We start from the raw sequence: 60,948 nt of genomic DNA, 5'->3' as shown, positions 1-60,948 counted from the left end.
CGCCTCATACGGAGCCATGCCAATGCTCGCTTGGTAGCTGTTGTTGTAGGCGAACTCTATCAGGGATAGATGGTTGTCCCAAAGGCCCCCGGAGTCAAGGACACAAGCTCAAAGCATATCCTCAAGTGTATGGATTGTCCTTTCTGACTGTCCATCAGTCTTAGGGTGGAATGCAGTACTGAGGGACAATTTCTTTCCCATGGCTTGCTGAAAGCTACTCCAAAATCGAGAAGTGAACTTGGAGTCCCTATCGGACACCACTGTCACTAGGACTCCATGCAATCTAACTATTTTCTGGATATACATTCTTACTAACTTGTCTAAGGGATCAGTCATTCTGATGGCCAAGAAGTGAGAAAACTTGGTAAGCCGATCGACATTTACCCAGATGGCATCATGTCCTGAGCGTGCCTTAGGTAATCATGTCACGAAGTCCATAGTGATATATTCTCACTTCCATTCTGGGATCTGTAATGACTGAAGTAGCTCGGCTGGGCGCTGATGCTCTGTCTTGTCCTGCTGACATACCAAACACTTAGAAACAAAGTTAGTTATATCTCTTTTCATCTCGTTCTACCAAAATCGGGGTCGTATACTTTGGTAAATTTTAGTACTTCCGGGATGCATGACAAACTTTGAGGTATGGGCCTCTATCATGATGTCTTTTTTTAACTCACTGTCATCTGAAACACACACCCTGTCCTAGAATCGGAGCAACCCATCAGCGAAGACTCAGAATTCTGCATCTTTCTTGAGGGCTACTAGGGCGAGATCGGCTGAATGAGTTTCTCTTATTCTTTGGATTAACTCAGGCTAAACGGTCAGATGACCCAAACATGTGACTCTCCTCAAGTCCTGAAGTCAAACCTATTGTGTGGCCCCAATCTACCTGCATCTGAAACAATCAAATTGGCTAATATACATGCACTTTTTCTACTGAGTGCATCGGCTATCACGTTGCCCTTATCCGAATGATACAAGATGACACAATCATAGTCCTTAAGAAGTTCTATCCACCTTCTCTGACGCATGTTGAGATCTTTTTAAGTGCATATGTGTTTCAAACTCTTGTGATCGGTATAGATCTGAAAGGTCTCTCCATATAAATAATGGTGTCAAGTTTTCAAGTCGTGTATGATTGCGGCAAGCTCTAAGTCATGGGTGGGATAGTTTTTCTCATGACTCTTTAACTATCTGGACCCATAGGTTATGACATTCCTATGCTGCATTAAAACACAACCCAAACCTAGATAAGAGGCATTACTGTAAACTGTGTATCCCCCCGATCCACTCGGTAAGGCCAGCACAGGTGCAGTAGTCAGACACTTTTTTAGTTCTGAAAAACTTCTTTCACAGTCCTCATTCCACTCAAACTTGATATTCTTCTTTGTGAGCCGGGTCAGGGGAGCAGCTGGATTAGAAAATCCTTCAATAAACCTCTGGTAATAGCCCGTCATTCCCAGAAAGCTACGGATCTCTTTAACTGATGTCAATTTCTCCAAGCTGAGCACCGCTTCAACATTTTCAGGGTTCACTGATACTCCATCCTTTGATATAATATGTCCCAGAAAGGTGGTCTGCTCAAGCCAAAATTCACACTTACTCAACTTTGCATACAACTTCTTTCTTTTGAGAACCTAAAAAATCTGAGCTAGATGGTGAGCATGTTCCTCTCTACTTTTTAAATAAACCAGGATGTCATCGATGAACATGATAACAAATTAATCTAAGAATTACCTAAAGACCCTGTTCATCATATCCATGAAGATGGCTGAGACGTTGGTTAGCCCAAATGGCATGATCAGGAACTCATAATGTCCGTACCTAGTTCGAAAAGGTGTTTTGGGGATGTCTTCTGTCCTGATTTTCACCTGATGGTAACCTGAACGCAGATCTATTTTAGAGAAGACATGCGCACCCTGCAACTAATCGAAGATGTCATCAATCCTAGGAAGATGATACTTGTTCTTGATTGTGACTCTGTTCAATCCTCTGTAATCAATACATAGCCTCAACGTTTCATCTCTGTTTCTGGCAAAAGTGACTCTGGCATCCCAAGGGGACAGACTATGTATGATAAAACTACTGTCCTACAATTCAGTGATCTGTTTCCTCAGTTCTTCCATCTCAACGCGGCTCATGCAGTAAGGAACAATCGAAATAGGTTGGGTGTCCGGCTGTAGGTGTATGGTGAATTCGACTTTTCTGTCCACTGGCAGTCCGGGTAGTTCATCCGGAAACACATATGAGAAGTCTCAGACTACCGAAATCTCTTGAACATCATTCTCTTTCTTGGGTTTGCCTAGTTAGATAAAACAGTAGGGTTAAAGTACTCGACGAATAAGAAAACTTGTCATCAAGGAATAAGTACTAAATGATTTTATTAATTGGTAAATGGCTCCTCATTAGGAGGATTGAATATAACTTTCTTGCTAAAACAATCTACGGTGGCATGATACGCCACTAGCCAATTCATTGCTTAAATTACATCAAAATCCTCTGTGTCTAATTTTATTAGGTCCACACTCAATTTTCTATCTGCTATCTCTACGACACAAGCCCCGTAGACGACTTCTCCCAATAATATCATACTCCCAGCAGTAGACACAAACAACATAGAATTAAGTTTATCAGGTAATACATTAAATTTTGATGCAAAAACATGTGAAACAAATGAATACAATGCACTAGTATCAATCAAAACATGAGCAAGATAGTTACAGATAGTGTACATACTCTGTACCAGTTCGAGTTGGCTTCAGCATCCTGCTGGGTGAAGTTATAAGCCCTGCCCTAAATAGGAGATCTGCTATGATTCTGGTTCCTTGGGCACTCTTTCGTATAATGTTGGGCACTACCACATATGCGACAGATGTTGTTGAGGCGGTAGTAGGCCCGGTCCCCATGATCCCTGTCGCAGTGTTGACAGATCTTACCACGTCCTGCCACTGGAGCCTAAGGGGGAGCCTGGATCACCGGCTTGAGCCTCTTGTTCTGTTGGACAGACACAGTAGGTGCTGGTCTACGGGGTAGAACTGAGGGTCTGAGGTTCCATGCTACCTGAGGGGGAGCCTGGATCACCGGCTTGGGCCTCTTGTTCTATTGGACAGATGCAGTAGGTGCTAGTCTGCGGGGTGGAGCTGAGGGTCTGAGGTTCCCTGCTGCCTGAGGAAGGGTGTGAAAGCTCCTCTCCACCAGCTGTGCCTTGGCCAGAATGGCCAAATAAGTCCTGAGCTCCAGCACGAACCAATGCTGCCTGATCTTTGGGTGGAGGCCCCACTGGAACCTCCTAGCCTTCTTACCCTCATCCAACAACGTCTTAGAAGAGTATCGGCCAAACTCTAGGAACTTACGAGCATATTTTAACACAGTCATGTTCCCTTGGACTAACTGGATGAACTCCATCTCCTTTAGATGTCGGAGATGCTCTGGGAGGTACTCTGCATGAAAGGCTGCTAGGAACTATTTCCAAGTAACTGGAACAAGCAGGGTGGTCTATTTGAGTTCCCACATACGGTCTGCTTCTCCCACTAGCATGTAGGTAGTAAGGGTGACCTTCTGCTCATAAGTCACCCCTAGGGTCTTGAAGGCCTTCTCTGTCTTTGCCAACCAGTACTCGACACCTTTAAAAGAAGATCTCCTTACAAAAGTAGATGGGTTTAATATCTTATACCTCTCTATATAGCCTGAATCAATCGTGGGAGGAACGAGGTCCCGTGGAAAAGGGACTAGGCCAAGCTGAGGATAAACTGAGAGGCCCTGTGGTGGTACTTGCTGATACGGTGGGGAGACCGGATTGTACTGTGGCGGTACCGGCCTGTACTGTGGCTGGGGCACCAGATCATACTACGGTGGTGCCGGGTGGTACTGTGGAGGAGCAAGATTATACCGGGGTGGCTCGGGATCCTCTCGCTGTAGTGGTGGCTCAACTTGTGGTAGCGGGGGAGGGTCAGGTAGCTCCCTCCTCTCTTCTCGGCCCTGTTGGGCAGTAATGAGTCTCTCCAGCATCTCAAATATCCTGTCAACATTTTCCCTAAGCGAACCATCCCGAGCTGCTCGGTTTAGTGGGGGTCTTCCTCTCCTAATCTCTCAATACCTGCATTTTATAAGGAAGGATTGAGTGATAATTTATTAGTTTGGTGTTTCTCTAAGTATTATTGTGTAAGGGACGGGTTCGAGGAACACGGCTCTGATACCAACTGTAACAATCTCAGAAATCCAAAAGGAAATATATAATAATTTAAATGCGGAAGCAAAATAAAAGGTTACAGTTTATATCACTTACACAATAACTTAAAAGTATTAAACAAACATCACGGAATGAATTCTTTGAATGAAACACGAGAAATGAGAAAGGTAAAGGAAAATATAAAGTATCTAGCATCTACTCGCAATCTTCTTGCAGATCGGGCTCGGGAACCAGGTCCTCTTGATGTAAAATGGTTAAATAAGAGATGAGCTACACTAGTCTAGTAAGGATATCATATTATATCATCGGCACATAAGTAAAGGTTGGTAGAAAATCAAAAATAACCAATGGAGCATTAGATTTAAACCAATATATTTATTTAAAATAAACAATTTACCTTTTTACTTACCATTGGAGAATTTATGAAAACAAATTATAGAAGAAAAAATATCATACAGATCATAACTTCATGCACGATCAGCAACATAGAACATATCATAAATTCACATTTATTAACAATAAACTAAATCGTAACCATTTCTCGTTTCACCAGCCTACTAGTATCCATGGAGATCCATAGAGGTATCTCCGCTACACGTGAACCCTTTTCTTTAACAGTCTTAATTACCTAACCGACCCCATACCCCGTCCGGTATGAGCACCAAGACATTAAACTTCAATACCATGTTCGGTATGAGGGTGAAGTGGGTCGTCCCCATACCCCGTCCAGTATGAGACAACGTTCACAGTAGGATTCCCTATGAACCCGATCTGTTTACCATCTCCTAGGATATCTAGTGAGGCTGTCTTCTTATCTGTTTATTAGATCACACCCATTTCCTATTTTTTCTTAGTATCCGTTACCAAATCAAACATAATTACATAAACAAATAAACATGCATCGGTCAATTCAATCATACATGCACTTAAACCATAAAATAGATAAATCAGAAACCATCATGCCTTTAGACTGCAAGATCAATCAACAGAAATCAGCAGAGAACAATGTCCAGTTCGAGCTCCATTAGCAATCTATAATTAATTATGCACATCTATTTAATTTGTACAAAATACAGTATTATTATTTATTCAAACTTCAATTCCATGATAGTAAATAGGGTGAGGGGTCCTTACTTGATTTGACACCGAAAAGCTAAATGGTTTACTGCGCCTAGGGGCGGTCCCTGGGTTCCCTGAATTTTTTTTCGGAAACTAAAACGCACTTATGGTACCTACAAATGTTCCAAATTAACCCAAAAATCAATCCCAGGGCCTACTCGGCCAATTTCAAAAATTCGGCGATGGTGATCCGCCTTGGGTTGGCCGTTTTCAGTCGAATTCAGCCAAATTTGCATCAGTTCCTGCAATAAAACACACTTAAGCCCTCAATTGACCGAAAAAACGTAGAAAACTGAAACTCACCGACAGCTCCTCCGATTCACGTTGCGGTTGGGTGTTTTGCTCCGGTCAACCTGCAGAGAAGGAAATGTGATCACAACGGTAGAAAAATCACATCGAACGGAAATCGAGAAATGCCTCATCGGAGGCGTTTTTCGAAATACCCCGCGGCGGCGCCACCGGGCTTTACCAACATTTTTCGGCCAATCGGTCAGTCCTTTTGCTCTAATTTGGTCATGAGTATGTTTAAAATTAAATTATGAGCAAAGGGTAAAATTTATATCTCGTTTGGCGATCGAAAATTGTTACGGTGTGGCGGCGGGTGGCGGCGGTCGGCTCTCCGGCGGCTGAGTTGTCTTCTCCGATGAGGGTTTGGGTTTGGGTGCGAATGGGGTTATTTATACTCATCCGCTTTTGATCTAAACCGTCCGATTGCGATTAAATAGAGAATGAATCTAGATCGTTCATCGCGATTCAATCTGGGTCGTCCGTGCGCGATTCAATCTGGGCTGTCCGTGCGTGATTCAATCTGGGTCGTCCATGCGTGATTTCAATCTAGGTCGTCCGTGCACGCGGGAACGGACCTCAGCCGTCCGATTGCGCGCTCGCGGATCGCCCACGTGGCTTCCCCCTGCGTCTCTGCCACCTAGCGCGTCTCGGTTGGTCGAAGCTGCTGACCGGGCGTTTGACGTGGCACAATTTTTTTAAATTGCGTTTTGATCCCGGTTTCTGATTTTTCTTTTAAAAATATTCCCAAAATCTAAATTTTCACCCATTTTTTTCAAAATTATTTTCAATTTAATCCTTAACTAATTTTTTACTCTTTTTTTCATTAAAATAAATTAAATTAAATTAATAAATAATTATATTGATAAAAATAATAAAATAATAATAATAATGTTGGGTTACATTATTAATATAAATATAATTATATTTATATTAATATAATAAAATAATTACGTGAATTAATATTTATAATTCCCATTGTGGGTTCCGGAACCATGCCATTCCTCTTTAAATTTGACGTAGGATGAATTATTTGAAATATATATATTTTATACATATATTTTTTTCATCAATTTTTCGTATGTATTTAAAGCTATATAATCTTGTTGCTGCTGCCATGAAATCACTTCAAAGCTATGGTACTAGTGATCTGAAAAAGAAAAAAAGTAAGGCAAGATTCAACAGTAAGATTCTCTCCCAAGTTCAAAATCCATACCGCCATTAATGGAGAAACAGATTGCCATTATTGGAGCTGGTCTGAGTGGTCTTCTCGCCTGCAAGTACATGCTCTCCAAGGGTCTGCAACCCGTTGTCTTTGAGTCTCGAACCGCCGTTGGAGGAGCCTGGATCAAGACCATACAGACGACGGAGCTCCAGACCCCCAAATCAATCTACCAATTCTCAGATTTTCCATGGCCGAGTTCAGTGCCAGAAGATTTTCCTGATCATGATAAAGTTCTTGACTATTAAATCCTACGCGGAGCATTTTGACTTAATCAAGCACATCAAGTTCAATTCCAGAGTTGTGGGAATTGAATATTTAGGGAGTTTCTAGCAGTGAAGACGTCCAGAAATGGAGTTTATGGGGTGGCAATGGTGAGGGATTTGGCTTGGGAGGAAAATGGCAGGTAGTGGTGGAGCACAACCATTGCGTTGCTGATGAGACTAAGGTACACTTAATAAGCCACTTCAAATAAATTTATCTCCTTATATGAACTTTAGATATATTTAGAAATAAGATAAAATTCATTTAAAAATTTATACAAACTTCAATCAGAAAATCTAAAACATATTCTTTTGATTTCATGTAAAAATAAAGAGAAAGTTGCATGCAAAAATAAGAGAAGTTACATGCAAAGGTCTCCAAAAATATTTGCAAGTAATTACATATATTAATTCAAGAGCTTATTTAACGTGAAAAATCCAAGATTAATTGAAACTAGTTTCTGAACGGAACTCATAATCTCATGCAAGAAAGCTTTAATTTCTTCTTTTGTTTGGGTGAGTAAAGAAACGTACTAAAATTTTTCTAATGCAAAGAAAATATCTTTTTGATCCCACATAGCTTCTCAATATTGGAAAGCATGACCAGAGAAGTAAAAATTGCAGATTTACGAAGTGAATTTTGTAATTCTTTGTGTGGGGAGATTTAGTGATGTGCCAAATATTCCAGAATTCCCACCTGGAAAGGGACCAGAAACGTTTCATGGAAAGGTCATACACTCCATAGACTACACTGAAATGGAGTATGAAACTGCTGCTAAATTTGTTGAAGGAAAGCGAATTGCCATTGTTGGCTTCCAGAAATCTGCACCGGACATGGCAATGGAGGTCTCAGCGGTTAATGGTACGCGCAAATTCACCTTCTACAATTTTTCGTCATGTTAATCGTAATAACTCCGTAAAAATTGAATCTGGGTATTAAGGAATTCTTCATATAGCTATCAATCTCTCAATAGATTGTAACTTCCATCCATCCATTTGCTGGGAAGCAAAATCCGTGGACAATGCTATACAGAAGTGAGCAATAGAGTATCCCTGATTATCTTCCATGGGGTTTACCTTTAGCATATTTGTATTTGACCCAGTTCTCTGAGCTTTTGGTACACAAACCAGGTGAAGGCTTCTTGCTCAGTCTCTTGGCTTCAATTCTTTCACCTGTGAGATGGGCACTCTCAAAATTTGTTGAAACACATATTAAAAGGAAGCTTCCTTTGGAAAAATTCGTAATGGTACCAGAATACAGTTTCTTTACTCAAATCAATACATGTATCGTATCAACAGTGCCTGAAAAATTCTATGAAAAAGTTGAAGAGGGAAGCATCATAATAAAAAAAGCTCCAAGCTTTAGTTTCTGTAAAGAGGGAATTATGGTTGATGGTAAAACCAAAACTCTTGAGACGGATTTGGTCATATTTGCTACTGGGTTCAAAGGTGATAAAAAGCTCAAGGACATTTTTATGTCAAAGACCTTTCAGGACTCCATTTTAGGGTCCCCTAATGCAGCTGTTCCTCTGTACAGGTTAGCTTTCCGTGCTTTCTATAGCAACCTTCTTAGATTTTTATTAAGAAAACAAAAAGATCTACAAGTGGGAAAATTTCTGATAGTGTCAATAATTCAACTGAACTTTCGATTTGGTCAGGGAGTGTATAAATCCTCGAATTCCACAACTAGCAGTGATTAGATTCTCGGAAAGTGCTTCAAACCTTTACACGTCGGAAATAAGAAGCAGATGGCCAGTGGGACATTCAAGTTACCCAGCATTAAAGACATGGAAGAAGATATTGCAAAATGGGACAAATACTGGAAACGATACTCTGGCAAATACTATAGAAGATCTTGCATAGCTATTCTTCATATCCGGTACAACGATCAACTGTGCAAGGGACATGTGTTGGAATCCAAAGAGGAAGAAAGGGTTCTTTGCTGATTTGTTTGAGCCTTATGGTCCCATGGACTATTTAGTGTCCTCTGAATCTGATAATCTACGAGATTGTGTTTGGATCAACTTTCCTTCTACTCCTACTCAATAATTAATTTTCATATTAATTTTAATGTGCACAATATAAACAATAATTTGTTTTTGTCTGAACTATTATTATTATTATTATTATTATTATTATTATTTCACCCCCCCCCCCCCCCCCCCCCTCCTCCCCATAAGCTACCTAAGAAGCACAAAAAGATAGAATCTTGATGATTCTGATCGATGTTCTGTTGTCTTGAAATTGTGCTTCACAGTTAATGGTTGGTCTTTATACAAATGAGAAGGGACAATTTAAAACAACACCCTTTTGGTGCCTCGTGATCTTCAGGACATAATTGCCTTCTGGGCTTCTTAAATTTTTGAAGGTTATAGACATTTGAGACTGAAGTCCAAACACTGAGAATGGAGAAGCAGATGACAATCGTCGGAGCTGGTATCAGTGGCCTTTTCAGTTGTAATAAATACACCCCCTTCAAGGGGCTACCATCTGATTGTCTTCAAGACCCAGAGCAGTTATATGATTATAATCAAGTTAATAAAGGCTGAACAAAACTTAAAAAAGTGATTCCTCATGTGGAGAATTATAGAGGATCATAGAAGATCTCTTTTACGATCAAACAATTCAAAAACCTCCTTAAGGTCATATAATTTCATAGAATTATATGATCATATGTTAGATAACATTTACAGTTTCAAAAATATCAATGAAACTAATTAATGAGATTCGATCATGATATTTTTTTAAAACTTCTAATTAACTTTTATCATTTTTTCTTAATATTTTTTTATTAATATTATATAAAATGAAAAAATTAATAAATTAGTTCTGTTCAAAATATAAATGAACTAAAATTTTGAATTTATAAATAACTTTTCAAAGAGTTAAATAAATAATTATAAATTCATTCTGTATATGCGGAAAAAAAAAAAAAAAAGAAAATTGAGTGAAAAGTTTGAGAAAGTTAAAGAAAAATAGAGAGCAAAGAAAGGAGGAAAAGTTGGTGGAATGATAGCTTCTATTTAGCTTCTTAAAGGCAAAAAAACCTTTAACCAAATTCAACATCCTTCTGTAATATCTCCTAATCAACATGAACAAATGCCTAAAAACTAAAGTCAGATTATGACTTCAAACCCAAGTAGATGGATTGCATTAACACTAGTTCTGACTAAACAAAAAAGGATGAAGTTTTAACAATGAATCAATAGCAAAGAGATAAATATAACATCTATATAAGTTTAAGAATTAATCACAATTCCCAAAACTAAAAAAAAAAAAAAAAAAAAACTTGCAAAGCACCAATTGGTAACCATTGAAGAAACTAAACCACCAATATAGGCTGTTTCCATCAGCAGTGGCAAGGGGTCAATCGCCCGTCCAGCAATTTCGCAGGTAAAGAAAGCTTTTGTTCATCCAGATTCCCCTTTGTTTCGCAAGTATACCTCAAATTATGTCTTTATGAAATAAATAAATTTCATTATTTGATTGTTATAGGATTATCTTGAATTCTTTAAAAATTAAAACAAATATTTCAAATTTTATGGCTATTTTTCTTTAATACGCTATTTATAATTTATTTGCATAAAACTGAATAAGTAGAACAAATTAAAAATTCCACATATTTTTTAATATATACTCACCGCGTTTCCTTTCGTCGGGAGTGGAAGTCATCTGCCACGGAGTTCCCACCTCAAGCAAACCGAGGGGCTTGCCACCCGCATAGCACGCGCAAAAAGTCACACTGTAGTTCCACCGTGCCTCGCTGCCATCACCAATTTCAGCTTATTCCACCAAATTTTAGACCGGCCGATGTCATGCCTTGCTTAGGACGCTCCAGTTTCCTTCTTCGGCGGAGATTTGCTGCTGTCTGCCGACAGAGCAGCGATTTCCGGGGACAGAGGCGCCGTGATATTTCCGACACAAATTTTTCCAATTTGGTCAACTCTGCGACAGTTGGCTTGAAAAACCATCATAGTCGTGTTCATCATGGCTACAGCAGGCTTGAAAAACCACGCCTTGTTCCTTAACTAGCAGCTCCAGTGCGTTTTTGGCTCCACGGGTAATTTTTTCAATGCATTCGAGGTCGGGTTTCACTCAGGTGAGTTCCATTTGTTGGAAATTTTTATTCCATTCTTGTTGTGTTTTTGGGCAAGTGCAGACTTAAATCGTTTAAACTGCATATTAGTAGTCTCTTAAGTGCAGAGATATCATGTCAAAAAATGCTTAATCTAAGTTCCTTTGGTACTAGTAACTAAGGTGGGTGAAATGGAGAACTTTCAGAATTTGAATCATCTTGCATATAATACGTGACTAGTATATGTTTACCACATCATTTTAAGTTAGTATTTGTGTTCATGCAATGTGTTTTGGGGTTGTTGGGAACAATTAATGTGTTCAAATGTGCTCGCAGAGTGTGCTTGGAGAGTGTGATATAAACTGAGCTTGACTACGGTTTTTAATCTCCGGTTCTTCAATTAGTGGCAGTACTATGACAATAGAGGTGGTATGAACCTAGTAGAACCATGAATGTTTTACCTCAAACATGCATATGAAGTCATACGAGGGATAAACAAAGTGTGTTTATAGTATAATCATACATTTTCACTAAAAAAAAAAAAAAAACTATGTGTCCTCTCTTAAATTTAAGCAATTGTGTCCTCCGAATTATATTGTTCTCAACCCAAATAACACTAAATACTCGCGATGCATGGAAGGAAATAAAATAAATTTTCCATAATCAGGCTCGTTCTTGATTGCAACATCGTAAATTCCTTTGTCATCCTATATATCTTTGTCATACATTCTTGCAGCCCTTGGTCAATTCCGTTTACCAATTTGTTGTTGAGTTGTTGAAGCCATTACTGAGAAGTCATGGCTATGAGTGTAAATGGAGTGGTTTGATTTGGTGTAATTTGCACTCTACACCCAAAGCAAAGCACAAAATTTGGTCTATGAAAATTTTAAACCAAGGAAGACCACTTCACCATATAAACAAAACTAAGCAAACCAAAATAGTTCAGTTTACTCTATTTAGTTTTATTTGTATCTTTCCCACTTTGCTCTATCTTAAAGCTTTGTAGACCTTCAGTGTTCAGGTTCCTCAATTTTTTGGACAATATTTTCTTACTAAACTACTTCATCTTTGTTACAGCATCTTCTACATCAATTGAAAGCCCAATTTAACATGAAGAACATGTTACTCTCCACAACTTCTTGGGAATCCAGGTCACTCCAAATAAGAAATGATTTTTTTTTTTTCCAGACCAAACAAAATATGCAGACGAATGTATTCTCATTCTCAATTTCAGGGAAAATGGTCTAATGACCCTATTCCTCTCTTCATGATCAAACAATTTACTGCTGCCTAGTTGGTTCTCTCCAGAACCTGAGTTTCACTGAAGCTGATATCTGTTTTGCAGTAAACCAAGTCTGTCAGTTTAAGCATTCTCCCAGAGATGATCATCTTCAGGTTGTGAAACATATTCTTTGCCACACATGCTATGCTCTGCTCTGCAGTATGATTTGCTACTTTATTCAAGCATTCCGGATGTTGATTGTGCAGGATGTCCAAATACCTATAAGTTAACCGTCAGGAACAATCAACTGTATTTTGCTCCTGTGTTGAAGTCGAGTATCTGCCGTAGCTTTTACACTTGCTTTTCTTTCTTTTCTTTTTTTTTTTTTTTTTTTTTGGATTCTTAACTTATCTTAATATGAAGACCATCCTGTTCTATTCATGTGCACCCATTATTTGGTCTAATAATGTTGGGAACACCTGTATGGCCTTCAATTCAATATGCATCTCCCAAAACATGCGTGATTAGTGATCTATTTTGTACAAGGGGGTGTTCTTGCCAGTGAACTCTGGTATATTCCTTCTGAAGGTAAGTTGAGGATAATATGTTCACAAAAGTCTTACAGTTCAATTATTGGAGGCTGAGTCTGTGCATGTTGTCACACTCAGATTTAGGGGAGATATGGACATATTTGAATTGTATTTGTGTTTTTTTTTTTTTTTTTTTTTTGTTTTGGTCACAGTTTATAATCCCACGCGTCCAGGATTATATTTGATGAAAATATACTTTTTGAGTTGTATTTCGTTTCAGGAACCCACCTGGTTTTATAAATATTGAAGAAATAACATGATCAATCATGCACACTTCAAGAATCATTTGGGCTGCAGGAACCACTTTCAACATCTTCAGATAAGCAGCACAGATTTTATGCTATCTCCCCAAGAAATAAAATAGGAAAACGCAGCAAACTTTTAAGTCTTTTTTAAGGGACTCGCAAACTGCCTATTTTTTGACATTGACGAAGAACAACACGACTGATCCCAATCATTCAACCGGGGATATTTGAAAAGAGTACTGTTTCAGAATCATCAAGATTTACTGTTGTAGTTCTATAGATGCTTTTAGTATTTCTTTTTTATAATGTACAGAAATATAAATAAAATAAAATTAAATATATAGTTAAGAAGGAAATTATTATATATTTTGATTATTTACATGGAAGTTATCTTAAGTTGTGAGGGTAGAGAGTTAAATTTGATGAGACCAATATTTGTACTACCTACCTTCCTCTCCGTTCAAGTAGCTGTCACAAAAAAAAATTTCATATCTAGATATTTTTCACATGTTACGTTCTGACTAAGACGTGGAATATCATTTCCCAAAAAATATTATTTCAACACAAAACATATATATTTATTTTCGTTATTTCAATTTGAACACGTTGTATTTAAGCGCCTCATTTTCTTCATTAAATAACTTATTTAGAGTGCATCAGGATTTGAGTTTGTCAAAAATTTAAATTAAAAAAGTTTAGAACAAGATGGTTTCGGAATTTGCTGAGCAAAACTCACCTGATGAAATCTACTTGCCATATATATTTTAATTTTTGATTGATATATAAATAATTAATACATTAATAATATTTATATTTTGAATTTTTATTAATATAAACAGTTATATTTATATATAGGTGAAATAATATTGATAGTTCCCAAATTCAAACCCATTGTCGTTTCAGGGCCCATTGCCATCCTTATCTAAATTTGACATAGGATGAACTATTTGATATATATATATATATATATATATATGTATGTGTATTTATATATATTTATATCTCCTTTTTTTTTTTCCAAATCTTCGTACGTATTTAAAGCTATAAAAGCTTGTGGAGGAGTGTTACAAAGTAATCACTTCAATGCTACGGTACTAGTAATTTGAGGGAAAAAAAAAAAAAGAAAAGACAAGATTCAACAGCAAGATTCTCTCCCGAGTCCACAACCCATACCGCCATTAATGGAGAAACAGATTGCCATTATTGGAGCTGGTCTTAGTGGCCTTCTCGCCTGCAAGTACGTCCTCTCCAAGGGTCTGCAACCCATCGTCTTTGAGTCTCGAACCGACGTTGGAGGAGTCTGGATCAAGACCATACAGACGACGAAGCTCCAGACCCCAAAATCTATTTACCAATTTTCAGATTTTCCATGGCCGAGTTCAGTGCCGGAAGATTTTCCTGATCACGATAAAGTTCTTGACTACATTAAATCTTATGCGGAGCATTTTGACTTAATCAAGCACATCAAATTCAATTCAAGAGTTGTGGGAATTGAATATGAAGGAGCTTCTGGCAGTGAAGAGATCGAAAAATGGAGTTTATGGAGTGGCAATGGTGAGCGATTTGGCTCGGGAGGGAAATGGAAGGTAGTGGTGGAGCACAACCATGGCGTTGCTGATGAGACAAAGGTACACATAATAAGCAACTTCAAATAAATTTATCCCCTTATATGAACTTCAAATAAATTTAAAAACGAGATGAATTCAATTAAAAAAAAAAAATGATACTAACTTTAATCACAAAATCTAAAACGTATTCTTTCGATTTCATGTACAATTAAAGAGAAAGTTAGGTGCAAAGAACGTCTCCAACGGTCAAGCATTGGCAAAAATATTTCCAACTAGTTACGTATGTCAATTCAAGAGCTTATTTTAACGTAAAAACCCCAAAATTAATTGAAACTTATTTCTGAAAGTCTCCAAATAGCTTCTCAAGACTGGAAAGCATGACCAGAAAAGAAAAAATTTGCAGATTTACAAAGTGGATTTTGTGATTCTGTGTGTGGGGAGATTTAGTGATGTGCCGAATATTCCTGAATACCCACCTGGAAAGGGACCAGAAACGTTTCATGGAAAGGTGATACACTCCATAGACTACACTAAGATGGAGTACGAAACTGCTGGTAAATTTGTTGAAGGAAAGCGAGTTGCCATTGTTGGCTTCCAGAAATCTGCACTGGACATCGCAATGGAGGTCGCAGCAGTAAATGGTACGTTCAAATTTCACCTTCTACAATTTCTCGTCATGTTAATCACACAATAACTCGGTAAAAATTGGAGCGGATATTTCATTTTAGCTATCAATCTCTCAATAGATTGTTAAATTTTTGTCAAAAACTTATATAATGACAGCGTGTTTGGTTTTTCTCGTTTGATTCTTGGTTCTGATTTTTATAGACTTCAACGTGCATAATTATAAGTCTTATTGTATTTATTGGGAAAATTTTTATAAAATAGAAGTAATTCTAAAATATCTTTTATTGAAAATGAGAAAAGTCTTTTATTTACTATAAATATTTATCTGCATAGGTATATATAAGTATTAATATAATTTTTAAAATTCTAAATATATAAACCATAATAAAGTTTAGCACATAAAGTAAATAAAAAAAACTCAAAAAAATAAATATCAATTATCATATTCATAAGTTACGTGTAACTTAATTTTTTTAATACAATAAAGAGTTATAAACATGTTTGAAATCTGTAAATTATTATTTTCACCAACTATATATTCAAAAATAATATAGAAATTAGAAGTAGAAATTGACTATAAATTAAATAAAAACTAAATTAAATGAGACCTTTTTAACTTGCCCTCAGTAATATCCTACCATAGATTCACAGAAAACATCTTATTTATCACTTGTGTAACTTCAATCCACCCATTCGCAGGGAAGCAAAACCCATGCACAGTGCTATACAGAAGTGAACAATGGGGCGTCCCTGATTATCTTCCATGGGGTTTACCTTTAGCGTATTTGTACTTAACCCGGTTCTCAGAGCTTTTGCTACACAAACCTGGTGAGGGCCTCTTGCTCAGTCTCTTGGCTTCAATTCTTTCACCCGTGAGATGGGCTTTTTCAAAATTTGTTGAAACACATATTAAAAGGAAGCTTCGGTTGGAAAAGTTTGGAATGGTGCCAGAACACAGTTTTTTTAATCAAATCAATACATGTTTAGTATCAACAGTGCCTGAAAATTTCTATGAAAAAGTTGAAGAGGGAAGCATCATATTAAAGAAAGCTCCAAGCTTTAGTTTCTGTAAAGAGGGAATTATGGTTGATGGTGAAACCAAACCTATTGAGACAGATTTGGTCATATTTGCTACTGGGTTCAGTGGTGATAAAAAGCTCAAGGACATTTTTATGTCAAAGACCTTTCAGGACTCCATTTTAGGGTCCACTAATGCAGCTGTTCCTCTCTACAGGTTACCAACCCACGCTTTCTATTCTTTTTTTTTTTTTCAAGAACATAAAAAATAATTTGGATCATTAGTGTCAATAATTCAATTGAACTTTCCATTTGATCAGGGAATGTATACATCCTCGAATTCCGCAACTAGCAGTGATTGGATACTCAGAAAGTGTTTCAAACCTGTATACCTCGGAAATAAGAAGCAAATGGCTGGCAGAGCTACTTGGTGGGACGTTCAAGTTACCCAGCATTAAAGACATGGAAGAAGATGTTGCGAAATGGGACAAACACTGGAAACGGTACTCCGGCAAATACTACAGAAGATCTTGCATAGCTGCTATTCATATTTGGTATAACGATCAACTGTGCAAGGATATGGGATGGAATCCAAAGAGGAAGAAAGGGTTCTTTGCTGATTTGTTTGAGCCTTATGGTCCCACGGACTACTTAGTGTCCTCTTAATCTGACAATCTACGAGAATTTCTTTGGATCAACTTTCCTTCTATTCCTACCCAGTAGCTCGAAGACAACAAATTATGTTTTAATGAAGAGAATTGAATCTACTATCAATAAAATTGCTTAAGAATAAACCCACCCACAACGGGTCTCCATATTTCTTTATTGGGTTTCTCTTTTTTTTTTTAAGGCCATAATTTCTGGGCGAGAAGCTCTTTTGGTGCGAGGGTTCTCAGATATTAACCCGACTTAGCAAAAAGGAGAAGATTGAACCGGGCAGAACAAGGCTTTTCAGCAGGAAGGTAATCATAAGATGCTGACTGCATTGCAAATGAAAAGAAAACTTATTTTGTTTGCATTGCGTGTGGGTTTCTTCTTGTTGACTGTTGGGTCACCAGGCACCATGGCATTGATTACATTTGGGCAATATCCAACCTTCCATGCTAAGATTAAGGAAAAAAGAAAAAGCAGATGCCAAGAACTACTAGAATGAAAATATCTGAGTATGGAGACAAATGTTTTTGTTTTTCACAGAGTCTCTTTAAGTAAACGAAAAATAATTGATTTATTAACTTGAAAAATATTCTGAACCTTTAAATTTTAAATATATATATATATATATACACACACACATACATATGAATATATTCTACCGAAAATAAAAACAAGCAAAGCATCTAAATTTTCTGTCCATACGAACCTTAAGCAGTCATTGTAAAGCATGGCATCAAGTAGCCGTAAGCAGAACGTTTGTATCAGTTATAAGCCTCAACAGACAAATACAATATATGATTGCTTCAATCATTCCCTAACATAAGAATTTACTGCTATAGAATCATAAAACTAATATCAGATAATCTACTTTCGGTATTGAAATGCACATAAGATTTGGAAATAATTAATTAATTTCGAAATCAATGAATAACAAATTATTGTAGGTATGTTTCTTATGTACTTGCTACAACCAATTGAAAGTAGAATGTCCTACAGCTAAGAAAGCTATCTTCTCGAAGGTGCAAATTCTCATGAAAAGCTCCCTGACTTCTTCAATGGCGACTGGTGTCCTCCAGTCACTTCCACGTTGTTCCCGTCTCCGTGAGTTAGCTGAAAAAGAAGTTGGGTAACCAGTTGTAGACCCGTAAAATACAATCTGACAAGATATATGACTGGGAGACGTAGAATCACCTTGTTATATTAATAGATGTTTAGATGAAGTTAAGAGGAGTAATTATCTAACCTCAAAAGGAAAAAAAAAAAAAAAAAAAAAAAGAATAGATGACAATGTAAATAAGATATACAAAATAATCATACCGCGAAGAAGAGAAGAACTATCAGCAGTTCTTGTTACTTTATTGCAAACTGATTTAGTAAAACAATAAATGTTTAACCCTAAACTAAGTCACAAGGATGGTATCATCGAGCCAAAATCAGTACGAGAAGGGTTCCAAGATCAAAACCTGAATCAACCTTTTAACTCCTTTTTTTACCACAAATTGCCTCGTGTAGTTATAATCTCAACAGGGCTAGTACGTACAATTCTGTTCTCTCTGTTACATCACACAAACAATAAGGGAAAAAGAGAAGTTGTTTTGCTATCAAGGAGAATTTTTTCCCCTTTTTGTTTTTCAACTTCATTATAATTCTCTAAAAGAACTCATAATTCTAAGTTTCATAGAGCGCGTCCTGAATTACTTACAACCATTTTGACAGCATCTATTCAGATGACCGAATATAACAATTATTTCTTATTCGTGGAACTAATATCTTATATGGCAGTGTCTAATAATCAACACCAACAAAATAATACATGGATTGTCAAATTCTGACCAATAAACTTGCTCTCTAAATGATCAACAGAATTCCGCATATCCACCAACCTCGGCTCTCTGGATGTCCCCATGCATAAACCACCATGGGCCCCTTGTTGACAATAGTCTGAAAAGTACAAGTCAAATATCAGATAAGGGTATAAGTGATGAACAGGAAGAAACCACAAAAATAAGCAGACTACCACTGTTAGCAAATATTATAAATTCCTAAAAAGATTTAATGATGAAAAAAAAGTTTGGACAGGACACGTGTGACAAAGCACTTGCCAGAGTTAGAACCGAGAAAACACTTCTTAAAATCACTTCTTAGATATGCATATACTCTCATGGAACTGTTTATATACTTTGACCATAATCAATTTTTTTCAGAAGCAAAAGTTCCTTGGTTAGCACAGACATCGCATAAATTATTACATACAGACGCATATGTAAAAGTACTATGCAAAACTGTATATATTAGTCTTAAAGTTTTGCAATTTACCTAACAAATCCTGCCACCATTCGCAATGTCATAAAGAGAGCCAAGCCAAACCAAACCCCACGAAGACCAAGAACAGATGGAGCATATAACAAAACAAAAGAAGATATTGCTCCCACCAACATCTACAAATCAGATGACAAATATTAGAAGAAACAAGTTCTTGAAACCTTTATACCTGACAGAATGACATTGTGAAGTTACAAGCACAAGAATGCAGCTTACCATAGAGCGAGCTGCATATGGGAAGTCAGACATGCCATAGTGGAGACCGTCAAAAATAAATGCTAAAGCAGTAATAGGTTGAGTAGCACCAACAAACTATAACAAATGAAAACAAATAATAAATAAATAAGCAGGAAAGCAGATTATTTTAGAGATTTAAACCATCCACTACCAATCCCCTCCTAGAGAGCGAAAGAGAGAGGTTGCTTTACCATAGATTTGGATACATACCAATACCCCAGTACTAACAATTTCTAACACCGCAGCGTCTTTGGTGAATAAAGTGGCCAAAGAACTAAAAGATAATCCCAAAATTGCAGCCAAGGAAATGCCTGTGAGCAATCCAATCTGGAAATACACATAAATTAAAAACCTCAACTACAACGAAAGCATCTGATACATACTGTCTAAATACCACATGGCATAAAACATAACTGTGAGGCATCAAAGAAAAGCTTACCTTCAAAACAAAACTGGTAACTTCTTTTACACCCTTAAAGTCGCCTTTAGATACAGAAGTTGCAATCAAGGTCTATAAAAATAAAAGAACTCAAGAGTTTGACTATAAGCAAAAAACAGCAAATTTAACATCAGCATTATTACAGAAGTGACAGAAAGGGTCCATAAAATAGCATTAGTATTGAGTTTGGTTCAAATCCAAATTTTATATAATAGAAATAGAATATAATACATATAGGATAAAATTTGAACAAAAATAGTATTTCAATTCCAAGTTTTAATTCCTTACTTAGAGATATGGGAATACAAATTCATGACTATAGAATTGAGGACGAGGGAAACTCATTAAGTTATATATGAAATATGTAAATGATACTCTATATATTAAATAACTAAAACTTAAGAATTGAATGAAAATAAAACCGGATTGGACCAAAAGCCATGTAATTATTTTCAGGTATTTACTTTCCTCTTTGGAGAAATCTAAGATCATAGCTTGCACAGAAAGCTTATTTCTCATCATCAACTGCAGGGAAACACTCAGCAGGGACACCTTTCATGTCTAGAGTCTGAGTATTTCATGCAAGATGTTGACCACTTAATATATAATTTTTTTTACAAGCAAATTTTGTTTTACCTGACCAGATGCAGCAAGTGCATCTGTAAGAAGAGATACAGCCAGCCATACTTGCATGCATATCTGATGTGCAGCCATAGCTACAGAACCTTGGCGAGCTGCCATTGAGGTCGCCAGTGTCATCGTCATCAGCACAGCAAGAGTCCTTCCAAGAACAAAGCCACCTATAAGACCCTTTGTAAGAAAAGCATGTCCAAGACTTCGACAAAAAGTGAAAAGAAAAAAAAAATACAAATATGGACAGCACAGCACTTTTTGCTTCCAGAAGACTATCACAAGATCTCATAATAAGATTAGTTTTCCAAAAACTGGGATAAGAATAGCAGGAAAGTAAAAATTTACCTGATTTTACATAGCTACCAAACTGCAACTGTCCCATTTTTGGAGGCAATAGTACAACTCTCTCGTTTAGATACCAGATCATGAGAAAAGCAACAATATATCTGGGAGACCATTGGAGCATATAAGTCACAGCCATTTAAAAAAGTCCTAAACAAATGATTGGATGACCGACAGGAAATGGTCCAATCTTTTAGCTATATTCTGGTAAAAAGCAACACAAAAAACTAAAGCACATAAACCACATACTGAGAGATAACAGTTGAGATGGCTGCTCCTGCTACCCCCATGCGAAACTGATAAATAAGCAAGGGGAACAAGAACGCAGCCAACAAATTACCAATACCTGCACCAATTACATAAAAGGCATTATATTGGACAATGAACTAACAGATATAAAAATCATACGTCAAGCACTATTTAACATCAATTTTCATTCATGCTTTCAGCAATCATTTTTCTCCACGACAACATCACTAATATTGGTTCTTAAGACACATTTCACTTATGTATGATAAAATGCATATTTCTTTTAAATGTAGAAGAGTCATCATGATCAAACATGAACCAATAACATAAGGTTAATTAGAGACTAAGGAAAGCAGAAAACAAAAATGGGTCACAAGTAAATTCTAAAACACTGTCAAGTATGTCATCCATCAGTCCCCTAAAAAGTACCTAATAAAAAGGTTGAGGCACCACCAGTCTGTCTCATTTAAACAACCAACCTGAGCCTCATGATTGAGAGTTTGTTACTCATTGTTTGGCTGTTGAATGATTTCCAGACAGGCATTATTATGAAAGACATATTGAAATGATAAATACACAATTCAATTTGGTAACAAATGAGTTTTCTTTTTTCCTATTTCTTGTTAGTTTGAAATGAAAATCCACATACATGCACTACCCGAATCCTCAATTCAGTGATAGAGAAAATTTAGTTGTAATCATAACAAATGAGTTTTCTTTTGGTCCAATCTTGTTAGTTAGGAATGATGACCACATATACCCATTACGTGAATCCTATATTCAGTAATAGACAACATTTAGGTGCAATCATACTCCAATTATTGAAGCTTGTAAATTAACAGCGCACGCACACGCATCCAGTCCGAGTTACAATAGTTTGCCAAAATGAAACAGAAGAACTTTGCAACATATTCAAAGCAAGCACTGTATACAAATGTCAGCAACAACCTAACAGGCCAGTGTTATAGTATATATTGGGAGCAAACTACGGAAAATATGAAAAGTTTATTATCAAAAGCTAAATCAAACACTTGCCTAAGCAGAAAACTGGAGTTTTTGTATCCTTGAAACCACGAAAAATGCCTTGAAGAGCCAAAGACACTACAAAAGCTGGGGCGCCAACAGCTCTCAGTGAAAGAAATTGCTGTGCTGGAATGTACATTTCCGATGCCTGTTTATTTAAACACAACATAAAATTCATCTAAAGTAATCAATATCTTCAACGAGTGTGAGAGAGATGATTTATCAATTATACAGCACTGACAGAGGACAGAATTATGCAGATAAAGATGCATAGAGTTTTTCATTATATCTTACAGACTCTGTTCACATGGAACTTATCTGTGACAAACCCATTAATCTGAGAAACAGTCCAGATCCCAGTGACAATGCCAAGGCCTCGAACAGTCCGATTCCAACTGCTAATAATAAAGCTGTAGATACCGAAGATAATTGCTTCCTTTCAGCTACTCCACCAGAAGCTTTAGCATCAGAACTCTCATTTAGACTACCCCTTTCTGTACAGCAGCAATTCAATCAAATTTGAAGGTGATGGTACAAAAGAGCATCCCTGAAAAGAACATATAGGAGTAAGGAGTTACACTGTCAGCTTGATTTCACCTGATGTCAAGTCCTGACTGGCATTCTTCGACAGATCTTCAGCCACAAAGGAGGTAGCAACACTCAGAAGAGGAATATTAAACAGCTTTGATATAATGTTGAAAATTGACATGGAAACACCAGCTGAACCTAATTCCACAGAGCCTACAGAGATAACAAGTAACTCTTGCTTAGCAAAAGCTTAAAGGTGCCCATCGGCAAAGCTTTGATCACATTCAACATCTTTCCATAATATGTTATAATCAACATAAACGAATGCCTAAAAAAAGAGTCAATTATGCCTTCAACCTAAACTAGATGGATCACAAAACACTAGTCTTGACCAAACAAAAAAGGATGAAGTGTTAACAATGAACTGACGGAAAGAGATAAACATGACGTCCATAAAAGTTTAAGAATTAATTCCAATTCCCAAATCTAAACAAAAAAGATACTTGCAAAGCACCAATTGGTAACCATTGAAGCAACTAAACCACACCTAATCTACCAATATAGGCTGTTTCCATCAGCAGTGCCAAGGGGTCAATTGCCTGTCCAGCAATTGCAGGTAAAGAAAGCAGTACAAGCTCTTGCTTGACATCCAAAGGTTTTGATTCATCCACTCTCTCCTTCGTTTCACTACCAATATGAAAAAACATTTAAGTGTTACAAGTATAACCAAATATGTATTCAGTGTAGCTGAATATGAATGGAAAAATAACAAGATTAACTAAAGTCTAACAAAGGTTACCCCATTAAACTGCTTGTGTCATTATCTTCTCCTAAAGCCCATGTCTCCTCGAAGTCAGCAGAATCCACACTGCAATCGGGGGTGAACTGACTCCGAACCACATTAGAGTAGTAACTTCGGTGGTGAATCACCAACGGTGACAATGAGCTTCTATATTTTGCAGACAAGGTACAATTGCATGCACCATCTACATAATCTAATCCCTTACTGTTAGCAGCATAAAAATTTGGAGCTTCAGTTTTCTGCCCTGATGAATGCAACCTTCCCAAACCTTCAACCTTTCTCCATTTAGAAGTCTCACTTGTCAATCCAGCAGACATTATTCTTCTACTAAGTTGAGTGATCGTCATTGTTAATAATTCTCGACTATAGCTTCAAAACTGGGTTGAAGATCCTGTTTATCAGTACAAAGAATTGGAACTGATAAACTTAGAAATCAATAAGTAATGCGCATTACATTCCCATATTCATATAGAAAATACGTATGACATGCGTGTATAAATCCTATCAAACGAAACAAACACCCAATTTCCATTTAAAGAAACTCTACCACAAATTAAGAAGAGTAAAATATTTATAATCGGATGGTTTACAGATTAAAACAAGAAGTTGGGAGAAAGGTGTTGGTTTTCACATTCCAAACAACAGAGCAAAAGAAGTTATGAGCGCTAAAAATGGAAAGCAATCAAAATTCATCCGATTGAACTAACCCGTCAAACAAAGAAGACAAAGCTGAAGAATTTTATTACTCATTCATCAAATGGTGAAACCATAACGGAAACGCAAGAGAAATCAGAATTAAGAACAGAGCAAAAAACGCAAGCACGATCGCTGACCTCGATTACATAGAAATGGGAAAAGGAGAAGGAAAAAAGCGAAATTAAATGAAAAAAAAAAAAAAGTGAAAATAATACTATAGACTAGTAAAATCTAGAGGAACGTACCCTGTTCTGTTCCCAGGAAACGAAAATGGCGGCAGGTTATGTAAAACGAATTAAAATTACACCAAAATAACCTTCTGATTCTCTTTTCTTGTTTGTGTTGTTTGGGTAGACGTTGTTAGGGTTTTACGTAAGAGAAGAGAAAAAAGACAAGGCAAAGCACCGGGGTAAAAGAGCTTCACGTATCACCATGAGAGATACGAGAAAGCGAAAATATAAGATAACTGGAACGAAGTGGAGCGGAAAGGGGAGAGAGAAGAAGTTGATTCATGGACTTGTATTTGGGCTCTTCTGACGGAGTAGGCTCATATAATAAATCTTGAGTCCAAGCTTAGTAAATTAAAGTTTTATTCTTATTTTCTTTTTTTTAATTTTATAAAAAATTTCTCAAGATATCAGCAAGTCTATAATAAGCCCAGAAAAAAAAAAAAAAATCACAAGATAAATGTGGGTAATTTTTCAAATAATTTTAAAATAAATTGGCTAATATCCTAGACAGAGTATAGATGCATATATCTACATAATATTGTCGGGAGTTTTAAAGATATAAACCACCAGGTAAAAATTAAAGAAAAATTTAGAGGAAAAACAAGTAAATAGAGAGATACAATGTTAATATAGTTGTAGTTTATTTTTACATCTTTTAGTAGACAGCCTAAAAAGATTTAGAAGGTTTTTTATTTGAAATTTTTAATTTAATTACAAAATCTGTTAAAAAATCTTCAGCCAAATTTTTAAATAACCAAATTTTTTTTTTGTATATAATCGGTTGAAAGATAATTTAATTTTTAGTTAACAAAAAAAAAAAAAAAACTTTATTATTGGAATAGGAAAAAATTTTCTTTTTCAAGGCGGCAATATAAACCTTGGCGTTGCCGTATTTCGAACCGAAGACCTTGACTGTGTTAAACTGTCGTGATAACCGACTGTACCACGACACCTATTGCTTTGGTGTAATAAATACACCAAATATATTTCTTATGGTAAAAAAAAGTAAACAAATGGCGTCGCCCGGACTCGAACATGAGACCTTCAGTGTGTTAGACTGACGTGATAACCAACTACACCACGACACCAGGGTGGGATTTCAATATTTGTAGTAGAATGAGGGTTGATTTTTTAAACATACATGCAAATAAAATATTCTAAAAATAAATATTCACCTCAATCAATATAATATATTTATTTACATCAAATAAATAATTAAAGAAATAAGGATTTTTGATTTAATTTTAGTTGAATTGTAGTGAAATTATCACCCGCATATGAGGTACGTTTTTTAGCCGTATTTATGATATTTACCGGCTCCTAATAGAGTGGGTAAAGACAAATTAGGCCATCCTTAATTCCTTTAATGCTGATAATTGGACTATAATATAAAAGCTGTAAAGAAAGAAAAACAAAGCGTCTAAACATTTTTTACTTCTTTTACACCGTGAGCGCAAAGCTCATTATGCACAAAAAGTCATAAGTTAATTCATTAAGTTTTTAAATGTTATACAAACACTAAGAAGAAACTTATGCCATTGCTCTTGGAAACTTGAGATTTAAGTAATTACGGGATTCCATCGGAATTGATATGGAAGAAGAAATGGAAGGGTGTATAAAATACCCTGGGAATAGCTGCTTTATAGTTGTCGTTCTGTTGGAAGAAAAATGTAAAAAAAATAAATAAAGAAAAGTAAATAAATAAATATATATAAGGGTAAAAATGTTATTTTCCACTCTAAAAGCACTTAATTATTTTATAAATTGAAATTTGAGATTAAGACCAAACACAAGCTGAAGTCAGTCGCCTCCAGCCGGGTCAATCAAGGCAAGTGTTTCGAGACACATTCATACCATACTTTTGAAAAGGATTTGATTGTTTATGCATTCATACCATACCTTTCAATTTTACCAGTCTGATTTTCTTCAAAACTAAAAGAAGCTCTTTCTTTCCCAGCACACGAATAGTAAAACTAAATGTCCATTTGTGAACCAACGTGAAAAGACGAATTTTTATTTTTTATTTTTTATTTTTATTACTATATGGAAATAATGACATATGTGGGAAGCACAATACTAAAAACAATACAACCATATATATATATATATATCATATTACACTAATTGAAATTGACACTCTGCTTTTATTAATTGCCTGCTCCAAAACATTATAAAAAAATCCAGACTACACAAAATGTGGAGAAACTAGCACACACTTAGAGAAGAAAATGTAAAGAAAGCAGCAGCAAGTGAACAGATATCAACACCAAATTCCAACTCAACCGACTTGTTGGAGCATGATTTGGAGGAGGAAGAGGAGCTGTTGAACAAAATAAAATCAATAAAACTTAGTTTATGTACCTCTTGAACACACCAAAAACCAGTATTTTCACATGCACTTTCTGAAACATCATTTAACCTAATTCATAAGGAATTATGTGTATCTTTTTACTTATTTAAAGATTCATCGGTCGGTTCAAAATTCAGACCAATATCTAATTTTCTGGACTTACTTGCACAAGTGGATTCACTGAGAAGTGTGGTGTGAATAGTTTGCCTCGAGAAACCAGCGTAACTGCAGGTTGTCCGATTGCAAGAGGTCGTAGAAGTGTTGCCGAGGGATAAATTGTTTGATCCTGCACAAAGCATAGAAGGGCACGTTCCCGAGTTGGACGATGGCGGAATTGCAGTGGGTTCACATTGCAATCTGGTCAGAAAATCCAAAGATAACAACAAGAAGATAAAAATCAGCTTGTTCCCAAAGAAAGTAGTAATAAACTGTAAGAATATGGAGGGGAAGAATACTTACATCCAGTTATTTGCCGAAGAACACGAACACTTTACACAATTATTGGCGGTAAACACAGAAGTGTTGTTAGAAACGAGTAGAGGGAAATCCAACGAGTCATTTCTTATGGATGAGTTGCAAGCTGCCAATTTTCAAACATCAAATACCTTCGAGTATCTATAATGGCTTGAGAAGCAAACAGACGATGAAGAAATAATACAAATTGGTTTTAATTATATTGTAAAAAATTATGTGATTAAAAATTATTATTGTCATTAATATATTCTAAATAAAATAATTGGACATTTTTATATGTTTAACAATGATTTAATCGTTTAAATTGCAATAATAATTTTATACATAAAAATATATATATATATATATATAATTGGTAATTTGTGTCTTGTATAATAATAATAAATTTACTCAGATGTTTATTAAAGAAAAAGTCCACATTTTTATTAGTCAAAAAGTCAAACCAAATAACCAGAAACAGAAAGAAGCAGTGAAAAAGTGAAAGGAAGAAGAAAAAATGAACTAACCTCTGAGAGGAACATCAAAAGCTTTAGCAGCGATAAGTTGATTGTCACCGGAAATCCCATTGAGCTTCAACAAAGTCTCCTTATCCACCCCAAACTCGCTGGAAATTTCCTCGACGGAGCTCCCTTCTAACACCACGTGAGCGTAGTGTACGACTCGTTCTCCGTTCACCTCATCGCAGCTGCAAGGCAGCGGGATCCACAGCGACTGGTTAACCTCAATCAAGTCCGGGTTAGGAATATTGTTGATCTCCACAATATGCTGGAACTGAACCAGACCGCCGAAAACGTCGGCGGCGATATGAAAGAGGCCGTCGTCTTTCTTGACTTTGTAGATAGGGACTCTGTCGGAGATGCCGGTGCCGTTTGAGCAAACGCAAGGGATAGGGATTTTGATAGTCTGGTTTGCGGGAATGGAGAAGGAGCGTGGGGTTGAGAGAGGTAGGTTGTTAGCGCCGAGAATGGAGCGGAGCTTTTTGACGGTGAAGAGAGATTGGAGTTCGGACAAGGTGGTGGCGTTGGGGGTGAGATAGCCAACGAGGGATTGACACTTTGAGGAGGAATTGCAAGTGAATCTGCCGCCTTGAGCGGCTGAGTGAGCGATTAAAACGGAGAAGAGAAGAAGAGGGAGTAAGAGAAAGCAGTGAGAGGAAGAAGAGGAGGAAAAAGCCATTACTGTATATTTGTTGAAGGGTAGAAAGTGGGTTTCTTAAAGGGGTCGGAGTCTGCAAATTTTGTTATTGGAGAAGATAAGGACAGGACGGGTGTTTTAGTTTTCGTCCATGTGGTGGGTGCTCTCGTAATTTGATGACGAATTTATGAGGTTTTTTGTATTTTAGAAATTAACACTAAATTATTATCTAGTTATTAATTAGTTATTGAAATAAAAAATTTAATCATAATTTAGTGATCCGGAAATGAGTAGAAGTGATGTGATGATTATATAAGTGGTAATTGCCACTCGATCCAACTAAAGAAGAATGTGGGTTGGTCTTCTTGTTTCACATGTTTAATGATGAAATATTTTTATTCTTATTGGTGGGGGGATTCAAAACACTTATTTTTCTTTACAATAATCAATATAAAATATGGACTGGAAAATTTAAAATTCCAATAAATGCGCCAAAAAAAAGGAAAATACTTTTTCTTCAAATTGTTCTCACGGTTCATAAGTCAAATGTGGAAATGTAGGGGGGAGCTGCGTATAGAATTATCGTTGTGCGGACTTTCTGGGCCAACTTGATTTTTTATTATGAACCGTCTGCAGCGGGCTCTCTGAATGTCTTTAGAAGGACTCTTTACTGGAGTTTTATGTACTAAAATATGTATTCTATATTCTATTAAAAAAAAAAAAAAAAGCTCGGTCATTGCGAGTCAATGCTTTCATTACGAGTAAAGTAAATGTGTGGGGTCGGTTGGCACGTCTATACAGCATTTAGGAAAGTAACGGGTGTAAAATAAATTAATAATTGTAGCTGTTCAACGGTATAATTTATCTGGAAACTAATAAAAATTACCCTTCATTAGTTTTAAGATAAGTAATCAATTTAATTAATAAATTATAAACTATGTTGTTATTTACTTCAAATTTTCATCATAATTTGGTGCGCGAGCTTGTAAAATTATTTTAGATATATTTTTCTTTGAGAAACAATAAAAATTGTTTTTGGATTTATACTGAAAATATAATGTTTTTGTTTACAGCTACGAATAGAGAAAGAAAATTAATAATTTAAAAAAACTTATATTATATCTCTTTTTGTTTCCTAATATCTGTAAATATCATGAATATAGTAGTTTAAATAAAGTAAATTAATTATTTTTATTTTGTTTATTAATTTCAATCTTTAATTTATCGTAACTATTAAATCCTATAAAGAATAATATGTAGTCAAAACAAAAGAAAAATCCGTTGCCTTGATTAGAAGTTTCTCTAATTGTATAAGTGAATCATGAAGTGAAATAATTTTATAAAAACAAAATTGTCTAATCTAATTATAACATAAAGAAAAATTTATAAACTATTATAGTAATTTGCCCTTAATTTTATTAGTCAACTTACGTTTCTACTAAAGTTATTGATAAAAAAGTGTAATACCATACCATAATTGCGTATACGCATTTTATTGAATTGGAAGGCTACATAAACATTTAATTTTGTAATAAATTACTTCAGAATATTAGAAGACAACGACATCATGTATACTTGAGTATTATTTATCAAATAAATTATTCACACATCATTTATCTTATCTGCCCAAAAGGAAAATCGTACCATTTCGTTTGTACCGATCCTAAAATTATAATGTCATCAAATGACAATTACGAGCTATGAACATCTATTTTCGTTAAGGCAATTGCGAACTAAGTCAAATTTGTATTCCATTCATCACTAATTTGCTAAAGATATGACATTTTAAAAATGGCACTAACTTAGTAGGAAATTATTAAAATTCTACCAGTAAATATAGAATTTAAAATTATAAGCGAAATTCATGCCGGTATCAATGTTTGTTGTTCTCGTCTAAACGTCCATTATTTCCTTTCTAAACCAATTGTAAATTTCTAATAGATTCCACAATTTTCTTTTCTAAACGTAGCTACGAAAAATTATGTTGCCCGCTTACATTGGCACTAATTCATACCAAATTATAATACAGAAATATGGTAAATTTATATTTTGTATTTTCAAGCATGAACTGGGCTTGTGTTCTTTGCTAACTTCGTGCTGTACCTGCGCTGCAATCCAACGTTTCTCAAGCCTCCTTCCTGAACGTTTAGTTGGTAATTGCTCAGCGGCGGCCACAGCTTACTCCCTTCTTGTTTAAATTTGATAAGGATTTTAGAAGAATCCTACAAGAGTAGTGGATAAAAACAAGAGTGCGAACACCCTGATAGACCCAAGCATGCCAAAGCAACATTTTTATGAGAAAACCCGTTCAGCTGACTCTTGAATGTTGCATGCACCCCATGACTGTCTTTTCTCTTTCTCTTTTTTTCCTTCTTTCCCCAATAATAATATACATCAACAATATTTCATCCTATTTTTTTGGAAATTAATTAAATAGAGGTGGATGTTTCACCAGGAAGAATATTTAAATTTGACAGTGTTCCCAAAATTTTTCATGCACATATATTCAACAACACACTACTAACAACTTAGAGTTTGCCCTTCCTGAGCAACTTCACTCTAGTTGAGAGGTCAGGATAGTACCGGAGAACTATTCCGAGCAAGTTTCTATTTGGTGTGAACCTTTCAATCCTCAAACCCATCTCCTTCAAGTGTTATTCATGGTCAAGTCTGCATTTAAATGTAAGATAGAATTAGGCATGGTAACATGCCTCAGTAGTTTGGATCAATACTACTAAAGAAATGGAAAACCAATGTACAGTCACTTCTCCTCCAGGCGGCGCAGGATAGACTCAGCAAAGTTTTGTTGCCTGTACATGCAAAATCAGCAGTGAGCTTCAAGCTGTAAGGGTGCTTCAAATGCCATCAGGTATATTTATTAATCAAGCTGATTATATTAGCAAATGCCCCAGTTATGGACAAAACCCAATACCACGAAACAAGGTTACTGAGGTAAGTTTTTGTTTTTCACATCCAAAAGGAAATAGCGGAAGACAATAAAAATAATTTAAAGCCTTTCCACAAGATCAATACAATCATTGTTGACAATTTTCTTCAGTCAAATGCAGTACTCCATGTTCATGGTACCTTATTGTTCTTTGAATATATGTAAATATTAGATGTTAAATGGTCATAGGTGGCAAGTGTACAAGCTATCAACAACATGAGATATCACAGGTTACCTAAAGAACCCAGCAACCAATCCCTATGACTGCTAAGAATGCCCATAAAACTGGTGGGAGAAAAACCATATTATTCAAAGGTGTTTTTATATTTGGATGATGTTTGGCCCAATCTAAAACACACAAGGAGCTCAAAATTCTTCAATAGAATATTGCTGTATGAATTTATTTCATAAATAAGCTTCTAAAATGTTTGTATAACATGAGTTTCTAAGAAATTGGTTTAGAACTACTTAAGACATTTTGTAGTCCACACCAACTTACTTTAGACAACTTACAAGCTCTCCAAAATAAGAGCTACCCTCTACCATCTTTCAAGAGCTCATTTGACCAAAAGTTGAGATAAACACCATATTAATGTTCCCTTAATGTCCTCAGGGATAATATAGATAAACAAGAAGCAGATGCGTAAGAACTTGTAGCTACATATAAATGATCAAACCAAGTATCAATTGATAGATGTAAAATAGCTTCAAGCTTAGAAAAGATGGAAAGAATCTGGGAAATGATTCGCTTACTTGCGTTCTCTATGTTTTGGACTCGGACGTGAATACTTCAGATATCCATCCCACGGAACCTTTTTCAGACCTGCTCGAACAGATATTATGTCCCTTACCCTGCATAAAAGGTCTCAAACTCCAAGATCCGAAACAAGCTAATGGAGACAAAATTTTCTCTATCAATGAATATGCTCAGTTTCATTGCAAATCAGTAAGAATTTTTACCTCTCTGCAAACTCAATGGCTGTCTCACCAGGCTTCAGATTTTGGGGCTCCAAGTACCACACATCACATACGACAGCCCAGGATGTCATTAGCTGCAGCAGATGCATTGTGAAGGACTGCCTGCAGAGAAAATGTGGGAAACATCATGATGTGAATCTACAAATGAAATACGAGCTAAACAACATAGTGAAACATCATGTGTGATTCAAATATTTAAAAGAAAAAAAAAAAAACTATGCCTGCTAAGCAGCATAATCATAGTCTTCACAAACAGGAAAGCATCTTAACAGGAAGTAAAATAAACTCTACTTGATTCTACAAGCCAAAATTCCATGCTGTTATAGTTATCTGCAGAAATTAAAATTTTTCAAGAGTTATACTTACTTCCGGCTATTCCAAAAGGCATCAACAAAAATTTTGTTGTACTTGATTGCAATTGGGCAAACAGTGCAGCCAAGTTCAAAAGCGCCCTGAACCATCAAGGAGATAAAAAAATTAAAGTTTAAAGAAAACTTCAATAATCCACCAAATATTTGCTCTTGTACCTTCTTAAACATAACAGTGTAGTGGTTGTTCACACAAGTCCCTTCAGGAAATATAAGAAGAGGGTTGTTGTCAGCACCCTGAACATGATCCCTTAACCTGAAAGATTTAAATCAAATTATCATAACCATTGGAAATAACAGGATGCAAATGTTCTTGCCCGTGACAATTTTACTTACTTCTTGGCTACAATTTCACGATCCTTTGCCTCTGAACGGTTGAACCAGATACACCCTACACTCTCTAGTATAGTGCTTTGCAGTAGTCCTAAACATAAAACCAAAACAAATCAAATAGAACATTCAGTATATTCAAATTCACATTTTATGCTCATGATCAGTCAGCTCTGCATTAGCAGAAAGCAACAAAATCAGAAAAAAGGAAAGCATAAAATCCAGGCTTCTAAAATTAGATATTTCCAATAAATGACTTCGCTTCCAATGCAAACAAAAAATATCTCAATAATAAGTTGAAACCGAGGAAGACTGCAAAACGAGTGATAATTTGCTGAAACCACTTTTCCACCTCCAGATATGAATACTCCAACAAGAACATACATTTCCTAACAATGAAAGTAAAAATGATTAATGTCCATCTAGAATTGTACATATCAATATTGAATTTCTAAAAAATCCGAAAAAAAAAGGAGTCAAAACAAAGGCAGATGATGTGGGAATTGAAAAGAGGAGAAAAAATATATATGGAACTTCATCTATTGAAAACACATAAGCTACATTTTCCCAACTCAAGAGGCATTGGAGACTCTTAACGTGCATACTGCAACATTAAATTCTTAGCATGTGTCCTACAAGCACGTGACGTTAATACTTACCAACCCATCCAGGATGCTTCTGCATGATAACAGCAAATGCAGTCATCTGTTCTAAGACGATAAAATCTATCATTGAGGTATGGTTGGCCACAAACACCTGTTCAACACAAAACAAAAAGAGATTTTGGTTAATACTCAAAAGAGATTTTGGTTGTCAACAAATTGTTTTTAAAAAAAACACCTGGGGGCTAGTTAAGGTATCTGCAGGACACATTTTAAAGAGCATAACCTGCTTAGGCCGGATGCTAGGCCTAGGACCATGGTATTTGACAACACCAGTCCATGATGCAACAAAGAAACTGCACATCATCTCTACCAAGCACCTCTGAAGAGAAAATAAGCAATCTTGAGTTTGAAAGTGAAAAGGAAATAAAATCCAATTCTCAGATAGAGAGAACAAGACATAGGAAGACAAAGTATTGGGTCAAATTTGGATCTGAAATGTGTTGATTGCATTTCAAAAAAGGGAACACCAGATATCAAATAACGCAAAAAATTATCTGAAAAAATAATTTGACAAAAAATATAGTAAGATTTTTGTTTTTTGAGATATAGAAAATATAGTAAGATTAAATGGAATTAGTCTGGGCAATAGTAATAACTCTAATCATGGACAAAGCGCATCCTTCCTGCCATGCTTTTCTTACAGTCCAGAGGGTTGATAAAGCATGTAGAGCATAATCTGCTGGTCTCCTCCTCTAATCATAGACAAACATGAAAAATTGAAATGTCCTAGAGGAGTTGGTTTATAGCATCCTGCTTCTTACACTAAAAGGTAGAGTAAAGATACCTAGGGTTCCATAAAGCAAACTTCAAGTTACTCTCTTTTTTCTATATTCCCTCATCTCTGTGGGTATCTAGACACTTACTTAGTTTCTTAGTATAGAAAGATTACATGTTGAAAGTTGCATAACCAGATGTATTAAGAAGATTATGGCTAAAAAATTTATGGAAATGGTCCCAGCCCCAAGCATAAAAATGGCAGGGAACTCAATGGCATAGTTTATTTAGTACGAACAATACCACATATAATGAAGATTCAAGAAGAAAGAGAATAACAGTATTCTAATGGTATGAATCCAGGGAACTCTGCATAAGATAAAGCTCAGACCTCTATCTTTTTTCTCAACTTATCATGGCTTCTCAGCAGATAGTGCACTGGAATGAATGATGAGAGAAATATAAACCATCCTACTGCCAACACTAGACACCTGCAGATTTTATGGATATCCAGTAATTAGTTGCGGATACAACATAACATGCGCTACTTAACAAAGCCAGTTGGCTACAAAAGAATCAGATGATTCATTAAAAATAATACCAAGATATACAATTCAAGCTCGAGATAGAGATCATTTAGTGGGGGAAATAAATTCTGCAGTGAGATTAAAGAAGAAAGACTGCATATAGCATGATTCAACACTCTCCCTCTATCTGAGCAGATAAAAAAAGCTTACCTCACAGGAAAAAGAATAAAATGTCGAATGAGCACGCCAAAACACCATAGAGGAAACAAATATATGTTCCAGTTCCAAGGTTCTGGAGGAATTGACTTAAAACATCGCGTGAAGGAGTCCTGGCAATTTCAGGTAAAATCAGAAGTTTCTATAAATAAAGATTTTTACATGTAAACAGAAAATTGATTTCAGTCTCTACTTTTCTCAAATTGATGGCATGAAATTCACTCTTAACCAGAAGATATCTATTCTTTTTGAAATATTAACCCGAAGATAGAGAAATCATGTTTAAGGAATCACCTTCCAATAAAAGAAGTAAAAGCACTCACACAGCTCACAATCTAATTATTCCCCTCCCTCCTGGACCGAAAATTTTTCCGGAATCATTTCTCCATAAAACAAACATGACTACAAAAATTACTAAGAATCGCGAGAGAGCTTACATCGACAATGGCACCGGCAGCTTCAGTCAGAGTAGGCGAAATGTCAAGCAAATCACGCCTAAAAAAGAGTTCGCCAAGCATCACCAGTCAAAATCAATCAATCAATCGCCTGAAGTCATTTTAGCTTATCGAGAAAAACCAAAGAAAAAAGAAGGCGCAAATCGGAATCTCGCCAGAGGACAGTTTTTCATCTCTAACTAGTTATCGCGCAAACGAAATCCAAATGCAAAATGACATATACATATCGAAGCATGCATGCATATACATATATATAGATACAGCTATGTCTAGAGAGAGAGGTTGTGAAGATTACAGGCGAAGCTTGCCATGAGGCTCTTGGATGGAGGATCCGGAAGGGAGGTAGTCTTCGATGTTGGGACGATCCAAATCCAATTCAGAACTTGAGGAGACAAGTTTACCCTGACTGCTCATATTCTCCGCCTCCTTTACTCCGTTGCAAATGACTTAATCTCTGAGCGCTCTGTTTCTGGTTCTCTCTTGTCTAGTGGCGGTGGGTTAACTGGAATATGTTTATTTCTTTTTCGTTTTTTTTTTTGCTGTTGTTTTCTATTGGCTGATGATTTTGATCTGGTGCGTGTTAGAAAGAAAGAAGGAAGAAGATGACGAATTTAGTAGCAATCACGCACCTCAATGCGCCCTTTGCCTATTCTTTTCCACTTGTTTTTAATGATGCCTCTCTCTCTCTCTCTCTCTCTCTCTCTGTTTATTATCAGAAACAAGAAAGTAATAAATTTTTTTAAGACCAGAAAAATTACTTTTATCATTTTAGATTTTTTATTTTTAGTTATATTTTAAATTAAATAAAAATTTATTGTAAGCTGGTGTAGTATATTGGTGAGAGTATCATTAATTTTTTGGTACATATATTAAATGATAATTTTGTGTACAAATCTAAATGAATATCCTTTATTTTTCTGAAATAATAATATTATTAAAAATATAATAATAAAGTATGAAATAATTTTTGAATTTTTTAGGTTTTCTTTTTTTTTTTTTTTTTGTTTAAATTGTGCAATGTTGTTGAGTAGCTGAGCAAGAAGAAAGAAACTTGGTCAACCAACGGCGGACAAACAATAGTATCTTACTTAATAATGTCTTCTTCATGCGGTAGCTCTGAGTTTTATATTATAAATATTGTGAAAAAGTAATATTTACATAAATACATAAAAATTCCTCCTTATATTTTTTTTTTTAAAAAAAAACTCTTATTATTGGATTAAACTATTTTATTTTAATTATTTTGAATTTACGTACGAATCAAATTTAAACCCAATATTTTTTAATCGATTTTTAGAAATTAATTGAAAGGAAAAAAGAGAACTGCTAATACAAAGAATGGATTGTTTTGAGCCCAAGCCCAGGAATTATTATTACTATATTATAAGATAATTAGATTATTTTTTGGACCCAAATATGGGGACATTGGTGGCCCAACGTATTTTTACGGACTAGTCCCAACGATCGTAGAAATATTTAGATTTAGATTATGTTTAAGAATAAATTGATATGTTTTTCCTAAGTTGACCAATTCATGTTTAGTTTTCAATTAAATTAAAAATCTGTATTGGCCGTAAAAGTCACCTGATGCAATCAGATAATTTAAATAAATGGTTTGAACAAGCAATAACCAGAATAATATACACACACATATATATATTATGGAGAAAACAAACACATGCAACAAACAATAATCTGAAAAAGTAAAATAAAAATTATGCAGTTGGAAAACAGTAGTTTAATTTAGTGGGTAGAGAATTAAAAATGAAGGATCCAATGACATATACCACTGAAGGTTTTTTTTTAAATTAAAAAAAAAAAAATCATAATTTTTATATTTTAATGAGTTATATGTTGAACTGGTTTGCACGTTGATTATTTAATTTATTAATTTAATTAATAACTTATCAATTAAATTGTTAGCTCAAAATATAGATAAAAAATTTAAAAAGTCAAAACTATCAAATTAAGTCTGATTTCAATAACTATATTTTAAAGTCATTAGATAAGATACTGCCCTTTTAATTTTAATAATTATTAGTAAATAAAAATAGAGAGACCGTTGTTTTAATTCTTAATAATTAAAAATTCACCATAAATTTCACGTATAATTATTGAATTAATCAAATTATTTTTTCTGGGCAAGTGGAAATAGTACGGAGATACGTCTGAATCTCACGTGAATTCAGTGTATTAAAGGAATTTTCACCTACACCTCATTTCACCCATGACTTGTCTCCAACAATGATTTAAAATCAACATTTTTTTTATTTTTTATTTTTTCTTCAATTTTGTTTCATTCATCGTTATTGCTTAGTGCTCAGCAAAAAGATAAGTATAAGTTTGTTCTTATATGTTTATTTTTATTAATTTAATTAAAATTATGTCAAAATATGTAACACTCCGAATCTAAGAATTAGGCTCAGAAACGTGAATTTTAATATTATTTTAATTATGTTTATTTTTTTTAAATGTCAATTTTAAACTTTTTTTAAATAATTTTTAAAAGATAAGATCAAATTATAAATAAACGAGAATATGTTTTAAAAAAATATTTAGAAAAAGGAGTCAAATAGTAAAAAAAAAAATATGGGTCATGTGTACGCCCAGTCAGCAGCACGATGAATTGCTGCACGCTGCATGGTAGACATGTCGACACAGGTTCCATGCAGGAAGCCATGCAGACAATTCGCATGTCAGGCCAATCGAACGACTCAGGGCCACTCCTACATGCACGAACGACCGAGATCAATTTTTTGGATAACTCTGATCAAACGGTTCACGTGTCTTCAACCGAACGGTCTAGATTTGTTTTCCAAATAAACAAGGTCGGGCGACTGAGGTTGATCCACGTAGGCCTAGATGGACAATCCAGATCAAAGGGATGAGAATATTTAAGAATCTCATTCAGTCAAACCCCAAACCTTAGCCGACATGCCTTGTCACAGAAGAAGAAGAAGGGTGGTCGGAAGGAGACCCAGTCGGAGAAGGAATGTCGGCGCCACCATGCCAGAACGCCGAAAACACTCTGGTAAGCTAGAAATTCTTCTCGTTCTTCCTGTTTCTCTGCCCTTAGTCATCTAACGTGTTTTCGATGCAGGGTAACCGAGAGAAGCCGCACACTGCGAGGAAGGAACGACAGAGCTCGGTTGAATCGCAGTACCGGATGACCAAAACCGTCAGTAAGCCTTTGTTTTTCCCTTTCTTTCGCCGCAAAACACCTTCTAACCACGATTTAAATAAATTTTCACCAAGGACCGGCCAAAACCAGTTTGACCGAAAGGATGAGCCACTGGAGAAGAGGACCAGGTGGCAGAGCACGGCAGCGCCACTGCGCTGGAACCCCAACCCGACCTCCGGTGAGATTTTTGCCATTTTTTACCGTTTCTTACGTAATTTCACATCATTTTAACGTATGTTTTAATCTTATCAGAAAAATCCAAGAAAATTCGAGATCCAAAAATCGTCGAGAATCGTAGTGAAAAAGCGATGTTTTGAACATTGACCCAGTGTAAGAATCTCCCATCCATTTTTTCTATTACAGTGAAATTAAAACTAAATTAATAATAAACAAAAATTTTGGATAACTGACAGTTTCTTGATTAATTAAGTACATGTTTTTGATGAAGCAAGTAATCGGTCAGTTTATACTTGCTTAATTGTGCTAACTATTTATTTGGTTACTTTATTGTACTTATTTATTTACTTTGTTTTATTTTAACCTACTTTAATTTATTTGTCTTAATTTATATTTCTCGTTGTTCTATTTTGTGCATAATACATTTCAGTCAGCATAATGTATATTTATTTCATTCACATATTTTGAAATATAAATTTCGTACTCTTGTTTTACTGGGGATATGGGTATATGTGTCATTTGGGGTTAAATAATAAATGAAAGAAATAATATGTATGAACTAATGTGATTGAATGAAAAGGGTTTATCGGGTGTCATAGGTAAGAGTGTACAAACTTGGTGCATAAGGCGAACCCTACTATGAACGTTACCCTCAACCGTATGGGGTTAAAAAGTCCCATACCGAAAAGGGTTGGGAGTTTATAAGTATCGCTCATACCAGACGAGATATTGAAGTAGTTGTTTGTTGTGCCGCTTGTTATCAGATGTGGCAACGGAACGGTCGTTTAATTACAAATGAAATGTTCATATCCATGTATAGTGGAGATCCCTATGGACACCCAGCGACACAGGTAGGGAAAGGTAAAATGATGGTAAAAAGGTGAACACGGTAAAAAAATCCGACTTGAAAAATGTGAGGAGCCAAATGTTATATGTCTACTTCAGTATACTGTTAGATTGTGATTCTGATTTTATTTTAATGAATAGTATTCGAGAAGTTATAGGTTAGTTGAGAAAATACTAACATTTTTAGTTAAACGAATAATGAATGTAATGGCATTCAGGTTTTATTAAGAATGAGCTTCATTTGATATTTTATATTTTTTACAACCTTTTGATTTTTTGTATCAGTGGTAAGGTATTGATATTCTTATATAATTAGTGTAGTTCACCTCTTTTGTAATATCGGGATCCAAAATTTGGTCCGAAATCAATTTTTTTATTTATAAAAATAATAAAAAATATATATTTAATTTAGTTTTATTAAATTTTTTGAGAAAAATAAGTTATTAATGAAATTAAAAACAATTTTAGGGAATATGGGTGAAATTTTGAGTTCATGAGGTGTTTTTGAAAGAAAAATTAAAAACATGGGATCAAAATACAAAAAGAAAAAATTCGGCTACGTGGGACAACCCAGTCAGCAACCACGACGAACTAGATTATGTTGCGTGGCAAAACACACTGACATCGACGCGACGCGGGAGGACACGCAGGCGATCCACGTGCCGAACGATTCGATGGTCCATATTTAATTTCATGCTCGTGAACGGCTCAAATGCATTCCTTCCTTAGGTATGACCGGACGGACAAGATCAATCACGTGAACAGTGCATATTCGCCCACGCAATCGGTCTAAACAGACAACGATCGGACAACTCTCCTTGCTCTATGTTGATGTGAATGGTTGACCCAAATCGACGCGGGATAAGTATATAAATATCGCATCGTAGGAAAACTCTAACCTTAGCCACATTTGCCCTCGTCAGAGAAGAAGGACCAGCTGTCAGAGAAGGAGACGGACCCCCGGCCTTTGCTGCACTGGAGCCATCGTTGTCCGCCAAAAAAGGTAAAAAAAAATTTCTACCTACTCAGAATTCGATTTTGAGTCTCCCTATAGCCATATCGGAGCAAAAAGGATGGTGTGTGAGCCGAAAATCATGGCCAAAGTTCAGCAGAGCTGCCACTACTGAAACCATAAAACCCCTCCAATGAGCCCCTTTCCGTTTTTCGTTTCACACAATGTTTTGACAATTGTGTTCACCGTCATTTTCTATGTAGGTTAGCCAAAGAAGAAACCCATCCACGAAGGAGAACCAGCGAAGCTACTGCACCCGAAGATCCCCGCTGATATGTTCAATTTTTTGCCATTTTCTGGCTAATTGAGGCTCCCTAACATATTATTTTGCATGGATAAATGTAAAAGCAGTCAAAATTGGCCAGGTCGATGGGAATCACCACCATGGTCGGCGAAGCCAGCACTGGATCATGGCGGCGCTGCCTTGCCAGAATCCTAAAATTGACCAAAAAGGGTTTCCAACACAGATGTTGAATTTTTGAAGTATTTTTAAGTACGTGACGAGTATTTTAGATTCCTGTAGAAAAAATTTAAGAAACTCGAGATCCGTTAGAATGAGTGCTAGATAACACAGCGTTTCGAAACACTTATCTGGGTAAGGATTCCTCACCTTATTCTCGGTTACGGTAAATTGAGGATTAATAATGAATAATTGTATATTTTGTGAAAAATTAAAAAAAATCCTAAAAATATTATAGGTCACTAATGGAGTCAGAACCGATTAGTTCTTATTTGTCTTGGTTCCCTATTTACTTTCCTATACTGCTTGTATTTACTTACTATCATCCTATGTATAATTGAATGGATAATTTTTATATCTTCTTGATTATTTGGTTTAAATGATTATGCTAAACTGTATCGTTTGCTTAAGTATCATTATGAATTAATCTGTGAATATAAAATGAGATATTGGTATACTGTAGTAATTATTTGAATGATGAGAATCTAATAAATAAAAGCTTGCTAGGAATCCTGAGAAATGGTGGATGAACTCGGTACATAGGAAACCCTACCATAGACATTATCTTAGTCGGACGAGGTTAAAAAGTCCAATACCGAATGAGTTTTGGGAGATAAAGTTCATTCTCATACCGGACGGAGTATCGGAACGATGCTGTTTTTGGCACCCATTACTGGATGGGGTATGGAGACGGTCAGGTTAATTGTCAAATCTCAATACTGAGTATACAAGTAAAGGGATATCCCTATACACCATCAGGGGTACTAGTAAATAGGTTAAAAAAGAAGTATTGCTGATCCTATATATGAAATTGAAATGTATAAATTGATTTTGGAAAAAAAAATCGTAACAGTAAGTATCGAATAAAAAGTTTTAAAATTAAATGTATTTATTTAAAACAATGGCTCTATTAGTTGTTCTTTAATTTTTACCAATCTTTGATTTTTCGTATAAGTGATTAGTATGATATTCTTATTGAGTTAATATAACTTACCATTTCATAAACCATTTCAGATTAAGAAGATCAAGATCAAGATCCTGATCAGCAAGATGGTTGTGAGTAATTCACCTCCCAGATTTCCTTCAAGTGCTAGTGAATGTTGTATTAGGATACTCATTTATTCTTTTTTCTTTAATTACTGTTTGTCTTTTATGAACAACGTAAAATGAAGATTCTCGTCGTTCTATTGGGCAATTCAATTTATTGTGTAAGGAATGTAAACAATAACATTATTACTCGCTTTCGTATTTAAATTATAAATTCATTTTCTTTAAGTTTTTGGGGCTTTACACTTATTTTATTGACTATTTTAGATCAGGACTATAACACCCAACATTTCATTATTTTTATTTTTATTAATTATTATTATTTTATATATAAATATAATTATTATTTATACAATTTTAATTTAATTTATTTAATTTTAATTTAATTTAATAAAAATAAAAAAAATAATAATAATAATAAAGGTAAAAATTGGTTAGGAATTTAATTAAAAATAATTTTGGAGAAAATGAGTGAAAATTTGGGTTCTAGGGGTATTTTTGAAAGAAAAATCGAAAACCGAGGGTCAAAACGCAATTTAAAAAAGTTACACCACGTCAGCTGCCTGGTTAGCAGCCCCGACCAACCAGGACGCGCCAGGTGGCAGAGGCGTTGACGCTGGAGGCCACGCGGGGGGAGCCTCGTGGGCGATCTGCGTGCGCACGATCGAACGACTGAGATCCGTTCCCGCGCGCACAGACGGTCCAGATCAAAACGCGTACGGACAGCCCAGATTGCATCGCGCACAGATGACCCAAATTGAATTGCGATGAACGATCCAGATTCACTCCTTATTTAATTACGATCAGACGGTTTAGATTAAAAGTGATGGACGACTTAGATCAAAAGTGGATGGGTATAAATAACCCCATCCGCACCCAAACCCTAACCCTAGCCGCCAGAGCTCCTCGCCGGAAAAGACAGCTCAGCCTCCGGGGAACCGACTGCCGCCACCCGCCGCCATACCGGAGCAATTTTCGACCGCTAAACGAGGTAAAAATTTCTCCTCTTGCACGAAATTCAATTTTAAACCCACCCATGGCCAAATCAGAGTGAAAGAGCCAGCCGATTAGCCGAAAAATGCTGCCCAAGCTCGGCGCCGCCGCCGCGGGGTGTTTCAAAAAATACCTCCGATGAGGCCTTTTCCGATTCCCGTTCGATGTGATTTTTCCACCGTTGTGACCACCGTTTCCTTCTTTATAGGTTGACCGAAGGAAAATACCCAACTGCAACGTGAGCTGGAGGAGCCGCTGCACCGGAGAGCCCTACCACTGGTGAGTTTCGATTTTCTGCATTTTTTCAGCCCACCGATGGCCCTAAGTGTGTTTTCTCGGAGGAACCGGTGCAAGTTCGGCTGAATTCGGCCAAAAATGGTCAAAAACAGCCAACCCGAGGCGGATCACCGCCGAGAGCACGGTAGAGCCGCCGTGCCAGAATTTTAAAATTGGTCGAGTAGGCCGTAGGTATGATTTTTGGGTTTATTTAGGACACTTGTAGGTACCGTAAGTGCGTTTCAGTTCCCAAAGGAAAATTCAAGGAACCTTGGGACAGCTAGTAGGCGCAGTAACCATCTAGTTTTCGGCGTCGAATCAAAGTAAGGACACCTCACCCTATTTTCTATCATGGAATTAAAGTTTAAATAAATAATAATACGGTCTATTTTGCACAAATTAAATATATGTACTTGATTAATTACAGATTGCTAATGGAGACCAATTTGGACATCATTTTCTGTTGATTTTTGTCGATTTATTTTACAGTCTAAAAGCATTATGGTATCTGATTTATATATTGTATGATTTAAATGCATGTATTAGTGTTTTACTTGACCACTGTTTGATTTTGGGATCTAAGATATGATTGTATTGTCGGATACATGTTTACTTGTTTATGTATTTCTGTTTGATTTGGTAACGGAGACTAAGGACAAATAGGAATGGATGTGATCTAATAAAGGGATAAGGTGACAGCCTCATTAGATATCCTGGGAGATGGTAGACGGACCGGGTTCATAGAAAATTCTACCGTAAACGTTGTCTCATACCAGATGAGGTATGGAGACTTGGTCATTTGGCGCTCATACCAGACGGAGTATGGGGACAACCCGCTTCACCCTCATACTGGATGAGGTATTAAGGTTTAATATCTTGACATTCATACCGGATGAGGTATGGGAACAACCTTGGAATTAAGATTATTAAGAAAAATAGTTCATGTGTAGAGGGGACACCCCTATGGATCCCCATGGATACTACTAGGTTGGTAAAACGAGAAACGATAATGATTAATTATTGTTAATGAATACGAATTTATGATATATTTTATGTTACTGATTATGCATGAAATTGTGATTTGTATGATATTATTGCTTCTATAATTTGTTTCTATAAATTCCCCAATGGTAAGAAAAAGGGTAAATAGTTTTATTTTAACTAAATGTATTGGTTTAAATCTATTACTTTATTGGTTGTTTTGATTTTCTACCAATCTTTACTTCTGTGATGGCGATATAGTGTGATGTCTTTACTGGGCTAGTGTAGCTCACCCCTTATTTAACCATTTCAGATCAGGAGGACCCGGTTTCCGAGTCCAATCCGCAAGAAGGTTACGAGTATATGCTAGATACTTTATAGTTTCTTTTATTTTTTCTATTTTTCGTATTTCTTTCAGAGAATTTATTCCGTGATGTTTGTTAGTACTTTTGAGTTATCGTGTAATGAATGTTAATCTTAGCCTTTATTTTGCTTCCGCACTCAAATTATTATATGCATTTTTTTAAAAAAATTTCGGGGTCGTTACAAGGACGACGAATACCCGTATCCTAAACAGTAAGAGACCAGTTAAAGAATTATCTCTTTCATTTCGTCAGTTTCAAGTAGATGTTAACCATATTTATTTTCTTTATATGTTTTTCCTCATTTAAGTTTCAAAAGTATTCTCATAGCCCCTATTGAACATTTTAAGTAAAGGTGTAAGGAATATAACTTTCAAATTTTAATTGCTTCCACTAAAATAATAAATTTCAGTATTGTTTATTTTATTATTATTGAATTATATGCTCTAAATTTCGAGTAAGAGTTTGAGCTCTTACAAGATAATTGAGAAAATATGGGTTGATATATTGTTATCATTGTTGTGTTAAATCTTAATAAAATATAATACCATACAAGGTATAGGTTAGTTTTAATGAATTCAAAATATTATTTATTGAATTGGTTTTATTTAGTAAATTCATTTCCTATCAAGTGAGATAGAAATGTGTATATAAATTTTTTTTTTTTGGAATATGTATATAGGTTAGTTTTTTTCAAATGTGTATACAGGGTGTAGGTTAGTTTTTGTTTTTTAAACGTGTATATAAATAAATTCAAAAGATATTCAAACATAGGATTATATAATCAATTTATCATTAAGTAATTGTTTGTAAGTTACATTCCTAACCCGTTTATATTTATTAAAATTATATTATACAATTTTTAGGTAATTTTTAAATATCAATATATAAAAATTATATATTTTATGAATTAAATAATATTTGTACATAAGTAATAACATAATTTCATAAGGATTGCAGACATAAAACAACATTTAATAAAAATATACGAATAAATGAAAACATGCTCTTATGCGAAATAATAGAAATACACACTATCCAATCAATGAATAAATCATAATATATTTTATTTGTTTTAAATTAAAATAAAAAATTACCTAATGAATTTTTTTTTTGTGTGTAAAAAATTTAATCCAAAAATAAATTTAAAAATAAAATGGTATAAATAAATAATATATTGGCTTACCATTAACCGTAAACCGTAAAGAATCTTACCCTAAATCAAGTATCAACGTCAATCTATACTAAAAAAATAGTAAAATTTACTCTTCATAGGACATTTCCAAAACACAATTTTCTTAATCTTCATCTTGGAAGCAATCAATTAATGTCGTCAAGGCCATCGGTTATCATGACAACATCAAAATGCATGTCGATATTCATAATTTACCTCTCCTAATAAATTTTTTTAAAGAGAAAATAAAAGCTAACAAATGGGTTTAATCAACAATTTTTAGAGTTTTTGCATGTCAAATAGTAAACTTAACAATACCCCAATTGAAACCCACCTAAAATTTATTGGCAAGAAATGGAAAGCTATAAAATTGAGAAGGCAAATAAATGATAGTTGACAAAAGAGGTGGGTGAGTCTCATGCATGTTATATTAAGCAAAAAAGAAACAAAAGCAACGGGCCAATTAAACTTTCCTTAGTTGCCTCCTTAAGCACATCACTTCTTTTTCATTATAAGGACAATACTCCTCTAGGTTGTGTGTACTTATTACGTGCTTTATGTTTTAAGAGAAAAACAAAATAAATATAGTATTAACCAATGGGACCAAAATGCAATTAAAAAAAAGAAAAAGAGACGTAATGGGATATTTCTATTTTTAATAAAAGTGGTTTTCTTGGGTAGCATGTTAAAAACATTTCCATATTAAGTTGCCTTGAAAAAATCTAGTTGTCTTTCATTTTCAACAACATATAATTTTATTTTATTTTATTGAATTCTATAATTATATAAATTCAGTTTTATATGATTTTTCTTAGATTCCCTAATTAGATTTCACACATTTAAATGTAGATTTAAATTTTGACATCTCATCTAGAAAAAAAAAAATTAGAAGGATGTGAGAATGGTAATTTAAAGAGAGGATTCATTCGGTGAATAAATATATATTTTTTCTTTATTTATTTATGTGAGCATTATGATAGTTAAACCTTAATTCAATTAAATACATGAAAAGTGTGCGAAAATACAATAAATGTGCTGAGTATTTAAAAATATTTTTGATAAATTATTCATTACTTAATAAAAAGCAACTATTTATAAGAAATTTGTGAGTAACAATTATTATAATAATATAATTACAATTGTTACCAAAGTAGCATTAATTATATAATTATTGTTAATAACTTATCTCTGTAATCACTAATAATGATCCGACGGACATATTTGTTAATTTATAATTATTTTTTATTGATAATAACATTTTTGTTATGATTAAAATTTTAAAGGTTTAGTCATCATATATGAATATTCATCATCTTATAATTTAAAATAATATATACATATGTCATATATGATATTATAATTACTATCTGATATATTTATTTTGAATCTATCTACACTAGTAATTTTTCAAAAATTTATTGCATCTCAATTTTAATCTAAGAATAGCATGAAGACCAATTTTACCAAGTAAATATATTTTCTCCCATCCTTTTTTTTTTTTGGTAAAACATTTGGTACATGTAAAAATAAACAATTAACAAATTACTGTGTGTATATTATGAAAAAGATTTGATATTCCCCTTATTTTATATATTCTCAAAAACCAAAGTTCAAACAAAATTACTCAAAAATTGATTTGTGGGAAACTAAATAAATATTATTTTCTCAAGAAAACCAAATATAAATAATTGAAATTTTTTCATTTTTTCTAATTTTGTCCAAAATTTGCACATAACACGAACTTTATCAAGTAGCATAATTCGAATTTCTTGATTTATTACTTAAGCATTTTTAATGTTTCCATTAAATTAATTAATTTCCGGTTGCATGTCAACTACCTAACATAATCACCACCTAATTCAAACCAATCCCCACGTATAATCAGCAAACTTATCATTGAGATAGAAATTAAAAATTAAAAAAATAAATCCTCAATTCGGCCAGCCCTTATGTTGGGCCCACACATATTTTGACGATCTCATCACCCTATGATCCAAATCAGACAGCTCACAACTCAGTCCCATTCAACAGAAATTATTTTAATGATCTTCATTATTAAATATTTGATTAACCAGGTTTAAATTTCGTTGCAGCCTTGGATTAGGGATGACGTCAGTGCGTAACCAGAAAGAAGAGTCCTTGATTAATGTTAGAATTACGGTTTAATTGAATAATTAAATTGAATATTAAGTACAAAGCTTCGAAACGACCGGACTCTCCAACGTTTTAAGCCGCTCCCAGACAAAAAAGCACCAAATGAAAATCACGTTGTTTGTAACAAACCGGAGCCCATAACGAAAACAGGATTTGAAGAAGCCACTCACCGGTTGTCCCATCCCCACGCTCCTTCAGCCACGTGCGCGCAAGTGTCAACCGCTTCGACGTTGACTGACTCCTCTTATCGGAGTTGGCACGCGCTGGGAGGGTTTCTGAGGATTACTTCCTCGACGGAGAAAACAGAAATGGGTCGGTCAGGGAAGGTCGCCCTGGAGCACGTGTGCAACACGTGAAGAGAGAGAAAGTGCGTGAAACAGAAAATGTTTGCAAAACTTTGTGTGTAAAGTGCTCGTACCGGTTTTATACATACATGGAAATGTTATCACTGTTAAAACTTATCATCGTTTATAGCTGTTGGAAATAAATGAGATTTATTATTTTTATTTACAAACTAATCAGGTTTATAATGTGTTTAGGCAACTAATTAAACTCTAAGCACTCTAATATTTATTTTTTTAAAAATCAACATTATTTTTAGATAGAAATATGTACATTAATTAAGTAATATATATAAATAATAAAAAAAAATTAATAAAAATACATAATTTTACTTAAATGTACCATGCCTTATGCAAAAAAAGAAAGTACACGAGTGCCAGTCAAAAAATAATTGATAAACACTATAATTTCTTGCAATAGATAAAAGCCACACGAGTATACTTCCGGTATGATAGCTGTGATTTTGACACGTAGACTGTTTGGTTAATCGGATCATCTAATCTTGCGCTTTTAAGTGCGTCCTCAAAGTGGTTTCACCCCAACAAGCTGTAAGCATATACAGCTGAGAATTTTCCAGTAAGATTTACGCGCGATTGGTTCGAGGAGAGGCAACAATAAAAAAAAAAAAAAAAAGTGTGTTTGTTTGTTTGGATTCTTCTTCTACCGGGGAAGAAGAAAACCAAGCAAATCCCCTTTCAAAGTGCAAATGGCGTCTTCTCTGTGCTCCTCGTTGCAGAACCAGAGGAAAGAACGAGCCCGTCCCTTCATTTAACAGGCGGCGGCGGCGCTGTTTGCTTGCACGACGAAGACGACGACTACAGCCTTCAGGAAATTTATCTCCCTCTTTGTTTCCATTTGTGGAAATGAAAGTAACGACAAAGAGAAAGAAGAGAGAGTTCAACGACGACAATAAGATGTTTTTTGCTGGAGTCCGCTACCGTCTTCTCCTCTTTATCCATCTCCGCCACCGTCTCTTGCCCCTCGCCTCCGTCTCCTCAGCCTGTCTCCTTGTACTCGTCTTTGCCACCTACTGTCTCATCTCTCCCCCCGGCATCCTCCACAATCCCCAACTACGCCACTACGTTTCTGTATGCTTCCCTCTTCCTCCTCTCCATCTCTTTTCTTTCTATAAATACATGGATATGTATTTGGTATATAGTTATATTTCTACGAATACGATGATGTAGTCAATATATTTATATATGTTTTGCGTTCGTTTCGAGAGGTAGTGCACTACGGAGTGTGGATTCTCTGGATTTTTACATAATTATCTTCGTTGTCTTTTCCGCTTTGTAAATTCATGTTTGAGTTTATAGGTGACTCTTGTGACTTTAATCCGATTTTTTTTATTTTATTCGTTTAGTTTGATAATGGTCTGGAAATGGAATCGAAGTTCGATGTGGAGACGGTATTTCGAGTTCCGGTACGGAAAATTTTCTAAGCAAAATTCTTGTTTTTCGCTGCTTGTTCATGTTTCTTCCCTGTTTTTTTTCCTTGAGATAATGTGTTTTTAAAGTTGAATTTGTTGATATACCTTCGATAATATATATTTTTAAAATTGAATTGGTTGATATACTTTTCTAGCTTCGACTTTTCCCAGTGATGATTTTTTGACGGTAATCGTTTTAGTTGACAGAGAGGGTGGTTTTTGGCTTGTATCACAGGAAAGAGGAGGGAACCCAGATCATGATTTGTGGAGCTCGAGCCAATCTAAGTTCTATTTCGGTTGCAGTAAAGCCAGTGATAAATTTCAAAGTAAATTATTCATGAACATGTCACACAGAAATTTGTCCATTTTTTTGGAGCCAATATTTGTTTAGTTTTTCTTTCAAATATTTGTGGGGACTTTGTTAGCAGTTTCCTGGTAGTTCTGAGTATGAATCTAAAGTTGTCTATTGTCCCTAATTGAAACTAATATTGGTAGATTTGCGGTAATATAAATGCCTTGTGTTTTGATGCCGAAATTACTGATGTTTAAAACTCCATGGTTTCCCTATCCAGGATTTGATTTAGAATTAAGAGTTCTCTTTGGGAAAAAATTTTAAGGCTCCATTGTTCCCTCCTAAAGTTCTGTTGTTTGTTTGTTTCTTTTGTGTGATTTACTCTTGCGCTAAATATTATATGATCTGATATTTGTTGAATATGTGACAGTTGCTAATGAGAAAACACAGCCCAATCGCTATTTGTTGATAGTTACAAGCGGAGGCTTGAATCAACAGAGAACTGGGGTGAGTTTATATTTACTGAGAAACTGCAGCAGTGATTTCATTGATTGAATAATTGATTAATTTTCTAAGTGCAAAAGTCTATACCAAATTGGAATGGCTCTCTTCTGCAATAAGTGAAATGCCAGTCCTTTCTAATTCTCCCGAGAAAAAGAAATTACAGAAGTGAAAGAGCTACAACAGAATGAAGAAATTAATTGATATAATCTTTGTTTTGTTTAGTTTTTTAATGTTAGTGATGCGAAGGAATAGGATCATATGTGAATTAGAATCTGTACTATCTTATGATTGGGCATGTTTATGGACTCTGTGTATGGGACTCTGCTTACAGTCCATACCCTGTTTTGATTTATGTCTGTTCACCTTTAGAAGTGTGTAAACTTGGGTTCAGAGAATTTGCTATTTCTTAAGATTCTTTCATTTATACTCTTTGGCATCATTGTTAGCAAAGATGGAAGCTCTTTTATCCTTCTGCCTGCCATTCTTGAAGGCTGATGACTGATTGCATTTAATTTATTAATTCATGACTAGAATATGGTGCATGATAGACATTGTTGTTAAGTTTTTCTACTGAGGCTTTTTTGGTGTATTTTCGCTGTAGATAACTGATGCAGTTGTAGTAGCTTATATTTTGAATGCTACTCTCATTGTTCCCAAGTTAGACCAGAACTCTTACTGGAAGGACAGCAGGTTTTCATTCATATATGTATCTTCCATATATTGTAATTATCATAAGAAGTTGCTTAAATTCTGGAAAGGTGTATGCATTTTACGTGCTGACACGTGATTTGGTGTTTGGTGCAGCAACTTCGATCAAATCTTTGATGTTGAATGGTTCATTTCATTCCTATCGAAAGAAGTAAAAATTGTCAAAGAGCTCCCTGCAAAAGCAGGGAAAGTTACAATCCCTTCTATGCGTGTTCCAAGGAAGTGCAATGTAAAATGCTATCTTAACCGTGTTCTGCCTGTTCTTAACAAAAGACATGTAAGTTTTCAGCATCTATGAGAAGTTGCATCACGATTTTGGCAGCAAAAGTACTTCTTTCCACTGTGATGTTTGTTCAATTTCAACTTTCATTTTATTCATACCTTTTGTGTATTAGCAGAACACAGTAATATGATCACATATAACTCCAAGAAGTCGAGGTCTTCATCCTCCCTGTGTAGTCTTCTTTTCTTTTCTTTTTTTGTTGCTATGCTGTAGGAGTTGATGAAGCCTGAGGTTAGGCGTTTTGATTTATCCTATATCCTTTGCATTTCAAAGGTGAATGCTTGTCAGCTGTCTATCAAGCTAAGTAGCTGAAAGAAATCCTCTGTGCTAAATATGAAAGTTTCAGTTAGAACTCTGAATCCTCAATTTATTGGCATGTTTTGTTATGTGCTTTGATTCAGAGTTATTTATATCTCTGTTAAATAGATTTGACAACAATAGAGAACATTACTGGAAGCAGATGTAGCGAGAAGGCCTAGGTATTATTTTTACAATTGTGTTTTGTTATGAAGAGAATCATGAGTTTGCATCATGTTCAATCTTTTGTATTATTTGACTTTTGAGATTGTTATTGATGAAGATGATGTGTAATTTTTCGTACTTCGATTTTCTTGGCTTAACAAAAGCTTATTTGCTGGTTATCCTTTTTGCATTGCAGGTTCTTCAGCTCTCAAAGTTTGATTACAGACTTTCAAATAGGTTAGACAAAGATTTACAAAAGCTGAGATGTAGAGTTAACTACCATGCTTTGAAATTTACCGATCCTATTCGTGAAATGGGTAAAAAATTGGTGGAGAGGATGAGGATGAAAACCAATCATTTCATTGCTCTTCACTTGAGGTAAAAAGTGCAATATTACCTGTTAGATTATATGTGGAAGTTTGTGTCTTCTATTCATTCTATTATTTTATTATTCTCAAAATTCTGTTCCAGTTACTTTTGTGATATTATGAGATTTTTTAAGCCTTTTTATGAGATTTTGCTGCAGAAGGATACCTTTGTTAATGCAAGTTTGTGTATCATGTAATAGATTTGAACCTGATATGCTTGCCTTCTCTGGTTGCTATTATGGTGGAGGAGAAAAGGAGAGAATGGAACTTGGTGAAATCCGAAAGAGGTGGAAAACTTTACGCGTCAGTGCCCCTTAACTCCTCAAGTTCTCACAAAGAAAATGGGTGCCATCAATAATTTATAGGATTCTCCTGACATTAATTTGTGACATCATGCAGAAACCAAATCCTGACAAAGGACGAAGACATGGAAGATGCCCACTCAGTCCAGAGGAAATTGGTCTTGTGCTGAGAGCATTGGGCTATGGCAGTGATGTTCACTTATATGTGGCGTCAGGTGAAATATATGGAGGTGAAGAGACATTAGCACCATTGAAAGCACTTTTTCCGAATTTTCATACAAAGGAGACCATAGCAACCCAAGAGGAATTGGCACCATTTATAACATTTTCTTCTCGCATGGCTGCGCTGGACTTCATTGTTTGTGATGAAAGTGATGTTTTTGTCACGAACAACAATGGCAACATGGCTAGAATGTTAGCTGGACGGAGGTAAGTTGCTCTTTTTTTGCTGTTGTTTTTTTGTCTACAGTCAGCAATTCTGATAATGGCATTAAATCATATTCGTTTTTTTTCCTATTATAGTAATATATAGAGATTTGTTCATAATGTTCTATTTCAAGACATAATAATAGTTGCTTTCATCTTTTCAGTATATGAAACCCTTATGTTATCTGAAATTATTCTCTTCTGGCTTTAGCCTTTGTGATTGCAATCAATTCCAGAATGATTGCGATCCCCAGCTACTTAATTGTTCACATGTTTGATTTTGGCCAGGAGATACTTTGGGCACAAACCAACAGTCCGTCCAAATGCCAAAAAACTGTACAAGCTCTTCCTAAACCGAAATAACATGACATGGGATGAATTTTCATCGAGTGTTAGAACTTATCAGATTGGCTTCATGGGAGAGCCCAATGAGTGGAAGCCAGGAATGGGAGAGTTCCATGAAAACCCATCGTCCTGCATATGTGAAGATTCTGAAGCAATGGCAAGCAAAATTCCAGCTCTTCATCAACAAACTCATGATGGCCACAGAAAGGGTACGAAGAATATGATTCAGGGTATAGTTGGTGCCAATGGCGAGCATGGATTTGAGAATGAGAAAAAAGATTACGTGGGGAGTACCAAGGATTCTGGTGATTCAACCGAGGAGCTGGCAAGTGAGGATGAGCAAGAATGGTTCGACACGGATTATGCAGAGGATTTAATTATTCTTCCCGGTAAAGACGTGTCCCATGAAACATATTTAGATGGCAATTTATCAGGTAAAACAGATCACCCAGAAGTAGAAGAGTTCTTTTCAGATTAAATGAAGTTAAGACTCCAATATTGGATGACCTAATGCGTACAGTGCCTAATTCCATTTTACATTGAACTCATGGGTCCTTTGACGGGAGAGCTCCGTGTATATAAACATCTAGGTAAAATTGGTAGTTTCTCTGGTGGAAGATTTGCCGAGCTCACAGTTGGAGCCGTAAGGATTCGAGGCTGCATTGTCATGGAAGTTCCCTGTGGGTATAAACATTTGAAGGAGACTCTTGCTGTAAGGTAGAGGGTGTAAGAAAAAAAGAGTAGGTTTTACTCATAAAAGCTATCTTTCTAATATTTTTCTATAGGCAAGCCACAGATTTTATATAGGGAACGGAAAGTTAAAAGGATAGAAAAAATTCTTTAGTTTGTAAAGTGAAAAAACTGAAGGAAATTGTAATGAGGTTCATTTTTTCCTAATATGGCGAAGAGTGTGCGATCATAAACTGCCTATCACTTCCATTACTTCTGATGATACCAGTCTAAAAAGTATATCCGTACATGTTAAATTTTAGGCTAAAATAATTTTTTGGTATTTGTACTATTCGTTTTGTTTTTTTCTCAAATTAGTTTCTGTTTCTGTTTTGGATTAAATTAGTTTCTAAATTCTTGAAAGTTACATATGGATTAATTTAACTAAATCCATTTTTTTTTTTGAATTGAAAATCTAAAAAACTAATTTAAACAAAAATAAATAGTACATAAACTAAATTATTATTTTAGCCTTAAAAATCTTACATATGTTTTCCATTTTATTTTTTTTCTTTTTTAATTCAGCAGCTGTCATCTATAAGTGCATATTATAACGGCTCCATGTTTTGCAAAAATTTGTCCCCCCATGATGTTAAACCGCCGTCGGTGATAACGTCAAAGTAACTGCTCAAACGGTGTCGTTTTCTTCAGGGCCGGGCTGAATTTATGGAGCAGCGAAGTTTTCAGGCCCATGCACTGCAAATTTGTTGAACAAGAACAATGTTCCACGCTTCCAAAAGCATTGTTTGACTGAAACGGCATCGTAACAGCCATACGACGAAAAAAGGCCGAGTCTGAAATGAAGCTGAACAGATGTGTCAAACTGTCAACTTGTAATCCATTTCATAGACTGACGTGGCAAGATTGACATCCATTATTCTCTGTACATTCACTCTCTCTCTCTCTCTCTCTCTCTCTCTCTCTCAGTAACCAGAGAGCAATGGCGTGTAGTAGGCTCCCCACTCAACTGGCGATACCTGGCAACATCCACCACCGCCACCTCTCCAAACTAAACGGCGGCACACTGTGCTGGAGACGCAATTTAGCAGCTGAACCTCTTCTCTTCCCTACCCTCTCCTCGCCCATTTCTCTCTCCAGTAATTAATTATCCCCAATCTCGAAAATTCCTCGTCATTAGTTTTGACTTTTTATGATTATCAATTCTTAAAAGTGGTTATGTGGGTGTGGTGGATTCGTTTGTTAACAGGGAAATCCTCGAATGTGCAAAGGACGGTGGTCACATGCAGCGCGGGTGGGGCAGTGAATGTGGGGCCAGGGACTCCGGTGAGGCCGACGAGCATTCTGGTGGTGGGTGCCACCGGCACTCTTGGCCGACAGATCGTGCGGCGAGCGCTCGACGAAGGGTATGACGTGCGGTGTCTGGTCCGACCCAGACCTGCTCCCGCTGACTTCCTCCGTGATTGGGGCGCCACCGTTGTTAATGTACGATTTCTATTACCTGTAACTAGCATTTACATTGTTTTCACTTTTCTGTCCTTCCTTTTCTTTTATGTTCTTGTTTGGAGTCGTTGGGTTTTGTTTATGATTACTCAAATTTCATTCATAGAAACAGAACACAAACAGAGAAGGTAGCTGATACATGTATAGCAACAATTTTACGCGTTGTAGCTGTGTTCATTTAAGATTTTGTGTATTGATATTATGTTAGCTTCTTCGAGCAGGGAGATCTTAGTAAACCTGAGACGATACCTGCAACATTGGTTGGAATTCATACGGTAATTGATTGTGCTACTGGGCGTCCAGAGGAGCCGATAAAAAAGGTATTTTTTTCAATATTTCCATCTTTAACTTCCAAAATTTAGCCTGAAATGTCAGAAAACTCAGTATGTCCTTGTTATTTTAAGTGTTGTTTTCCAATTCAACGATGTATCTTGTGGAATAAAAGACGTCTTAGTTTTGTCAAGGAAAGAGTGGCATCTATTTGCTTTGGAAGAGGGGTGAGAAAGATGAACGTGTAAATGCAGTAACCGAGTATTGATACTTTTTATCTTTTAGTATAGAAGCTGTATATATAATTTGTATGCGTTTGTTTCCCAATCCTCAGATATCTGATAATTTTCCATATTTCAAGACGTGCTGCAATCATGTTTTACTATTAATTGTTTTCCTTTATCTGATCTTTCTATTCTGTTTAGGTAGATTGGGAAGGAAAAGTTGCTCTTATACAATGTGCAAAAGCAATGGGAATTCAGAAATATGTATTCTATTCCATCCACAACTGTGACAAGCATCCTGAAGTTCCACTAATGGAGATCAAGTATTGTACTGAGAAGTTTCTTCAGGACTCTGGCCTAACTCACATTATAATCCGATTATGTGGTTTCATGCAAGTAAATGTCACCTGAGTGAAACTCTGGGGTTTTTTTTTACTATAATCTCACCTGCAGCTGTTTGATTTTTTATTTTTCATCTCTGTTTCGATCATTAATTAAAAACTATTACAAGCTTTTGTATCTGTGAAGTGGCTGTTTTAAGAGTTTACGCTGAGGATGCCATGAAATCGTTGACCCTGGAGATGGCTTTTTAACATACCAAATAGGTTGACGAAAGAAGCAATTTCTTCCTTGAGAAAAATTCAGCACCCAGAGACACTATCTAGCTTTTATTTAGTATTAAGTAAACAAATTTAATTTCATGAGAAAATATTCATGTCTTGAACATTGACCTACCACAAAGCTTGATGACTGGAGACAATGGAAAGACATTGTGTGTAAAAGTGTGGATGTTTCTTCTTTTTTTTCTTTGTTACTGCGTCTTTGCTTTACTTTAGAAATATCCTACCTGGTGTTATTTGTCCAATCCTGTGACAAATGGTTGTTCGTTGTCCAGGGCCTTATTGGGCAATATGCAGTACCGATATTAGAAGAGAAATCTGTTTGGGGAACGGATGCTCCCACACGAATTGCTTACATGGACACCCAGGTAAAATATGATTAAATTTTGTTGCTAAGTTTGCAAAGACAGCTAAATTACATTATTTACCTTCCCATAGCATCTGAACATGTTTATATTTGCCATCAGGACATAGCTCGGTTAACATTCATAGCTTTACGCAATGAGAAAATAAATGGGAAGCTGCTCACATTTGCTGGACCTCGCGCATGGACAACCCAAGAGGTATGCAGGAAATTCACCAACTTTGTTGGCTGGTTCTAGGTTCATATGCCCCTGCATGATAGTCACTTACTGTCCATTAGGAGTAAGTAACAAATATTGTCTTGAACATATTATTTCTTGTCATTCCTCACTGAGGAGGTCAGAATTATTTCCTTGAAACTATCGGTTTTCTTTTCTTCCTTTTGCAAAGTAAGTGGTCAGTGCATTTGGACGAAAATGAATGATGCATATTGTTTCTTCTTTTAGGTGATAACTTTATGCGAGAGGCTTGCAGGGCAAGATGCAAATGTTACCACAGTTCCTGTATCAATATTGAGGTTCACTCGTCAGCTGACTCGATGTTTTGAGTGGACAAATGATGTTGCCGATAGATTGGCTTTTTCGGAGGTAAAAAAAAAAAATCCCTGGATAACCCTTCTACTTCAGTTAATTTTCTCGATGAAGCAAGAGGTTCTGAGGAATATTAATGTCATGGAAAGTATAAAATCTTCTCCAATTGGTTTTTTTTTTTTTTTTTTTTTTTTTTGAAATACCAAGTGGGTTTTTATATACATGCACAAATACACTGCTATTTTTAACATTCATTAATCTGTCCTGTCCAATCGATATAATCAATTCCGAGATTGAAAATTTCCAATGATAATGTATTTTTCTAGTTTTGTATCAATTGAACTTATTGGTAGTTTCTTAATCTCTAGAATGTGAGATTGTTTTAAACACTACGTGTTCCATTTTACTGTCAATCACTCAATGATCTTGAGGAAGGGAATCTCTTGTTTCAAAATTTTCAGACTGTTGATCTATTTTTCCATAGGAATCAACTCAAATCATGCACTGTTTGTACAAACTAATATCAAAACGTAGAAGGAAACAGTAATCAAATAATATGTTCCACAGGCAAGTCAAAACTAATTATCCACATATGCTGCAGTGCAATACCGCCTTTAATGTCTTTGTCATTAGATATTGCATTATTTGGATTCTGAGTTTAAATAGCATTTATGTTGTGTATTAACATACACAATCTGGAATACTGATGTTTTGCGGATTGTGGTATGTTGTAGGTCCTTACAAGTGATATTGTTTTCTCCGTTCCAATGACCGAGACATTTAATCTACTCGGTGTGGACTCAAAAGACATTGTTACACTAGAGAAGTACTTGCAGGATTACTTCACAAATATATTGAAGAAATTGAAAGACCTCAAAGCTCAATCAAAGCAAACTGACTTCTACATCTGAGAGCAGAGCATCTTGCAAATGTGGATAATGCTGTGTCTGTAAGTAAAACCTATGTATCTAGTTATTCACTTGCATTGTTCAATGTTCTCACCTTTTTGTTTTATTTTGTTTCTCAGTTTCCTCTTGCACGATAAAAAGTGCCTTCTTTTCCATAGGACAAAGGTTTCATTATTGTAAATGTTGATATGTACTAATGTAATTTATTGTGTATTCTTTTCAAAGGGAAACTAACATAATATTCTTAGTGATAATATTATCTGATAAGATATTGTTATGTACTTTGATAAGATCTTATTGTTTCTTAAATGAATTTTACTCTAAGGTGAATTTTCACTTGTAGCTTTTGTATAAATAGAACTCATAAATGAAACCATTCTTCAGTAAGTAAAGTTACATGATATCAGAGTGTCCTCTCAAAAATATTTCCACCACCAAAATTGATGTGGCTTTCAACTCTTTCTTTTCTCTTCCTTCTAAGATCTTCCACCCTTCTGTTGGAGTTTCTGAGATAAGAAATTATATTAGTGAAACTCTAAACATCACTTTTGTGATATGGAAATCATATTTTATTCCTGTTTTTTAAGGTTACGGTATTTTTGATCATATTTATGGAACAAATATGTGCTCTTTTTAACCATTACAGGCAAGGAAAAACCTAACCCAGAAGCAAGTGGATTCTTTAGTTCTTTTTTGGATCCAAGCAAATGTTTCCTCAGATATCCTACGTAGCCTACTAAAGCCCAATCAAACATTAATGGCTGGTCAGGCATGGCAAGAGATTAATTTATAACGAAGCACATGCTCAACTCCTACACCTAAAATATGAATTCTGCAACACTCAGAAAAATTGATCTCCTCATTGATGCTTACCTCCAAAAACTCAAAACCTTATATGATCTCTTAGCTCTAAAGAACATGCTTTACCAGAAGAGAATCTTGAGCTTTAGATTCTTGAAGGTGTAACCATTAACCATGAAAATGCAGTCATTAGCCTAACTCCTCACAGACCTCTTCCATCCTTTGTTGAATTATGAATGCCCCCTATTTGCAAGAAATGCGTCTCACCAAGTACCAAAAACCAACTTCCACAGCTGGTCCAGTTGCATTTTATACCTATTCCATCTCTACATCATCGAACAAAAACACAAAATCCTTTTGTAACTGCAACAATCAACACCACCACAAAGGTCGTGGATGTGGAAGAGGTCACGAAAATAACACTTGTGGAGCTTGCAGTCCACGTCCTCAAAACCACTCTTCCAGCCTGGTTAGCCATCCACCCTCTACTAGCCAAGGGTTACTTGGTTTTGTGCCTCTTGAATCTGTCATCAACTCCTCTTTGCAGTGTCAATTCTGTTTATAGCTTTTCCATACAGCACGGAAGTGTCCTCTGCTAACTCGTTCCTTCACATCTCTTTTTCTCCCTCTACGGATGGTGTCTGAAAATCCTTTGCTGCTTTTCAATATTAATGAACAACTAGAAAATTTCTAACCCTCAAACACTAGTGCTATGTCTCACAAGTTTGCACACCCTGGCAATCTTTTTTCTTTCTCCTCTTATTATGGTTTTAGAAGGAGTATGTTTCACAAGTTTGCATTCCATCCCATCTCCAGTTTTGGTTTTACAGTCATTCCTTTTTCCTCTTCCAACTCACTCTCATTGAATGATATTCTTGTTATACCTTCAGTCAAAGCAACTTTAGTTTATGTTAAACAATTCACTCGAGATAATAATTGTTCTATGGAATTTAAATGATTTGATTTTTGCGAGGATCTCACAATAAGGACTTCACTTCTTCATTGCAACTGTCTGGGTGATTTTTACTTCTTTCCTTCTAAGCTCACTGTCATATCCTCTTTTACTTGCTCATGTCAAATCCGCCTACTTTGCATCCTCTAATATGCAAGACTTGTGGCATCGAGGCTTTGGTCATTGCATTATCTATACTTTAGTCGAAATAAAGCAGATATTAACAACACC

General features: G+C 35.4%; 6 protein-coding genes, 1 long non-coding RNA gene, 1 other non-coding gene and 1 pseudogene across 17 annotated transcripts; 5 read left to right on the top strand and 4 right to left on the bottom strand.

The window, feature by feature from the left end:
* Positions 1 to 6,675: 6,675 nt before the first annotated feature.
* LOC110819101 (putative flavin-containing monooxygenase 1) lies at positions 6,676 to 9,143 on the top strand (annotated as a pseudogene). The gene is made up of 4 exons (XR_015821385.1): positions 6,676 to 7,263; positions 7,703 to 7,940; positions 8,210 to 8,615; positions 8,737 to 9,143. The product of XR_015821385.1 is annotated as a putative flavin-containing monooxygenase 1 (transcript).
* Positions 9,144 to 10,195: 1,052 nt separating this feature from the next.
* Positions 10,196 to 13,589, top strand: LOC110819104 (uncharacterized). Of its 3 annotated transcripts, none has more exons than XR_002540619.2 (3): positions 10,196 to 10,471; positions 10,747 to 11,177; positions 12,231 to 13,589. It is a non-coding gene; the product is annotated as an uncharacterized LOC110819104 (long non-coding RNA). The 3 variants fall into 3 exon arrangements; XR_015821816.1 differs by lacking the exon at positions 10,196 to 10,471 and having other exon boundaries at positions 10,478 to 11,177; positions 12,231 to 12,963; positions 13,186 to 13,589; XR_002540618.2 differs by lacking the exon at positions 10,196 to 10,471 and having other exon boundaries at positions 10,478 to 11,177.
* Positions 13,590 to 14,274: 685 nt separating this feature from the next.
* On the top strand, positions 14,275 to 17,220 carry LOC110819041 (putative flavin-containing monooxygenase 1). 3 transcript variants are annotated; one of them, XM_022048123.2, is made up of 5 exons: positions 14,275 to 14,838; positions 14,993 to 15,058; positions 15,182 to 15,419; positions 16,105 to 16,639; positions 16,743 to 17,220. In XM_022048123.2, exons 1-5 carry the CDS (start codon positions 14,392 to 14,394, stop codon positions 17,086 to 17,088), a joined length of 1,632 nt encoding a protein of 543 aa, XP_021903815.1. In that variant the 5' UTR covers positions 14,275 to 14,391; the 3' UTR covers positions 17,089 to 17,220. The 3 variants fall into 3 exon arrangements, with proteins under 3 accessions (XP_021903815.1, XP_088078190.1, XP_021903816.1); XM_088222064.1 differs by having other exon boundaries at positions 15,137 to 15,419; XM_022048124.2 differs by lacking the exon at positions 14,993 to 15,058 and having other exon boundaries at positions 14,277 to 14,838.
* A 749-nt stretch (positions 17,221 to 17,969) lies between these two features.
* LOC110818967 (MATE efflux family protein) lies at positions 17,970 to 24,882 on the bottom strand. Its single transcript, XM_088222063.1, has 15 exons — positions 24,593 to 24,882; positions 23,649 to 24,042; positions 23,397 to 23,536; positions 22,919 to 23,062; positions 22,644 to 22,815; positions 22,334 to 22,473; positions 21,299 to 21,395; positions 21,053 to 21,153; positions 20,711 to 20,874; positions 20,075 to 20,146; positions 19,846 to 19,962; positions 19,615 to 19,710; positions 19,393 to 19,514; positions 18,960 to 19,017; positions 17,970 to 18,186 (listed from the first exon to the last, which is right to left on the bottom strand). The coding sequence occupies exons 2-15, from the start codon at positions 23,996 to 23,998 to the stop codon at positions 18,106 to 18,108; spliced, it is 1,854 nt and encodes a 617-aa protein (XP_088078189.1). The 5' UTR covers positions 23,999 to 24,042; positions 24,593 to 24,882; the 3' UTR covers positions 17,970 to 18,105.
* A 709-nt stretch (positions 24,883 to 25,591) lies between these two features.
* Positions 25,592 to 25,665, bottom strand: TRNAV-AAC (transfer RNA valine (anticodon AAC)). Its single transcript has one exon. It is a non-coding gene; the product is annotated as a tRNA-Val (tRNA).
* A 1,036-nt stretch (positions 25,666 to 26,701) lies between these two features.
* On the bottom strand, positions 26,702 to 28,662 carry LYM2 (lysm domain GPI-anchored protein 2 precursor). Its single transcript, XM_022048187.2, has 4 exons — positions 27,908 to 28,662; positions 27,387 to 27,507; positions 27,091 to 27,284; positions 26,702 to 26,897 (listed from the first exon to the last, which is right to left on the bottom strand). Exons 1-4 carry the CDS (start codon positions 28,575 to 28,577, stop codon positions 26,794 to 26,796), a joined length of 1,089 nt encoding a protein of 362 aa, XP_021903879.1. The 5' UTR covers positions 28,578 to 28,662; the 3' UTR covers positions 26,702 to 26,793.
* Positions 28,663 to 30,925: 2,263 nt separating this feature from the next.
* Positions 30,926 to 36,409, bottom strand: GPAT9 (glycerol-3-phosphate acyltransferase 9). 4 transcript variants are annotated; one of them, XM_022048067.2, is made up of 13 exons: positions 36,031 to 36,409; positions 35,718 to 35,775; positions 35,275 to 35,393; positions 34,929 to 35,028; positions 33,999 to 34,142; positions 33,818 to 33,914; positions 33,165 to 33,252; positions 32,988 to 33,084; positions 32,827 to 32,912; positions 32,443 to 32,562; positions 32,236 to 32,334; positions 31,295 to 31,345; positions 30,926 to 31,205 (listed from the first exon to the last, which is right to left on the bottom strand). In XM_022048067.2, the coding sequence occupies exons 1-12, from the start codon at positions 36,147 to 36,149 to the stop codon at positions 31,297 to 31,299; spliced, it is 1,176 nt and encodes a 391-aa protein (XP_021903759.1). In that variant the 5' UTR covers positions 36,150 to 36,409; the 3' UTR covers positions 30,926 to 31,205; positions 31,295 to 31,296. The 4 variants fall into 4 exon arrangements, with proteins under 4 accessions (XP_021903759.1, XP_021903758.1, XP_021903760.1 ...); XM_022048066.2 differs by having other exon boundaries at positions 30,926 to 31,345; positions 36,031 to 36,408; XM_022048068.2 differs by having other exon boundaries at positions 30,926 to 31,345; positions 34,047 to 34,142; positions 36,031 to 36,405.
* A 12,888-nt stretch (positions 36,410 to 49,297) lies between these two features.
* RHS17 (root hair specific 17) lies at positions 49,298 to 54,756 on the top strand. Of its 2 annotated transcripts, XM_022048078.2 has the most exons (10): positions 49,298 to 49,828; positions 50,104 to 50,163; positions 50,405 to 50,495; positions 50,892 to 50,968; positions 51,567 to 51,655; positions 51,770 to 51,950; positions 52,615 to 52,796; positions 52,987 to 53,089; positions 53,186 to 53,517; positions 53,803 to 54,756. In XM_022048078.2, the coding sequence occupies exons 1-10, from the start codon at positions 49,604 to 49,606 to the stop codon at positions 54,335 to 54,337; spliced, it is 1,875 nt and encodes a 624-aa protein (XP_021903770.1). In that variant the 5' UTR covers positions 49,298 to 49,603; the 3' UTR covers positions 54,338 to 54,756. The 2 variants fall into 2 exon arrangements, with proteins under 2 accessions (XP_021903770.1, XP_088079001.1); XM_088222875.1 differs by lacking the exon at positions 50,104 to 50,163.
* Positions 54,757 to 55,436: 680 nt separating this feature from the next.
* Positions 55,437 to 59,245, top strand: HCF244 (NAD(P)-binding Rossmann-fold superfamily protein). The gene is made up of 8 exons (XM_022048190.2): positions 55,437 to 55,685; positions 55,796 to 56,031; positions 56,271 to 56,369; positions 56,745 to 56,939; positions 57,439 to 57,531; positions 57,631 to 57,726; positions 57,973 to 58,113; positions 58,791 to 59,245. The coding sequence occupies exons 1-8, from the start codon at positions 55,529 to 55,531 to the stop codon at positions 58,965 to 58,967; spliced, it is 1,194 nt and encodes a 397-aa protein (XP_021903882.1). The 5' UTR covers positions 55,437 to 55,528; the 3' UTR covers positions 58,968 to 59,245.
* The last annotated feature ends 1,703 nt before the right edge of the window (positions 59,246 to 60,948 follow it).

The sequence above is a fragment of the Carica papaya genome, chromosome 6 (assembly GCF_054855325.1).
Source record: "Carica papaya isolate Zhongbai chromosome 6, ASM5485532v1, whole genome shotgun sequence".
Lineage (NCBI taxonomy): Eukaryota > Viridiplantae > Streptophyta > Magnoliopsida > Brassicales > Caricaceae > Carica > Carica papaya.
This window is presented reverse-complemented; position numbering and strand designations above follow the sequence as displayed.

Bases quoted from the DNA above. Each gene is read 5' to 3' on its own strand.
- LOC110819041 (XM_088222064.1), top strand. From the start codon at position 14,392: ATGGAGAAACAGATTGCCATTATTGGAGCTGGTCTTAGTGGCCTTCTC. The intron at 14,839-14,992 runs GTACACATAATA...GTACAATTAAAG, and splicing joins GCGTTGCTGATGAGACAAAG to AGAAAGTTAGGTGCAAAGAA. The intron at 16,640-16,742 runs GTTACCAACCCA...CCATTTGATCAG, and splicing joins GCAGCTGTTCCTCTCTACAG to GGAATGTATACATCCTCGAA.
- LOC110818967 (XM_088222063.1), bottom strand. From the start codon at position 23,998: ATGACGATCACTCAACTTAGTAGAAGAATAATGTCTGCTGGATTGACA. The intron at 21,396-22,333 runs GCAAGTGTTTGA...TAATTGGTGCAG, and splicing joins AACTCCAGTTTTCTGCTTAG to GTATTGGTAATTTGTTGGCT. The intron at 20,875-21,052 runs GTAAATTTTTAC...AGGGTCTTATAG, and splicing joins TGGTAGCTATGTAAAATCAG to GTGGCTTTGTTCTTGGAAGG.
- LYM2 (XM_022048187.2), bottom strand. From the start codon at position 28,577: ATGGCTTTTTCCTCCTCTTCTTCCTCTCACTGCTTTCTCTTACTCCCT. The intron at 27,285-27,386 runs GTAAGTATTCTT...TTTTCTGACCAG, and splicing joins TCTTCGGCAAATAACTGGAT to ATTGCAATGTGAACCCACTG. The intron at 26,898-27,090 runs GTAAGTCCAGAA...TTTGTTCAACAG, and splicing joins CAGTGAATCCACTTGTGCAA to CTCCTCTTCCTCCTCCAAAT.
- GPAT9 (XM_022048067.2), bottom strand. From the start codon at position 36,149: ATGAGCAGTCAGGGTAAACTTGTCTCCTCAAGTTCTGAATTGGATTTG. The intron at 33,253-33,817 runs GTAAGTATTAAC...TTTTATGTTTAG, and splicing joins GAAGCATCCTGGATGGGTTG to GACTACTGCAAAGCACTATA. The intron at 32,563-32,826 runs GTAAGTATAACT...TTTTCTCTGCAG, and splicing joins GCCTTTTGGAATAGCCGGAA to GCAGTCCTTCACAATGCATC.
- RHS17 (XM_022048078.2), top strand. From the start codon at position 49,604: ATGAAAGTAACGACAAAGAGAAAGAAGAGAGAGTTCAACGACGACAAT. The intron at 50,164-50,404 runs GTACGGAAAATT...CTTGTATCACAG, and splicing joins AGACGGTATTTCGAGTTCCG to GAAAGAGGAGGGAACCCAGA. The intron at 53,090-53,185 runs GTCAGTGCCCCT...GACATCATGCAG, and splicing joins AGAGGTGGAAAACTTTACGC to AAACCAAATCCTGACAAAGG.
- HCF244 (XM_022048190.2), top strand. From the start codon at position 55,529: ATGGCGTGTAGTAGGCTCCCCACTCAACTGGCGATACCTGGCAACATC. The intron at 56,940-57,438 runs GTAAATGTCACC...TTCGTTGTCCAG, and splicing joins GATTATGTGGTTTCATGCAA to GGCCTTATTGGGCAATATGC. The intron at 57,727-57,972 runs GTATGCAGGAAA...TTCTTCTTTTAG, and splicing joins GCGCATGGACAACCCAAGAG to GTGATAACTTTATGCGAGAG.